Source organism: Gopherus flavomarginatus, chromosome 17, assembly GCF_025201925.1.
Source record: "Gopherus flavomarginatus isolate rGopFla2 chromosome 17, rGopFla2.mat.asm, whole genome shotgun sequence".
In the NCBI taxonomy this organism is placed as follows: domain Eukaryota; kingdom Metazoa; phylum Chordata; order Testudines; family Testudinidae; genus Gopherus; species Gopherus flavomarginatus.
This window is the reverse complement of record NC_066633.1, coordinates 12,462,141-12,532,461: the sequence shown is the minus strand read 5'-3', so window position 1 is coordinate 12,532,461 and position 70,321 is coordinate 12,462,141. Positions and strand designations below refer to the sequence as shown.

Sequence of the window (70,321 nt, the reverse complement as noted above, 5' to 3'; positions counted from 1 at the left end):
GCTCTTCCTGCAAGCAGTAGACAAAGCTGGCGGCTGCCAAACAGACGTTATAAAGGGAGCATTACACAACTTTAAACGAGCATGTTCCCTAACTGATCAGCAACGAAACAATGTTTACTGGGACAACTTTAAGTGCGGAGTTACTGTATTCTATTGGTTTAGGCTGAAAATGGGTTTAGGATGAGACTTCACTCTTCTCTTGAATACTGTACCTCACAAATGAGCAAGACATCTGATTGGTTGCTACATCCTTATGCGGTATAAGTGACTCTGATTTCACTGCTTATGTTATGTTGCATTGCCCAGGGATGGAGCTATTTGAGGAGGCACTGCAGAAGTGGGAGCAGGCATTGACCATAAGGCAGAGAAACAACACTAGCACTCCAGTTTCTTGGGACAACACAAAACATGAAGAAACTGTGTCTGAGGAGTTGCCTGAGGTACGTACCAATCTCTCCTCTGCATTATCCAGCTAGTGAACATTGGTGAGGGCCAGATTGGATGGGAGAAGGGGAGGTCATCAGTAGGAGACTAAACATTGAAAAGAAAGTTTGGAGGATGCTTCTCCAACATGTTTGGCTAAATCTTTTTCCTAGTGAGTTTTCCACCAAGTGTAAACTCAGTGACTTATGCCAGAAGATTCTTTGTCAAACTTCAGAGTTAGTTATTGCTAGGAAAAGAACACAGCAGGGCAACCTGTGTGGCCTAGTGGCTATGACACTGCATTGGGACTCAAGAGACTTGGATTCAAGTCCTGGCTCCACCACTGCTTTGCTCAGTATCTTTATGCAAATCACTTCCCTCTTTGTGCCTCAGTTTCCTGATCTGGAAAATAGGGATAATATTGCTCTTTGTAAAGCACTTTGAGATCCACAGATGAAAAGTGTTAAGAGCTCTGTATTACTAATTATTATTAAATACAGCAACAAACTAGGTTAAGAATAGTTTGTCTGGCCCAATGTTATTTCTCTTTTTAATGCCTTTAAAATGGAAGGTCTAGCTAGATTGGTTGCTGAGATTGTACTGAGCTTTTCCATTTCAGTACAGTTAACTAGTTGCATATTTGTCTTACTAGAGGAAAACAAATTTGTGAGGCTGGACAACTATCTCAGCCATTAGAGAAAGGGAAAATTAAGAGAAAATATGTGCCAAAATACTCACTTAGAAGAAGAGAGTTGCCGGCTTATCCAGTCACCTATAAAATGGACAGTCTAAGGCTGCAACTGGCTGTCTCCCCCAGATTTAAAGGATCAACTTCCATAGGAGGGAGCATGCTGGGAAAGGCTCTTACAAAAGGGTGCACCCAAAGTAGAAAAGTTTAGTGGTGACTAAATAGCTAAAGAGATAGCACCTGCAGGTAATGAGAGAAGCTAAATTATGAACTCTGTAGAAGTTAGGGATATTGATGTGATACCCTGAGATTCTTATAAAACAGAACCTGGTGTCTTCATTATGTGGGATGTTTATCTTTTGTGTTCTATTATGTTTATGCAAGTCAAATTTGGATTCTTTTTTATATTTGCTGTGTGTGCTTGAAGTGTCCCCTTGTGTTTCTGCAGCTAAATTGAGAGTTGCTTCATAATCAAAACAGATCTGATAGTTTTATTTAACTCTTCTAGCTGAGGGCTTGGATCTCTATGAAAGTGAAGATCTAAGCAAAGTATAATGAAGGTAGACATTGTATGAGCTTTTCTTTCACCCACTCACTGATGTTACACAACTGTGCTAACAGCAGACTTCACTCCTGTCTAATAACATACTGAAGCTGATCTGCATTATTTTGGAGTCTGGCCTGTGAACAGAGCAAACTAATGCAGGCTTTATGGAATGAACAAACCTTTACTTGAGACTAGACTGAGTTAACTGAATTCTTCTTTGTGACTAATAGCCCATTATATCTGTTTCTGCAGGTGGTAGGCTAATGTACTATTTCCTGTTAAATGGATAAAACAGCAGAAGGAAAAAGTTGTAATTTGGAGTAGATTGCATACAAACGGCCCTGGTTTTATTGCAAGTTTAACCTGAAGTGAATCTTTAATTAGTTTAGTTCATTAACTTAACTATAATTGGTAAATCATAACTGTTGATGCAAAATTTCACTTCAGTAGTTTGCTATAAGCATCTGTAACAGTGATCAATTGTGCTATGTCAGCAGCACAATTAGCTATTGAGGGATAGTGTCTGCTTATGTTTAAGCAGGAGTCCCAGAAAAAGGAGTTTGCAGAGAAGCTTGAATCTCTCTTGCACCGGGCATATCACCTTCAGGAAGAATTTGGGTCAACACTCCCTTTGGACAGCATGCTGCTAGACCTGGGTAAGGCGGGCCTGGAAATCAGCTATAGGTGCAGCCATGAGAATACGCGACAGCCACGCCAGGGAGTAGAACTGAGCTCTATAGGGACTTAATAGGAAACGAGTATCAAGCCTTTCCGTGAAATTCTAATGTTTTATTTGCCGAGGCCTCAACAAGTTCCTTCTAGCAGGATAGGGGTGGCTGGTAGAACAGAGTTTGAGTGTAATGGTGTTGTAGGATGGACAGATAAGGAGATAACACCTTAACTCATGTGCAGCCTGTGAACACCAACAGTGGAAACATGCCATGCATTGTAGTCTACCAGCTGCTAGTCCCAGGTTTCAAATTGTCTTTGCCTGCTAGACTGAGGAAACTAATGAATCTAGCTCTGACACCATTTTTCTTTTCCTAGTAGTAGATAAGAGTTGATGGGAGAAAGACTTAAAGAAGAATAGTTTTTCAGTGGAAAATAGTATTTGAACTAGGAAGCCACTGGCTTAGCTCCATATTATTTCTTAATAGACCTCGTGTACCATGTGTCTCTCTCCTGAAGGCCAGCCAAATCTCTTTAGTTGAGAATGTCAAGGAAGTGACAGGAATTTCAAGATGGCCACAAAGGGGCACGACTGCCACATAAAGACTTGCATATAGGGAGAAGCGTGCTGGGAGGGAGGAATGGAGTTTTAGAGATGCAGGGCTAAACAAACTTTTTTCTGCCCCCTCCAGAGAGAACTCTCATGCTTCCCCTGACAGATGAGTCACTGAGACTTCGGACAGATGATGAAGACAGTTTGACTTCTGAGGACTCCTTCTTTTCCGCTGCAGAGGTGACTCAAACTCTATCCTATGTAAAGTTTGAGTCCCAATGCAGCAAATTAAGTAATGTTCGATTACTTAAACCAATCGAACATTACTTAATTTGCTGCATTGGGAACTTGCCCATGTTGGTGGTTCTGCCGTGTTCCTAATGCTGGGGAGAGTATGAAGATGGTCATGTGTTTTTCATCTAGCAGCATGTAGTAATAGCTAGACAAGAACTGTAAAAGCAGCTGCAGCACCTGCTAATATGGCTTGTACTACAGATGTAGTAGAAGGAGGAATTGGGCCATGCTGGGGCTAAGGAAGTTGTGATCCAATCAGAATGGGAGTTCCAGTAATGTCTGAATGTCTTGGTGTGAAATGGCGCATACCAATGCCTTCTCAAACTGATGGACTCTAATCTCTTGTTTCTGAAGTCCAGGATTTGCACAGATATAACAAAAATTTTCTTCTGACCTCTTCTGCTTTCTCTGCAGCTCATCGACTCCCTCCAGATTGGGAAAATACCTTTTCAGCTTTCCAAGCCAGTAGCTGCATATGAAGAAGCTCTACAGTTAGTGAAAGAAGGGAGCGTTTCATGCAGAACACTAAGGTGAGGTGCTAAAAGGAGTCTTCAGTCCATAGGACAAGACTCCTTTGGCTAGAGGTATGAACTCCTCAGGTTACTTAGTAGGGGCTTGGCACTGGGGTTAGAATACCATCTTGAGAGAGAAGTTTTTTAGCACCTTCTCTGCTGGCTTGGAAATTCCAAGGGGGTTTTAACTAGCCCAAGACTTCAGATGCTGCTTGGGTTTCTTTAACTTGATTCAGGCTGGATACATCCTGATACTGTGAGAAGCACTCTTAAGATTACTAGTTTCCTGGGGCAGTGAGCTACAGCACCTTTCACCTCTAGGTTGTTGGCTCAAATCTAGCCATGGAATGTAATGATCAAAATGACTATCTGAAAGTGGCTCTGTGGTTTACATGAAAGGAGCTAGTGGTTTCAGTTAGTGCCCAGTGAGATTTTCAAAGGGGCCTAAGGGAATTAGGAGCCCAAATTAGGAACTTGGTCTGTTCTCTTCAGACTTGTTTTGTTACTGGAGTTTGTAAGATCCTGCTTTCCTCTCTTAGGACAGAGCTTCTAGGCTGCTACCATGATCAGGATTTCCTGGCAAAGCTCCATTGTGTCAGGCAGGCCTTCCAGGTAGGAATTTTCTAGCTATCAGAACTCTGTTGCATCTGTACTTGAGAGGCTTCCTGACTGTTAGAATACATGTCACTTCCGGTATCTGTCCTTGTGAATTAAAAGGGTCTGTCAAGCCTGTCCTAGACGCTGAAGTCCTCCACTTCTACAGTAAATCACAGAAAGCAACAGAGCAAACTTACCTTATCCTACACCTTCCCCAAAACATGTTTCAATCCTTACTCTAGGAGTGAGAAGATGGTTCAGGCTCTGTGCCCATTCAAGATGTGGCTTTGTAGCCAAGATAGACTCCAGATTTACATATAGCAGTTCTTATAATAAAGTTCTTGGCTATTTGGGAACTGTCTGGAGACTACCAAACTTATTTCACCCAGGCTGCTTGACAGCCTCCAATGGTAATTGGCCTGGAGTTGTACCTGTGACCTAGGAGTGAAAGGCTTTCTATCCTCAGCCATCCAGTCCCCAGAATAATATCTTTAGACTGAAGGTGACTATGTACCTCCCAGATCCTTGCATCATTATAGTTCAAGAGCTCACATACTTTTTTTTTTAATTCTTGCCACTCCCAGACTTTTCCAGCATTCTATGCCTATTTCCTACAGGAAGGAAGGGTTTTACTTCATCTTCACCCTGTGGCCTTTTGTTTTGCTTTTGTGCCCCTCCCCTTTTTAAGTCTGAGCACTGTGATGATCCTCTTTCCAGCCAGGGAGCACTAGATACTTTTTCTTTAGGCCATCTCTGAATAATCAGTCATTGACATGAGGAGTTGCTGAGTGACTCGAAGACATTAGATTCACTAGGAGCACAGGCTTCACAGAGCTCATTGTCTTGGGCTGAATAGATTCCACTATTTAAATTCATGTCTGCTTTCAGGCCATGGAAAAAGTGAGATCCACATTTGCTTGTTTCACTAGTGTAAGAACTCTCCTGTTGTCTCCTGTCTCTACCATTGTGGAATAAGGATTTTTGTTTACCTAATCAGTGAAAGATTCTTTGGTCTCTTTATAGGTCGTTCTGAAGGATGAGAGCAACCAGTTGTTTTTTGGAGAGGTTGGAAAGCAGATGGTGACAGGACTAATCACAAAGGCTGAGAAGGTAGGAGGGCATGTTAGTGGGAGATAACTCAGTTGCACCTTGTATGAGCAAAGGTGCACTTCATAGACACAATTATTCAATCCCAATTTCTAACCAATCCGTGTGATTTTCCCCTTCCCCTGTCTGTACTGTGATCACCCACTTGAAAGAGAAAAAACAGTTCCCATGTTTGCCCTCTCTTCACTGGTTCTTCCTGGGAGAAGCTCTGTATGCAACCTCCTCTCCAAAGCCACCATCACTGATGATGTGGTTCATTAGTGGGAATGGCTTCCAGGGGGCTCCCAGCTGACACCCATTGGGAGGGAGGGGGAAGGGGAATCAGGCACTCTGTTCAGTGCATCTGTTCTGCAGAGGTCAATGAATGGGAATCTTTTTAATGTGGCTTTTATTCATTAAACCAACCTCTAGAGCAATAAGACTATGCTGCCTTGCTAATGTATGAGTGGTAGCTTCTTACTGGAATCAATTAGTCACCTATAAGGATGTCTGCGCAGGTACTTGTATAGCTTTCATCAAAGTATCCAAGTGCATACAACATACAGGCTTCAAGTGGTGGTGGCCTTGTGGCCACCACACCTTCCAGAAATAAAATCCTTCTCTTTCCTCAAAGGATCGTTGGCCAGAAAATGGAGCCAGTACTTATGTGTAAATCATTTTGACATATTCAGATCAACAGGCTAGAGAAATGCCTAATAGTAACTTGAAACTGTGTACTGCTTCTAATTGTTCCCATTGTCTCATTTCTCGGTTCTCATGAAGAACCCCAAAGGTTTTCTGGAAAGCTATGAGGAGATGCTACATTACGCACTGAAGCAAGACACCTGGCCAACCACTCAGCGGGAGCTGGAAGGACGAGGGGTTTGTAGAGGAACTCTCTCTAGAAAGATAGAGCAGAAATGAAAGCCTGAAACAATGTACTGGAAGGATCCAACAGTGAACAGGAGTTCTAAGTAAATGTGTTGGTGCTCACCACTTGGTATCACTGGACCCCAGAGCTACTGCAGTTAACTTGCAATATTTTGCAGTAGTTTATGGGAGGGGAAACTCCAGCTCTTAACACCAGGACGTTAAACTGTGGCAAGTAAAAAATACCCAATATTCCAACTTTCTCTTGAAATGGCTTTGTAGGTAGGCCTGTAACACTGTGGTTAGGGAAAATACCCATCCAGAGCTGTAGCTGCCTTCAGTATAACTTAATACAACAATGAAAATATGACTCATGAATTCTTTCTGAACCTGTTTCTCCTGAGTGACAATACTACAGTTGTAAAGTTTGTAGCTGTATTTAATTTCATTTGGTTTTGAATCTGCTTATCCTTAACACAAGACTAGCAGGGCAAATGCTTGCTGGTATAAACTTCAAACCATTGAACTGAAATCAGTGGAGTTGTGCCCACTTACACCACTGGTCAATTTGGCCCTTTTTGTAAGTAAAGAATTCAGAATCCATTTCTCAATGGTCCCTCTTTGGTCTGCGTTCCTTTCTATAAGCTCTTGTCTGTGACTCATCTGTTCTCTGGCAGGTGGTGTGCATGAATTTCTTTGATATTGTGCTGGACTTCATTCTCATGGATGCTTTTGAGGACCTAGAGAACCCTCCCTCCTCTGTCCTAGCCGTCCTGCGCAACCGCTGGCTCTCAGACAGCTTCAAGGAGACGGTGTGTTTAAATGGTGGTCCTTGTTCCAAATGGCTCTTTCTTTCATTATTTTAAGGACAAAAAAAAGAATCTGGCTTTCTGATTACACACAAGTCTCTTAAAGGAACAATCCTATTTTTCTGTCCCTCTAGCCAATACATGAATTGGCCTGTCTCTTGATAGATCTGAGTAATTTATAGGGAATCTGGGTTGGCTCTAGCAGGTTCATTCCTGTAGCAGTTATTCTCTGTAATAGCATTATGTTAAAGAATAATGTGTGTAGACAACAGACACTCAGTCATCACCTTCCTAGTTGTTAAGGAAATAACACTTTCCTGTACTTTGCAGCTGGGAGGGTGGGGGCTCAGTGTCTACTGCTTTGCAGGTCTTTCTCCATTGGAGACCCTATCAAAGTGAACCCTGAGTATTAATGCATTTCTTAGAACTAGCTGTCCTGCATACCTTAGACTGTCTAATTGGCTGCGGGTGCCCAAAAAAGCGTATCTGTTTAGAAACCATGGCATTCTTACTGAAGTTCCTATGATTCTGGTTTCCAATCTTGCTTATTTAAAAGCAAATCTCAATATTCCATATTAACTGCCTACAATACTATACAGTAGCAATGACCACAGACATCATAAGTTAATAATGTTTTCCCTTTTACATGGGCTGTTTCATTGCTGGTGAAGTGATGGACTAAAATTCTGTTTATGATCTGCATTCTGGAGTAGCTGGGGGCCTCCTTCAGTGGATGGTATTAGGGGTATTCATAAGCACTGTGGCTGGTCTGGAATGGATTTGAAGTGACCAAACATGCTTTCAATTTACATAAGTTTAATTTAGGGTCCCTGCTAAATTCCAATCTGCCACCTGGTAAAGGGCTGCAGAATGGTGGGAACAAATAATGCTCTAGGCCATAGTGATGGCAATATATTGGTAAGTTGCATCCTGTTCTCTGGAAAGGCTCAAATCATTAAATGATGTTGAGTTTTTTTAATTTCAGGCCCTAGCAACTGCCTGCTGGTCAGTTCTGAAAGCAAAGAGGAGGCTTTTAATGGTAAGTAAGACATAAAAATAAGGTGTTGTGGGTGAAGGTGTGAGAGAGATGGCGGTGAGAGATACTGAGGAGGGAAGGAAGAAACACAAGGCACCTCGTTGTCACCAAGATGTGATCTGGGCCCTGGTGAAGCACGAATCTAGATGAAATGTTTGCAAGAATAGACTAAATTGCCCTATTACCCATATCTGAAACAGCAGGAGTCCACTGACACCTTTGCTGAAGGGACCTCCCAGATACCAAGGCACTCTTCCTGAAGTTCCTATGATTCTAGGTTCCAGTCTTGCTTATTTAAAAGCAAATCTCAATATTCCATATTCACTGCCTACAATACTATAGTAATGGCCACAGACTCCAAGTTAATAGTGGTTTCCCTTTTATGTGGGCTGTTTCTTTTTTGATGAAGTGATGGGCTAAGGCCACTTACCTGCAACCCTGCTGGCAGCATTGCTAGCTGGTTGGCTGATTAGATTTTGCCCACTGTATTTCCCCTTTTCACTAACTGTGTTGCTTTCCAAACATACCCTGTCATCACAGATGAGCCTAGGAGACTGAGAGTCAGGATCTCATGAGTTCTAATCTAATCCAGTTCTGTCACTCACTCCCTGGTCTCTGTGAAGTCATTTAAATACAGTATACACATAATCAGTCAGTAAATGAGGATAATGCCTACTTCACAGGGGTGATGCAAGGCTTAACTAACATTTGTAAAATGCCTTGAAGGTGTAACTATTAAGTACTTGTGCTGTCATGTGGAAGCACCTCCAGGTCCCTGCTGTAGTACGAAAAATCATTCAGACCACAGGGGACTTAAATTACTTCATCCAATTTCTTAAAGACCATGAAGGTTGCCTGATAGCTGAAGGACTCTTGCGGGCCTCAGTTGTCTTGTACTACTTTCTCCATCGAAGGGCAGTTTAAAAACAGCAAGATATAGAAGTCCCGTAAGATCTGAAAGTATCTGAATGATGGGTGTCTAACTTTGCAAGAGGGGTGGCTGAATAAGTCTCTTTTGTAGCTTCTCTTCCCAACTTCAAACTCTTAAATGCAGCCCTTTCTGAGGTGGACTGTGGCAGCTGTTTTAGCAGTATGTGGTAACATAGCAGTGCCTTGTCGTGCTCAGGACATATGCATTTCAATTATCAGATGAGGATGCCTAATGTAAAGTGGATTAGCTTGTAAATTCTCTGTAGGAGCAAAGGTGAGATCTGGATTTCTTTCCCATGACAGGTACCAGATGGCTTTATCTCTCATTTCTACTCCGTATCGGAGCACGTCAGTCCTGTTCTAGCCTTTGGTTTTCTGGGGCCCAAACAGCAGCTGTCTGAGGTCTGTGGTTTCTTCAAGGTAAGCTGGCCTTCTGTAGCAACCTTCTTTATATATTCACTCCATCTTCTGGCTCTAATCTATGACCATGTATTCATTGAAGGGCCTCTGTTGGAGTAATACTAAGGAACTTGACTTAGTACAATCTGGTTTAAGTCTTTGCTTTTTTTTAAATCAGCAGCCTGCATGATAAGATTTATAAGAATTCTTATTAGAACTTGCTATTAACTATGCTGCTCCTGTAAGAACATGCAAAATGAGACACTGGACAAAATCTGTAACTTCAGAATAAATTAAGGATACCCATGTATATATTCCATTTTAATGTATTTCTTATCAACTCAGAGGTCAGCCAGAAGCTTAACATCATGTGGGACCCATATTTTATCTTAAATTCTAAATGTCTCTGTTCTTTCTAGATTCTTATTTGACTCTGCCTAATGTGGAACTTTTTTCTTAAATTTTAAGATTACAACACATTTGCCATGAGAGAGTACCACAGAGCCCGATCACATTCCTGACTCCAGGGACCCTGCTCTGTGCTCCCTCTCACCCCCGTTTTCTTCAAGGGATGTCAGTCTTTGTCTCCTAAAACAAAATTTCCTACCTCACAGGAAACTGGCAGGGTTGCTTTAGCAAGAGAGTTGATACAGTCTGAAAGAGACCCTTTGTGTGTCCGATGGGGAAACTTGCAGAATCCTAGATGGAATATACTCTCCTAGGGCTAGGCAACTGACATGTCTCTGCTTGACTTTGGGTATGGTGGGGGCACATTTCCTTACTATAAACATTCCCCCTCTTTTTGCAGCACCAGATAGTGCACTATTTGAAGGACATGTTTGACCTGGACAATGTGAGATACACAACAGTGCAGTTGCTGGCAGAAGACATTCTGCAGCTGTCACGGCGGCGCAGTGAGATCCTCCTGGGATATTTGAGTAGTGAGACGACCCCAGAGATGAATGGGACACTGTCCAGTGAAAATGGACCCCTAGAGGAGCTCAACTAATATTCAATTAGGGGAGAAAATCCATTTTCTTAAAAGACCTTTTTCTAAGAGGTAGCTATACCACCTGTTGTGGTAATCAGTGGCAACAAAACTAATTCATCCCCTGACATCACTGGACCTGCCCAGAATTACTACTTTTTATAGCCAGTAATGTTGGCTGGAATAGCTCCAGGACTACTCAGAGGCTTATGATTTGAACTTCCTCTTGTCTATACCACCTATTCTATTTTTTTTAACAATCTTTTAGTTGTGACAAACTGCCTGGGCCCAAGATCCTACCCTCCTGCATTGCAAGGGACAGCAGACAAGCTGAACTATGTGTTCTTTGAGAGCAGATCCCTGATACTTGCAGGGTGTGGGTGGGTAGGTAAAATGGTGACAAGAGTCTCGCCTTGGCTCTTACCACCTCTTTGATTGAGAAGGTATTTTTAAAAGTGACTTCTCTGCCATGTCTCTCTGGACATGACTGCTGATTTTAACTTATACATTTTATGGTATACAATGCTACTTTCAGATATGATGGAGAGGAAGAGAAATAATTGTTTCCTGTGGGGAGGAAAAATGCTTCTGTAAAGCACTGAAGACTAAAGAATGGAAGTAAAACATAGATTTTGTAATGACAGACGCTGGAAGGGAGTTTGTCCTTCATCTCTATGTTGTGTTGCTTTTGTGAACTAGACCCTTTCACTGGGGTTCTCGTTGAGATACCATTGCAGCCTATAATATTCAGAATGAGAATGGTGATTGTAGAAAGGGGTTGGACTTGTATCCTGATTATGCATGCATAAATACTTCCTCTAATATACATCAGAGTGCCTTGCTGTATTTCAGAATTAGCCAATAATAATCAGTCTCTTTCACTGGATGAGTATCGCAGGGTCTAAAATACATAGGTGGAGGAAGGATGTGTAAGATGGCACCTCCTGCTGTTACTTGTAAATGAGCAGAGTGGGAGTTTAGCTATGAAATGCAGACGGTATTACATGGTGCAGTTATTTAAAGAGCTGCGATTGTGGGTGAAGCTGCTGGAGGGAAGCTCTTAAATTTCTAGTTTCACCACATTAAAACAATGTAGTGTTTTTTTACAGTTCTCTATGGAATGTATATATACACACACACGTTTTAAAGACAGACATTCAGAAGTGCTCTCCTGCTGGAATGAAATTGTTGACCATTAACTGTCAGAAGCCTTATGATTGAAGTTAAAATGTGGCTCCTGCTGGTGCTGCAGAGGGTTGGATGTTAGTATAGCAGCATTCAGGTAACTTGGATTTGAGACTCCCACGGTTCTTGCTGAGAAGGGTTGCAGATGATGCTGTCAATATGCTGCCACCTCCTAATATAAAGCCAAAAGTGAAGTCTCAGGAGGCTGCCCACATCTCTTGGTTTGCTTAGGTTTAGTTCAAGTCAAAGATAGTAGCCTCAAAGGGTGGAAAAGCAGCCACCATAACAAGAGTATTGATTCAAATAAGGTTCAGCTTTTACAATGATCTGCTTTTCCATTTCTGCTCCAGGGAAAGGTTGGCTCCTTTTAGTTTAGGAGCTTCATGAGCCTTGTCTGGCTGTGTTTTGCAAATTATGAGAATGCAAAGATCTTATAGAAGTTGGAGTGAGCGAACTGATAAAGTTGTGAATTAGTCCAGTCCTCTCTATTTCCTGGGCTATAGTCAGAGGTTCTTCTACAAAGACATCTGTGACACAGTTTCTAATAGAAAAAGCAGACAGAAAATAAACAGAAAAGGGTATGAGAGAGGATATGAAATGAGGAGATAGTGTTCCCAGACTCTTGCAAAAAGCCAAGTGTAATACTCACGTAGCATCATGATCATGATACTCCACAAGTGCAAGAAAGAAAAATAGTGTAGCCCAAAGACATGACAAACATAATATACAAAGACAATTGTTTAGGCATGAGAAAGTGAGAAGCAACAAACCTTAGTGCGGCCTGGTCTGCATCTAAAAATTAGACTGACCTTTAGCTACATCTCTCAGGCTGTGAAAAATGTTGTGCCCAGTGCAACGTAGTGTGGTCAAGCTACCCACACTATAGATGCAGTTAGAATTCTTCTGTTGACCCAGCTACCATCTCTGAGAGGTGCACTAACTGCATCAACACAAAAACCTCTTTTCAGTGTAGGAAGCCATCTACAATACAGCAGCACAGCTGTGAACATTAGTGAAGGCATGCCTTAGGCTTAATGAAACAAGGACTGTTGATTTGAGAGATGGCAATTGACCCCAGGAAAGCTCTTCCAAGCATGCTGGTAGGAGCCAAACAGCAGTTAGAAAAGAAACACAGGATGCTGGCAGCCTTTCATACCCATATTGATCAGAATTAAAATGCAGGTTGAATTCTGAAAGCAAGTTACTTTGACCAAAAAACATTTTTTACACCATTTTGTGCCCTTGCATGGCTATTTTGGATGAAAGATGAACTCCAGCAGCTTTGTAGGAGTTGAAAAGATGCTAATGAATGTGAAGACAAAATAGAATAAGGAAGAATAATTGAAATTCTAAAGAATTGACGCTATTCACTTTAGAGTTTTTGTTGTCTGTGTATTTGCTGCTTTGAGTGTCTTTACCTGAATGAAGATGAGTGGATCAGAAGCAACCCATCCGGCACATGGGTAAGAATATTAGCTCTGACTTTCAAATCCTTACTGGAGAGACTAAAACTGGTCGGGGGGAGTGTTGTGTTTTGTTTTTTTTAATAAAGTATCACCCTATACTTGTACAGTCTCTTAAGCTAGGAAAAGTTAATTCCTAGTCAGTCAAGAGAAGGTGGGGGGTAGGAAATGATCCCTTTACTCCCCTACTCATAACCTGATGCGCTGTCCTTTTGATGAAGGCAAAGAATTCCTCTTCAAGGGTGATTGTGGCTGGTAATGCAGTTTGATGTAATAGTATTTATTTTTGTTTCTCTTCTCTTTCCCCTTCCCTTCCCCCTCCCCCCCCCCAAAAAAAATACTGACCTGTTCCATGCACACAACAAAGTCTAGGCCTGCTGATATGATCTGCCTCTTTCTCTAATAGGGGAGGTAGATTTTTTAAAAAACAAAACAAGACCCCATTCCATCCCCCCACCAAAAAGCCCCCCAGAACAAACAACCTGATGCAACCTATGAGGGGATTGTAGCCTCAAGAATATTGTTCAAAATAATTAAATCCAAAGGAGGTATTCTTCCAGGAGTAACCAGCACTGATCTACAGTCTGTAGCTAAAAATGGTATGCTGCTTTGGATATAAACCTCTGAAGGGATTCAGGGCTGCTCTTATTGACCTCAGTGCAGTGCAGATTTGGGCCCAAAAGAAAGATAATGTGTTTTGTATCACTTCTCAAGTTGCAAGACTTTATCAGGGCCTGTCTGTTTTTATATTTAAAATATTTTTTGGAGTGTCACAGGGCTCTATTTGTAAATGCACAACTGAGCTCGTTGCCATAGAATCTACTTTGCATTAGTACATTCTTTTGTGATTGTGAAATTTCACCATATGCTGTGTGTGTGAAAGTCCAACAGATGAAGCACCCACCTTACTACATGCCTGTGTGGAGAGTTTCTAAGGGATTCAGTTTTGTGAAGGGGAGGTGGGCATGAGGATTATGAATAAACAACCGCCTACCCTCCAGCTTAGAGAGAGATCTCTCTAACAGAAAATATTTCCCAGCACTTTGTATTTAGAGCAAAAGATACTTTAGTATTAATAGCAAGTGAGATATATTTGTTTAGACTCTAGAGCAGGGGTGGGCAAACTGTGGCTTGGGGGCTGCATCCAACCCTTCAAATGTTTTTATCTCGTCCTCGAGCTCCTGCCAGGGAGCGGGGATGGGGGCTTGCTCTATGTGGCTCTGCTTCACATGCTGCCCCTGCCCCAAGAGCTACCCCCACAGTTCCTATTGGCCAGCAAACAAGGCCAATGGGAACTGCAGGGGCAGCGCCTGCAGACGGGGCAGTGTGCAGAGCTGCCTGGCCTGGCCTCCGCGTAGAAGCCAGAGGGGGGACATGCTGCTGCTTTCGGGAGCTGCTTGAGGTAAGCGCCCCCTGGAGCCTGCACCCCAATCCTGATCCCCCACCTGCTCTCCGAACCCCTCAGTCCCACCCTCCTGCGCCCCAGAGCCTGCACCTCCAGCGGGAGCCCTCACCCAATCCCACACCCCAACCCCTAATTTCAGGAGCATTCATGGCCCACCAAAGAATTTCCATACCCAGATGTGGCTCTCGGGCCAAAAGGTTTGCCCACCCTTGCTCTAGCGATAGGTGGTGTTAGCATTTTTTATAACAAACCCTTATTTTCAAGGGGTTATAATATCTCTTAAATACATCAATCTGGGCTAAAATGTACCAGGTTTTAGCCTTGAGGGAATTTATAAAAAAAACACGACTTGGGCATTATAAAAATAAAAACCTGATGCTTAAACTCAGCACTCCAAATGTGCATGATTATATTTCCTTCTTAAACTGAAATTTGACCTCAGTTAATCTGAAGTGGGAGTTGTTGTGATGAGCTTCACTAAGTGGCTAATGTGCCCATGCACTATTTTAATAAATTTTAGAGAATAGACTAGAGTAGTGGTTCTCAAACTCTGGATCACAACCCCAAAGTGGGTCACGACCCCATTTTAATGGGATCGCTAGGTCTGGTGTTAGATTTGCTGGGGCTTGGGGCCAAAGCCCAAGCCCCACTGCCCTGGGTGGCAGGGCTCGGGCTTCGGTCCCCCCTCCTGGGGTCATGTAGTAATTTATGTTGTCAGAAGGGGGTCATGATGCAATGAAGTTTAAGACCTCCTGGACTAGAGTATGTCTACATGGCAATTAAACACCCACAACTGGCCCATGTCAGCTGACTCGGACTCAGGCTATTGGGCTGGAAGAGTCCCAGAGCCTGGGCTGGAGGCTGAGCCCAAATGTCTACGACCCAATTAAATAGTCTCATAGCCGAGTGCTGCAAGCCTGAGTCAGCAGACAATGGCCAGCCATTGGTGTTTAAATGCAGTACAGACATGCTCTAAACAGGTCTCTTAGGCAAATACATTTGTGATTTTAAAAAAAAGTATGAAATTAAAGAAGAGAAAAACCTGCTTCAAAATATCAGAGTTCAGAATGGCTTTGAAGATGAGCATGACACACACATTCATGGCAAAGGACGTGAAATTCTGCTTTCCCTTAACCCTTTTCAATGGGACATTCCTCTGCCACACCTGAAACTAAAGAATGTAACCTTGTGCCTGTGGCTTTTTTTCCCTCCCATCCTTTATCTCCTGATGTGTAAAGATTCATCTGTTCTTGCTTTCCCTCCCCCTCATTGCCCCAGCTAAAATGTTTATACCTGTTTTGGATGTGGCATTAAATGCAAGTCAAATAAATCTTTCCTTCATTATATATGGGTTTGGTTTCTAATTCCACTAGTGGGCCCTGAATTATGATGAAGGCTCTTGTAACTTCTGATTTAGGTGCCAACCTGTATATTATTCTGAACAGTTCTTTTGGGAGAGAATCCACTTATAATATGCAGGCAAACAGTGGCTTATTTCTAGAATCAGTGTGTTAAGAACTGATAGCAAGTACATTCTTGGGGCTTGTCAACATGGGAAAATGTACCTGTATTCTTATATCACTCTAGTTATACTGGTATAGAAATGCCAAACTTCCATATACAGACAAGCACTTAAATTTGATTTCTTGACCATCCTATGATCCACTTTATGTACTTTCTGCAATGGCTGAGAATCCATATGTTTCATCTGCCAGGATTTTCCCATTCAAAGGTGACCTCATTTAAAGGAGAATTGTAATATTGTGCTAAAGAAAGAAACTGAACAATTAACCTCATGATCTGTGAGGATTTTTATACTGCACACATTAAAAGGTATCTGAGAATTAGGTCTGAAAGACAAAAGTAAAGCTTTGTAGAATGCTTTTGAAAGACTAAAAATGTCTATCTGCTGAGACCTGTAGAGAAGTGTAGGTTCCTTTCATTAAGCACCTACAGCACATTAAAACTTTCATTTTCAAGCCATGAAGCAACTATATTGAACCAGAACAGCTTTTGGTAGGATATCGCATTTGTAGAAAGAAAATAGTTTCTTTAAACAGATCACATTTGATGTGTGGAACTCACTGTCACACGCTAACAGTGAGATGAAAAGCTTAGATATATTCAAAGAATTAAACATTCATATGGATAGGAAAATTGATAGTTAAATAAGACAGGATAACCACTATGCTTCAGTACGTAAGCCAAACACTAGCAAAGGTTAAGAAGAAACTTTATCTATGGATAGGTTAATTGTCTGGGGGCAGGGAGGGCTGTACCTCCCTCTGAAATAGCTGGTTCTGCAAGACACCAGACGGAATAAGCCACTGAACTGCTTCAGTGTAGCAATTCTTATCTTCAAAAAAAAAAAAAAAAAAAAAAAAAAAAAAAGACTGCACGCTAAAGCTTTGGAAGAGGGACAGAATAGTGGATTTAAGAATATAAGGGGAGAGGCAGGGCTGCCCAGAGGATTGAGGGGGGCCTGGGGCAAAGCTATTTTGGGGGCCTCTTCCATTAAAAAAAAGTTGAAATTCTATGGAATACTATATTCTTGTGGGGGCCCCTGTGGGACCTGGGGCAAATTGCCCCACTTGTCTCCCCCCCCCCCCACCCGCAGGCAGCCCTGGGGAGAGGCCTGAAAACTGCAATGTTATTTTCACAAGAGATGGTGGGAAGCTCCTGTTCTGTTCTTTTGGTTTGAGCTGAGTAGGATGACCAGATGTCCTGTTTTTAAAGGGACAGTCCCATATTTAAGCCATCCTGCGGGTGTCCTGATTTTTTTCCCAAAACGGGCAAACTGTCCCATATTTTCTGTTCCCTCTCACCCCCATTAGTACTGACTGGTCCTGCTGCTGCCAGATCCCTGCTTGCCAGTCTCCCATCCACCAGCGGTGATTGGGGGAGTCCCGTGGCTGACGATGGGGGTAGGTGTGCAAGGCTGGTGGTGAGGCGAAGATGCAATGTGTGGGGTTGGCTGCTCCCCCTGCTGGTCCATCAGCACAGCCCCTGCTGTGTGCTGGCTCTCAGCCAGCAGGGCTCTGCCTCCCATCCCATTTCTAGCTGGCACTGATTGCTAGCTGCAGTGCCTGATGAGTGCGGGCAGGTGGTGGCTGGTTATGTGTCACTGCTGCTGCCCACCCTTCGGTCCTTTACATGCTCCCCCTCTGATGGTCCTTTCCCTGTTTTGCCCCTTCACCACTCCAGCTCCTCCATATCCCCCCTGGTGGGGCACATCCCACTCCCCGTGCTGTGTGGAGAACCAGCCCTTGGTCCTAGTGCTCCATTCACCAACAGCCTGGCTGGCAGGCTTCATTCCCCCACTGCCTCTGGCAGGGCTGGCACCCCAGAAAAGCCCAACACCCTCCGGGCCAGGGCGCAGGCCAGGAGGAGCCAAGCCCGGCATGTGCCAAAGCCCCACACAGCACTGGCACAGGGAAGCCTCTCTTCCCCACAGCTAAGCTAAGCTCTGGAGTGGGAGGGGGAAGTGATTTCCAGCCTGTTTGCCCCCCAATCCTGCAAGCTCCACAGTAGCCCCCCAGGCAGGAACAAACACCCACACCAGGAACACAGGGCTGCTCTGTCCCCTAAGCACCCTCCCCTGCTGAGCCACCTCTCCGGCCTAAAGCCCCTGCTGCCAGGTTCCCTGGGCTCTAGTGCACAATGCATCCTTAGGGCTTAACCTCTTCCTGCCCGTGCAGTAGCCAGCGGTGGGAGGGCAGACAAGAGGTGGCCGGTTGTCGGTGGCCAGCAGTAACCTGGAGGTGTTAGCTGCCTTTCGAGGCTGTGCAAGTAGGAAGAGACAAGCTGCTTCCAGATGGGGAGGGGGAGGGAAAGAAGGGTGGGGAGAGATGAGCTCTGCAAAGACATGGGCCAGGTCATCCCTCCTGGCTCCTCTCCAGCTGGAAGCAGCTCCCATCCCTTCCCTACAGCACAGGAGTAAAAGGCTGCTGCTGGCCACATTCTGATGTGAAGCCTCATAAAAAATGGGGGTGGGTGCCTGTGGCCCTGTGTGGCCTCCCATGTGTTGCCATGGGAAGATGTGGCACCAAGAAAGATGGGTCCATCCCAGGGGCCAAGCCAGGCGTGGAGAGTGCCAGGCAGGAAGGCTCGTGTCAGTCAGCCACACACCCCTGTCCGAGAGAGGTGTATGGGAGTGTGTCACCTCTCCCCGTGTGAACCCTAAAGCCTTAAAGATAAGAAGGTAAATAAAAAGAATCCAACTATACAATATTTATTTTTAACAGGCTCAGTCACCTTGATGTTCATTTGAACATTTGCACTTGAATGTGCTTGAATACAAGTAATTTTACCAAGTGTCCCATATTCAGCATAGGGAAATATGGTCACTCTAGCTATGGGTCAGTTCATACTTATGTGCTAGAACTTATTGCCAAGATACTTTTTCAACCTGCACTTTAGGTGAATCTCCCAAATGAAACACAGCTGAGCCTGAAAAAGTGATTTAAAAACCTTTCAGATAGCCTTGTGCACTCTCCCTTTTAATAGATAGTGCTCATGGAGGCAGCCTACACAGATCCCTTGAAACCAAACTTTAAACAGAGGTTGATTAATGTAATAATGGCCAGAGCTTTCAAATGGAAGGAGAATGCATGTTTTAGAGGTTAGAACATAGAACTATAGGTTATGACTCATCTTGTGTTCTAGTCCTAGCTTCTTATAGACACAAGTCCCTAAAGTGCTGTGCTAGTCTTCCCATCTGTACACTGAGGATAATGCGTAGCTGAATTATGATGAAGGCCCTCGTACAGGGATACTGAGGATTACTTGATACTTCTAAAACATTCATAATTTTCCTGTTGAATATTGGATTACTGTGAGAACTCCATTGTGTCCAGGCCTGCTCAGAGGTGTTTGATAAGGAATAAGAGCACTTACTGTATCATTTACTGATTTAATATTGCTACAGATTCCTTTCCACTAAACATTCTCATTGAAGTACCTCTAATAATTATGTCCAAGAGAGGTTTCACTGCTTGTCACATTATAAATATAAACTGACATCATTTTCAGTATTTCTGGAAGAACAGGATCTGTTCGGCTTTCAGTGATGAAAGGGAAATCCTTCACACTTCCTTAATTCAGTCTTTTGAAGAACATCTAACTTTTGCAGTAAACATCTACTCTCAATAGAGAGTGCCTGTTATCTATAATTGCTACCTTTTCTCTTGGAAAGCCAAGCATGGGATTCACTGTTTAAATTCATTCATAATCGCCACCTGAAACTAGTTACATTATAACTGTCAGGGGAGAGGAGTAGTTCTCCTGTCCCTAAAGTCAAATATTTAAAAGATTTAGTTGAACATGATCAAGGGATAGATCTTAACTAATCCGTACGTTATTTGGCTGCCATCAAACAACAACAAAAATAAACCAAAAAACACTCATCTCTTACCTTGGCTGGCTTAGCTAGGTTTGTGACTTCCTCCATATTCTAATAAGAAATGTTACATGCACAGGCCCATTTTCTTTGCAGCTTTTAACTTGAGTGACTTTACCATTCCTAAAAGCTGTTTTGCTCTTCACAAGTTTCCTTGTTCAAAAACAACGAGGAGTCCTTGTGGCACCTTAGAGACTAACAAATTTATTTGGGCATAAGCTTTTGTGGTCTATAACCCACATCATCAGATGCATGGAGGGAAAAATACAATAGGCAGGTATAAATATACAGCACATGAAAAGATGGGAGTTGCCTTACCAAGTGTGTGTAGGGGGTCAGGGTTAACGAGGCCAATTCAATCAGGGTGGATGTGGCCCATTCCTGTGATGGTGTCCTCGCTTACAGACAGCCCCCAACCTGAAGCAAATACTCACCAGCAATTACACACCACACAACGAAAACTCTAACCCAGGAACCAATCCCTGCAACAAACCCCATTGCCAACTTTGTCTGCATATCTATTCAAGGGACACCATCATAGGACCCAATCACATCAGCCACACCATCGGGGGCTCGTTCACCTGCACATCTACCAATGTGATATATGCCATCATGTGCCAGCAATGCCTCTCTCCCAAGTACATTGTCCAAACCAGACAGTCTCTATGCAAAAGAATAAATGGACACAAATCACTTATCAAGAATTGTAACATTAAAATACCAGTAGGAAAGCACTTCGGTCTTCCTGGACACTCAATAACAGACTTAAAAGTGGCCATTCTTCAACAAAAAATCTTCAAAACAGACTTCAATGAGAAACTGCACAGCTGGAATTAATTTGCAAACTTGAAACCATAAAATTAGGCCTGAATAAAGACTGGGAGTGTCTGGGTCACTACAAAAAATAATTTTCCCTCTGTTGATATTCACCCCATCTTGTCAACTGTTAGGAGTGGGCCACATCCACCCTGATTTAATTGGCCTTGTTAGCACTGACCCCCCACTTGGTAAAGCAACTCCCATCTTTTCATGTGCTGTATATTTATACCTGCCTTCTATATTTTTCACTCCATGCATCTGATGAAGTGGGTTATAGCCCACAAAAGCTTATGCCCAAATAAATTTGCTAGTCTCTAAGGTTCCGCAAGGACACCTTGTTATTTTGCTGATACAGACTAACACGGCTACCCCTCTGAAATACGGAAGAGAAAGAGATCCCCATGTTTATTTTCACTCATGGTATGGCTACACTACCTGCCGGATTGGCAGGTAGTGATTGATGTATCGCATCTCCTAGACATGATACATCAATCCCCAAATGCGCTTCCCATCAGCTCCGGAACTCCACCACAGTGAGAGGCGGAAACAGAGTCGACATGGGAGTGGCGGCTGTCGATTCCGTGCTGTGAGGACGCAAAGTAAGTCAATCTAAGTCGATCTAAGATATGTTGACTTCAGCTATGCTATTCTCATAGCTGAAGTTGCGTGTCTTAGATCGATCCCTTCCCCCCCAGTGTAGACCAGGCCTTAGTGACTAAATATACACTTTGAAGAACAAAGCCAAAAACATAGTGCCTTAACCCACAGTGCTACCTAGCCCCCATTCTATTTCCAACAAAAGTTTTATACCACTCAAACTGCAGAGAAGGCAGCAGCACCATGTTCTCTGGTAAAATGCAATACTAAATCCCTTACTGCTCACATTTCCTTTTTTAGTGCCACTCAGGAAACTATCATCGTTACCTGCAAAGCTATAAAGTAGATGTGGATGTAATTATAGTCCACTGTGTCTGATCATAAAGAGGAATTCCATATTCTCCATGTTGCCAAATACTGATAAAATGGGTAGTTTCAGTACATGCAAGAATTTGTCAATCAACCATCCTTCTGCAGAAAAATAAATAATAGATAAATTAAAATCACCCACAGTCTGAGTGGCATATTTCAACTCTAACTACTTGTTCCCACTGACACATACCTCCCACACTTCTAGTCTGCCCTACTTGCTGCTAGCAGACTCTTGTTTCAAAGGGTGGTTCCTTGGCATGGTATTAATTCATGAGTTTCCACAGCAGTTTTGTGTGTGTGACTGTACTCCCAGATCAGAATGATGCTGTGCAGCACAACACCATGGCTGCTCTCATATTCACCCCCCAGGTTTCCCAGATCTTCACCAGTCTTCCTCACAAGTAAGGGCTGGTTGTGACCCTGCACTTATGGGTAGCCTCCACCACTTGCAAGCCATGAGCTGTAGGAGCTACCACAGCTTCCCCTAAAGCAACTCATTGTCTTCTCTACTCATCTCCGACACCACTTTGGGCAGTGGAGGAAGGGGCAATGTATGTTCCAATTCTCCAACCTCTTTTCTGACAGTTAAAACAGATGCTCATTCCCCAATTAACCCAGCTTCCTTTTCTGGGTCTGAAGAGGGAAGGTAACTTTTGCCAGTTTCCCTAGCTCTCGATTTTGACAGTAGGGCAAGAGGCCTCCATTCCCCCTTCTCTTTTTTTAAAGGTTGAGGGAGAGAAAACTCACAGCTCCATTTCCTTCTGTTGTCTCCCCAGTTTTTGGCAACAGGACCACCCAGGGAAGCAAGCCAGAGCCCTTTGCTCCCACATCCATTATCTGTCAACAGGACCAGTGAAGGAGGCAATTCATGGGTTCATTCCCTCAGGTCCCATTTTCTATCAATGGGACTGCGGATGAGTTAACTCTGGTCCTGGACCCCCAACCTGTGTTTCTGTCAGTGAGCTTGGGAATGAGTCAACTCTGGTCCCCCATTCCCTATCAATGGGGTAGTGGCTGAGGTAAATGCCCCTATTCCCCCATTTTCTGTCGTCAGGACTACGAGGTGAGGTAATTCTGGGCCTCACAGCTCATAAGGCTGCTGTTTGAGAACCACCCCCATTTGCTTTTGCCCTGCTTGGGTTGAGGGAGGGGCGAGGAGGCCATTTTAACTCAAAATTGCCAGCTTGCCCCTCTCACCCCTTAGACCCCTTATCCACCACCTAGCCAAACATCTGATTGGCTAAGAATGAGACCAAGTGCAACTGCTGATTGGCTAATCTGCATAATTTTGTTCACCAATGATAAAACATTATGACCCCCGCCGTATCCTGATTGGGACTATAGCTACCTGTGTCTCGTTTGGATTGGACAGCAATGCTAGCCTCTCATTGGCTATCTGGCTCCCCGGATTGGATTTTTAATTAGATTTTTGTTGATTGGTTGGCGCCTCACCTGCCGCGCCTAGCCATTGGTTATCCATTTTATCTCCCCCGCCCATTGGCCGCTCCGCCCCTTGCGTGCGCTCCGATTGGCTGTGGCGGCCCGGCCCGGTATCCGGGTAAAATGGCCGCAGTCGGAGAGTGCTCGCTCCCTGCTCCCTGGCGGCCGGTCTCTCTCACCCATGTCGAGTATCTTGCAGGTAAAGCTCGCTTGAATACCTCTATAGTCTCTTCCGTGGTCCCGGTTCCATGAGAGTGTGGAGCTCTCAGCTCAGGGTGATTGGGGTCCCAGCGCCGGGGTGGCAGCTGCCAAATAGCGAGCCATTGAACAACAGCTCAGGGCCCTAGGGACGCGCATGCGTACTGGTGCTGCCGGACTTACTACCAGATAGTGATCCCTCTGTGCTCTATATTGCGCATGTGCTCATCCCAGGCTCTGGACTTCTAGCTTCAGGGGCTGCTGAGTGCATGGAGCTGGCGGGGTCTCAGGGGACCTGCCTCAGCCCCACTGCAGCAGGCTCCTGGGGATCATGACGTGTCACTGCCTTGAAGTGTGTCGCCATGTCACCCCTCCACGTTGCTGCTTTGCCATCTCATTACAGTGGCTTCTCATTATTCTTCATTACGCTGTCACTGCCATGTGCTAACGCCAAGGGTGCACCTCTCCTCTCACAACAAGAGGTTCCAGCATCACTTCACAGTATTACTGTGTCATGACATCACTGTGCCACTGTTCTCCCCTTACTGTCTTGTTGTGTTCTCAGCTGCCGTGGTGTAGAGTTGCCTTAGTGGCACAGAGATGCTGGGATGCAAGTTGTCCCCACGTTATGTTGCCATCTCACAACGTGGTACGCATGTCACTTTGCATTGCTGTGTTGCAGCATTGAACTGTCCTGTCCCCATGATGTTGTAGTGACTTGTTCTCGTGGCGTCCCGATGAAATGCTGTCATGACTGAAAGCATTGTTGTTTTGTGGTGCTGCAGTGATGTTGTCCTGGTCCTGAAATAGTTTTCAGGATTATTTTTAGTGGGTTCTGGGTAGGCAGGACTGTGTAAGCAGACCATATTTTTGGAGGTGTTGAGCTTTGGTCAGATGATAGCATTCCCTGCGGGGAGATGTGCAGATTACAACCTCTGGGCTCCTTGCATGGAAACTTTTTTACAGGGCTTGATTTGGGGCCTTGAGTAGTACTTAGAAAGGCAGCTGTCAAAGTCCCTTCAACAGCGGTTAACCTTGCAGGACAGATCCTTTCCCAGCTGTTGCATCATTGTGATTCAGTGCGATCCCATACTGTCTTTTATTAGGGAGTGTTAGTCTGTATCCACAAAAACAACAAGGAGTCTGGTGCCACTGGACTCCATATTGTCTTTTGACATTGCATGCTTGCTGTCCAACCTATTTTGTGTTATGATGATACTAGTCTCTCCAGCTAGCAAGGGCAGGTTGGGTTGGTACTTTGAAATTCTCTAAACAGCACTTCTGGTGGTGTTGGAGTTTGTTTGTTTGTTTATTCTTGGTGATGGAGTGTTAGCTTGCATGACTTGGTGAAATTCCAATGTTAGTAATTATATTTTCCCCTAAAATTCTTCCTGAAGACCCAGTGGTCTGATGCACTGTGGCAATGGTCCTTAAAATCTCTCCTCTTAGGATACTTTTTAATGTGGCGGGAGACCTGCTGCCATCCTGTTTTTCAGTTGCCAAAAAATGATGCTCCCTGGTTTTGAAATCGAGTCCAGAGTTTCCAGAGGAACTTTTTGACCAAACAGCCTTTCTCTACCCCTGGCGTAGCTGCTCCATGTCTTTGTTGAGTGTTCCTTTGGTGTAATTCAGGAGTGATCATTCTCTGCATCTAATTTGGAGAAGTAGCAAACACACTGTGACAGAAGAAAACTGCAAAGAGGCCTGGAGAGATAGGAGCAGTGATGGCTGCAAGCACCAGTCAAAGAATTATTACTAATAAATGTAAAATCCAGCATGCAGGAAGGAGAAATAAACATCACAGAAACATAATGGTGAGACATAACTCAGCAGCTATTCTCATTGTATTAAAGCAGATCTTTTTTTTTCAAGCTTGTCCTAATACTGTCCCAATATCACTTTCACTTATAGTCCTGGAACCTTGAAATTCTATCTGTCCTGTTAAGGGATTTCTTGTCTGCAGGGTGACTTCCACTGGAGAAACATTAAGTTTCTGGTATGTGTGCATGTAAGTGTAACTCACACACCTTCTGGGTGTGGTGTTCTGTCCCCTCTAGTGGCACCGACGAGAGTCAGAGTCAGTCTGCCTTTAGCTAACAGCCAATTGGCTTTTAGCTCATGCAGTAGAGGCTCATGGACTAAGTAAGCTCCAGAGGTCCCAGGTTCGATCCTGCCCACTGACGACCAGAGTCTGTTGGTATTATATGAGCATGTTTTTCTTCAGGACAACTGGGATCTTTAAGGATCTCTGACTTCTCGTTTCTTTAAGAAAAATGAAGGGAGGTGTCCGTAAGAGGCTCTGTTTTGAGAAATTGACCTTGATATAGAAAGATGTGGCATAGCAACTCTTGTTCTTAAAGAAATATGGAGAATTTTGCTAGTTTCTTTGCGTAGTACCCTTTTAAAAATTCTAGACTTTGAGAAGCTAAACATGTTTAGGTGGCGCTGGGCACTAACAAAGTTAGTATGTATAAGTAAACGAGGCATATAAGCAAAGGGTTCTGCATATGTGCAGAAATTTAAAATATAGTTTTTAAAAATTTAAAAATATAGTTGTTTAGCACTTAGTTGTTGCTACTTAACTAGCTGACTGTATGTTCTATAAGAATGTTTGTTTGTTCTTTCTTCCACTGTTCTTTATTGTGACTTCTGCTGGGACTGTAGCTCTTCAGAGCCAATGCTTCTTTCATATCTTAGTGCTTTAAGCTTGGTTTTCCAGCGGAAATGTGTCATGATGTGAACCTTGTCATGCCACATCATCCTCAAAGATAGCTTGAGACTGTTCTTAATGTCCTGCAAGTTGTACTGGTAGGATATGGACAGTCTCATGGAAAAATAAGACACATTATAACACTTCATCCACTTTTCCATCAGTGTAGAAAGTATTGATGGAGTAGAACATATTCATATCATGTAACCAACCATGGGTGGAGGGATAGCTCAGTGGTTTGAGCATTGGCCTGCTAAACCTAGCGTTGTGAGTTCAATCCTTGAGGAGGCCATTTAGGGATCTGGGGCAAAAATCTGTCAGGGGATTGGTCCTGCTTTGAGCAGGAGGTTGGACTAGATGAGCTTCTGAGGTCCCTTCCAACCCTCGTATTCTATGTCTGTGGTTGCTTCTTTTTCCGCAAGTTTGTGTGATAAACAGCGCTGCCACAAATAGACATTTCTATAGGAAACAGTGGTGACAGCGGTAAAACAAGACCCCGTGATAGGATGTGGTAACAGTGCCATTAATTCATATTTTCACATTACATTCAGGTTATGCTTAAGTGGTAAACCTCACATCTTTCCAGTCAGTGCCAAAGGGGATGCTGGGTAAAAATCATACTTTAAAATAAATATATAAACATAGCCAGAGGCTAATGTAGAAAATTTAATGTGCTTTTCACCATGACTGCTGCTTCATCCATTTGCATTTTGGATAACTTAAAATCAAGTAGTCAGTTTCATCTTCTGTTTCTTGAGCCCAAAATGCTCTAGGGAATGTTTGAGTTAAAATAAAACTTAATACTGAATTTTTTGTTTTTCATGGAATCATTCTTCTCAACCTTACGCCATCCCTTTTAAGCTTTTAGAGGTTTAGGGAGTGAGGAAACTAAAAAATAGTTGCACAATCTTGTTTTTAAACCAGGTCCATGGAAGCCCTTAATTTTTTAGCCGCTTATTAATTTTTCCCTGGGAATAAACTTCTGTAAGAATAGATAATATATTATCTACTTGTGCCACTTCTAAAACTTGAAAATATAGCTGGCCCTATTTTCTCAGATTCCCCTTCTGCTCCCAATGCATTATCCATCGAAGATTTAATGCCCTTTCCGCCGTTGGATCAGAGCTGCACTAGCTACAACCATCTACTAAACTAGTGAGTACGTTATTGCTAGCAGGTTTCTAGCATGGTTTGCTTGACCAGTGTTGACAGGCAGGGTCGTTTTCCTGAGAGCCAGGCAAGAAACAATCACTCACGGTCAACACATCACTACTTAGGTACCTATCCACCTACATAGTCTACTCCGTAGTATGGCTTTAGAATATGGCTCTGCTAGAACCCTACTGGTATTAATAGTGTTTAATATATGATAGCACTGCTCTGTTCCAAGTAGAGCTGTCGATTAATCTCAGTTAACTCACGCAATTAACTAAAAAAATTAATCATGATTAAAAAATTTAATCACAGTTTTACTCGCACTGTTAAACAATAGAATACCAATTGAAATTTATTAAATATTTTTGGATGTTTTTCTACATTTGCAAATATATTGATTTAAATTACAACACAGAAAACAAAGTGTACAGTGTTCAATTTATATTACTATTGGTTACGAATATTTGCACTGCAAAAATGACAAACGAAATAGTATTTTTCAGTTCACCTCATACTAATACTGTAGTCTTTATTGTGAAAGTGCAAATTACAAATATAGATTTTTTTTTTGTTACATAACTGCACTAAATAACAAAACAATGTAAAACTTTATAGCGCCTAAAAGTCCACTCAGTCCTACTTCTTGTTCAGCCAATCGCTAAGAGAAACAAGTTTGTTTATATTTACGGGAGATAATGCTGCCTGCTTCTTATTTACAGTGTCACCTAAAAATGAGAACAGGTGTTCACATGGCATTTTTGTAGCCAGCATTGCAAGGTATTTACGAGCCAGGTATGCTAAACATTCACATGCCTCTTCATGCTTGGACCACCATTCCAGAGGACATGCTTCCATGCTGATGATGCTTGTTTTAATTAAAAAAAAAACAGTTTGTGACTGAACTCCTTGAAGGAGAATTATATGTCTCCTCATCCACCATTTTACCTGCATTCTGCCAAATATTTTGTGTTATGATAGTCTCGGATGACGACCCAGCATATGTTGTTTGATTTAAGAACACTTTCACTGCAAATTTGACACAACACAAAGAATATTCCAAATATCAGATTTCTAAAGATAGCTGCAGCACTCGTCCCAAGGTTTAAGAATCTGACGTGCCTTCCAAAATGTGAGAGGAATGAGGAGTGGAGTCTTAAAAGAGCAACACTCCGATGCAGAAACTACAGAACCCGAACCACCAAAAAAGAAAATTAACCTTCTTCTGGTGGCATCTTACTCAGATAATGAAAAAATAAAGATGCGTTGGTCCACACTATTATCGATTGTTATCAAGCAGAATCCATCATGAGCATGGATGTATGTCCTTTGGAATAGTGGTTGAAGCATGAAGGGACATATGAATCTTTAGCGCAGGGATCCCCAATGCCATGGCGCCTGCGGGGGCATCTTAATGTGCCCACGTCCTGGCCCCTGGGAGAGCACCTGCTGAAATGCCGCAGTGGCATTTTGGCTGGGATGCCTCTCGATGACGATGCTTGTCGTCGACAAGTGATGTCATTGAGAGGCGTTGCTCCCGAATTTCGGCGGGGACGCCTCTCGATGACGTTGCTTGTCAATGGCAAGCGACGTCATCGAGAGGCATCGCCGCTGAAATTCGGCAGCATTTCAGCGGGTGCTCCACCGCCACAGTGGTCCTTCGGCTGGCACCTGCCAGCCAAAAAGATTGGGGACCACTGCTTTAGCACATCTGGCACGTAAATATGTTGCGACACCAGCTACAACAATGCCATGCGAATGCCTGTTCTCACTTTCAGGTGACATTGTAAACAAGAAGTGGGCAGCATTATCTCCTGAAAATGTAAACAAACTTGTTTGAGTGATTGGCTGAACAAGAAGTAGGACTGAGTGGACTTGTAGGCTCTAAAATTTTACATTGTTTTATTTTTTGAATGCGGTTTTTTGTGTACATAATTCTACACTTGTAAGTTCAACTTTCATGATAAAGAGATTGTACTACAGTATTTGTATTAGGTGAATTGAAAAATACAATTTTGTTTTACAGTACAAATATTTGTAACAAAAATAAATATAAAGCGAGCACTGTACACTTTGTATTCTGTGTTGTAATTGAAATCGATTTGTTTGAAAATGTAGAAAACATCCAAAAATATTTAAATAAATGGTATTCTAGTATTGTTTAACAGCACGATTAAGCGTGATTATTTTTTTAATCGCTTGACAGCCCTAGTTCCAAGTGCTGAACAAGTTTTTCAAACAGGATTCAGATTACCTGAGTAAATGATCCCTGTTATACATCTATACAGCATTCTGTGTTTGAGGCGCTGGTTCATGGATTTTGACCTCAGGTTCTTCCCCAGGTCACCAGCCATTGCTGACTAGTTGACTTACCGTATTGGTTCTACTGTATGATATTGGTGGAATCTTTGTTATGCTCTCTGTAGTTCTACTTTGTATCCAGTGTGACTTTATCTAAGACCAACTGCTTGTAAAGATATTCTTACACCATCTATGGGAGAAATATAGTCCCTCTTCAGAAAACAAAGTAAAAATTGTCCACAATTTTATTTATTTTTTAAATTAATTTTACAGTATTTTAGTCTAACCAAATTTTTAAAATTTATATATACTACAGATTAGCAAAGTGAATGCTTTTGATAAACAATGATCCCTGAACTAGAGACCATCTCTAATAGATAATCCTTGAATTGAGACTACTTGAAAGCATACCCAGGACTTCAGTACAATTTTGGTTGTCCAGTCTGAAGGCATATGACGTTAACAGTCACTTAAGGTGGAGTTCCTCTTGCATTTATGTAGTTCTTGATGTTTAGATGTAAGGAGCCTGATTCTCTGTTTTCTGGCATCTTGTGGAGTCACTCACACCTTGTGGTGTCACTTACACCAGTGCAAAGTGGGCATAAAAAATTATCCTTCTGATCTGGTAGCATTTGAAACCCACTTTGCATTGATGTTAATGACTGTTCAAGGTCAGTGAACCAAAGATCTATTAAGGGACCCCATGTTAAATCGAAACAAAACTTTTTTGTAGGATTCTTCTGCAATTAACTCCAAGTTCCCATTGGTTTTGCAGAAAGAAACTCTTCAGCCCATTCTCTTGGTTTTGATGCTCTTGGTGTTTCCCGGTTGTAAGTGACACAGAGCCGGCCATGGGAAGGGAGTATGCACTGTGTGTCTGAGGTGACTGAACAACCATCTGGCAATACACCCAGCAATGTGAATTTTGTAACAGTGAGAATACTTTCCTTCAGGGATTGAAGTTAAAGTTCATCATGGCAAATGCTGTTCAGCTCAATATGAGGCAATTAGAGTGTGTTGGGGAAAACGTTCTTTATTATACAGTGGAAGGAAGTGAAACTGATTTAGGAAGGAATCAGGTATTTAGTCATGCAGAAATATTCTCTTTTCTTAACAGGTGGGCAGGAGGGATCAGGTGCTTAGTGATGGGGATTGATCCTTCTGTGGCCATGTGATGAGATAGGAAGGATCTTGCTGTCCTTTGGAGATTAGCATAGAATGGCTTTGACCCTTTCTTAATTCAGCTGATACCAGTCCTCCTTTAAAAATATCTCCAGTGTAGCAAAGCCTTTTGGGATGTCTTTTCCTCTGTGAATTTCATATTGAATCTGCAATGATGACTGGCATCTTCAAATGATGCTGCTGATTTATGTCTTTAACAATATCTTCTATTAAAAATAAATGGAAAAACTCCTCTTGTGGTGAGAAGCTGATCTTGGAGTAAAATGACTTTGGCACTTTCCTGTTTGCTTTGAGCCTAGGCTTACCTTTTCCAAAAGAGTTCGTGGGGACCACGTGTTCTTTTAAGTGAACAAAGATGTGGTGCTTTGGCAGTAGGCAAGGGTGATTTGGACTGAGTCAGATAGTGTGTACCATGTATTGCCATTTTTCACCTCTGGCATTTGTCTACCCCGATTGGTTCTATCCGAAGCCATTACAGATGGCTCTTGAGAGGCTTTGTTTTCTTCTGTGAGATTCTGTAATGCAGCTTCCCAACTCTAGCTATGGGAGGCTGTCTAGGTGGGAAACTTCTCAGCCTCTTAATACATGCTGTAAGGTGGCGGACAGAAATTGCAGTTGAATTATGCTAAGCTCATTTCGTTTTCCCTCCGGTCCCAATCCTGAAGCTAATACCTACCACTCTTGCTCTTCAGCACCTTCAGTCCCTGCTAGCACTTGGGATGAAATGCAGAGTTCAAGGAAGGGAGCCTGGATCTGCCATGTAATGCTAGGCCATTCATCTGGTGAACTCACACCTTTGCTGACAGTGAGCTCTGAAGCACTAGCAAATGGCAGTGTCTGTGGCTGGCAAGCACACACAAAATGCAGGCTGATTTGTTTCTCTCGTTTGCTTCCTCAGGTGATTTCTCTGGTCAGCTCTTAGCCTACTTGAGTCTCTGTCCAATTTTCATCATAGTCGGCTTTGTTACACTCATCATATTCAAGAGAGAGCTTCATACGGTGAGTTTTCCTCTTTCCACCCCAGGTATTTCACATGGCAGGAGACGTGAGAAGGGAGGCGAAGGCAGGAGAGATTTGCCATTACAGAGCTACCATAACAAATGTGACCTCTTCGCCTAGAGGAAATCGCAATTAATTGTGATACCCTTGAATTACTGTCAGGCCTTAGTTCACTGCCCTGTCTTGCCCTATAGTGTCCCTTCCCTGAATTCCTGGACCAGACATGCCATACATTTCAGTGACTGTTGCAAATTTTCTGCCTCTCTTTGTGAGAAACTAAAGTGGGACTTTAATATTATTATTATTATTTCTGTCTTGTGCTGTGATCCCATGAGATCTTGGGCTAAGCAGGGTCATGCAGGATGAACGGGAGATACAGGAATAGGAAGAATACCTCATATCCTGCAGGAGATGGTATTTGTAATTTTGTGGGATGCACTTTCCCCTCTGGAAGTGTTGTGCTGATGGAGTTGCTGTCTGTTGGATGAGATGTAAACATGGATCCTGATCACTTGTGGTCACTGATACTTTTTGTAAAATGAGGAGATGTTAAGCCAGTATACTACTGGTAATTTCAGTCTGGATAATTATGTTCGGCCTCTCTAAATTGTCCCTCTGGTGGCAGGTGAATACAATATTCTTCACTTCGTCTCAGCTGTTTGTCGTGTTGCCTTGTTCTGTAAGACGTCTGTCTAAGATTGGCTGAATCTTGATGGAGGACGAAGTGATTCTTGTATTTGTTTTGTTTTTCTCCCCAAGAGGTTGTAAAGCTTTATTACCCAATGTTTAAGTGATTTTATTTTTCAGATTCTTTTCTAAATGGGTTTCCCCATGTCATTGTCTTGGTGCTGTATGTTTGTATTAATCTGTGAAGATCACTGACGTTGATGCCAGTTTCAATAAGAGGCAGCCTTGCTGGTCATCTTAGTCGTTAAGGGTCAGATTTTTGGGAGTGTGAGCGCCCACAAGTCTATCTGGTGTTGAGTATTCAGGACCTCTGTAAATCAGGCTGTGTGTGCCTGCAAAGCCCATTTCATCTCTGTATGTGAAACAGCAAGAGTAGGAGTGACTCCCACTTCTCTCCTGACCAGAAGCTAGTCCTTTTTCCGATACATCATGCCTCAAGGTCTCTGCTATTTGTCCTGTCAAGTAGCTAGGATGGGATGGCTGAATACATTCCATACAAGAGATTACAAGCCATTCATAATATTTGCCTTTTGTAAACAAACAGGTGAAATGGAGTCAGTAGTAGGATTTATGACATCAGGTTTCTGATATTGCTATGTTTGTATAAAGCAACGCTGTCATGGGAACTCAGGTGATTGGTAATAAACCTCTAGGTTACTAGTGTGATTGCTGCCCAAGGAAGTAGCTACTGAAAGTCATAACAATCCAAAGGCTTCTTGGAAGCCTATGTGACCTGAATTGTAATTCCAGTCCAATCTCTAATGGGCAGTTTTCTTTATCATAGGAAAAAAAATCAAATTGGGCACAAATTGACCTCCCCAATTTAGCAGTCAGCAGAAATACTGAAGATAGAATCCGTCATAAAGACTGAAACCTTTCAGTTCTAGAGGTGATACCTGCTGAAGATTGGGTCACTTTGGCAGGGGGCATGCATGGTGGGAGCTTGCATTGCCACTGCCTATGTTGTATCTGCTCTGTAAATAGAAGAATGTTTTAGGACTGTGAATCCAGCTTCCTTAAGCCCTAACTTCACTTATCTTTATATGGTGCCTTTCATCCCAGAAGATCCTTAAATAAATAAATATAGACACACACAAAGATACTTATTTTACAATCTCTCACTTGCTCTCTACATAGAGAGAGATTGTAAGGTAAGTGTTCTGAGACCTTCTGAGAGAGAGAGAGATTGTATAATGTGTATGTAAGAAGTATTATCTGGGTGGGGGGGGGGAGAGAGAGAGAGAAAAAAATAAGAATAAGAATACAATAAAGATCATAGAGATGGAAAAGGCTTGTTGCATCCATCCCCTTTGTAGGGGAGGTTATGGTACCTCAACAGATGAAGCACCAGGTATTAAACTGCCACTGCACTTGACCTGTACATATGTGTTACAGTTTAACATTCTTTTAAGATTTTTATTTTACAGCTGCAAGGTAAAGCATTCAAAAATAAGAGATTTCTCCAGGAAATCTTTGCATGCACAAGCGGATTGTATTTATTATGATAGGAAGTCCACTGTGAAGTCAGAAATAGACCGAGCTGTACTGGGCCTAGTGTAGGCCTTAAACACAGAATAACATCTTTTTTTCTCTTCTTGCAACTCTCTGCCTCATTCACCGTCTCTCCTGTGCAGTGAATGAGGCAGGCAGGGATCCTCTAAAACAAACAATGTGTGAAGACATAATTAAAGACTGTATCATAAAGTCTATGAACGAGGAGGCTGAATTAATGTTGCATAAACAACCTTAATTTTGGCATTTCCTAATGTTGATTTTGCAGCCTGTGAAGTGCAAAGAATTATAAGCACCAGGTAGTAGATCTGAGACTAAAACTAATACTGTCCTACTGGTGCCCAGAACACCTTCCTCCAATGGTAAAAGTAACTTGAATCGTAATGAAGAGCTCTTGCTGCACCTGCCCGTGAGGAATGGGTACTGTGAAGGAATGCGGCTTCTCTAAACTGGGGAAGGCATCTCCTCCTCTTGCTCAGTCCAGAGGGTCAGTAGACAGATGCCTCATTGTCCCCTGTTCAGAGCTCTAGCTCTGCCTGGGAGCGTTCTCAGTTCAGTTACCATGTTAAAAATGCTCTGTAGGGCTGTAGTACATGGGATGTTCATGAGACTGTAGCAGCAAATTGCTACTACTCTCTACTGATCTTGTGTAAATGGCAAGGCCTGGAGGCTTATAACTCATCCATGTACTGGTAGATTTTCCTAGAAAAAGCAAAAGGTACCTCTCTCTGAGTCCAGAACCGTTCTCTGGCAGTCTCGCTTTCCTGCTCTAAACGTGGAGGTGCAAGAACTCGTCAGAGAAACAGTTAATTGAGCCAAAGTTAACATGTTTTTTTTTCCTACCTTTCTCCCCCGGTGTCATTCTCTGAAATGGCTGATCTGTGTTCATTTAAATTTCTAAACAAAACCTGCAACCTGAGCAGAGAACAAACCTGACGGGCCAAAGTTCAGCAAAGTTCTAAGCAATTGAAAACGGGCTAGTAATAAAAGTGTAAGCAACTAAGCAAGCGTTGGTGTTAATGCTGATTACTAATTCTACCTATAGAAAGGAGCCACCATTGGGTTGGAGTGTGACAGCTCTTTAGCAGCACACAGTATACTGACCTACAGTTTAGCTCAGGAAGTGAAAAATCCCATAACTATTTGAAACTGGAGGAGGAATTTAGGGAGGCAGTATACGATTATGCAGATTGGAATTTGGCCAGGATGGTAGGGCTAAAAGAGGGAAGGAGTATTCTGGACTACAGAGGGAAATTGCTACTGTTTTTATAATCTGGCCAGGCCCAGAATGTACCTTGCCTTTAAAGATGTTAGAAATTTGTGGGGAACAGCTTCAGGATGATAAATTTCTCACTGAAGAGAAAAATAAAATAAAAAGCCGCCCTTTTAAGCAGAGCATTTCAACAGCATCGTATGTGCTCCCTCTGTTGGTCTGCAGCAAACAGTTGAAAACATATTGTCAATTTAAAATCTAGACAACTAAAAAAAAATAATTCTAGCTATGACACTACTCTTGGAGTCCCTCTGCCAATATTTTCTATTTTTTTTTTTTTATTATTATTCTCTCTTCTGTGGCTCTGTGAAAGACTCCTGCAAACAGTGGAAACTGAATATATATGAAGTGCTATCAAATGCACAAAGTAAATAGACTGAAAAATATTCTTTCTAATCTCTTTTGTTTAGCGTAATCTCAAGTGTTACTTGTAACTGTAGTAGTTTTAAAAAAAAAAAGTCAGAGAAAGTGGTGATTTTGTTTTGTTTTAAGTTGACTGTGTCCCTTTAAGGAAAATTCGTCACAAAGGTTTAATGAGATGCATCGCTGTTGAGATGACACAGTAGGAAGTTGAGAGATGGATACAGAGTCATAGGCTAACACAATTGTCTCTTTCACAGATATCTTTCTTAGGGGGCCTGGCATTCAACGAAGGAGTGAACTGGCTAATAAAGAATATTATCCGTGAGCCACGGCCCTGTGAAGGCAAGTATGGCGTGGTGGCTTGGGGGAAAGAACGGGTACGTGAGTTATCTTTGAACTGTGGTGATGATAATTGGGTTGAAGGGTGATTTTCTCTCAGGTCTGGTATGTTGTGTTTGCACGTTCATACGGGGGTTGGGAAGGGACTCTTTCAGTGCAGCTGATCAGAGAAATGTATTGTCAATTCACACACGCACCCCAATACTGTGCCCTGGATGGATCTTTGAAGTGTTCAGGCTACTGCTCTGTATTGAGCGTACTGTTTCTTCTTCTCTTCCCAGAAGCCCATTCAACGGTGACTACAAAATACGGGATGCCATCCAGTCACTCTCAGTTCATGTGGTTTTTTTCTGTTTACTCGTTCCTGTTCCTTTATTTAAGGTGAAGCTGCTTCATAAGGTTTTGGCTGTTTTACACTTTTGACCTCAGGGGGCATTGGTGGCTACCTTCTGGTGGCATGCCTTTCCTTCCTATAGGAATTCCAGGACCTGTGCAATCTATTGTGGTGGGGTGGGATTCCCTCTGGAATGAATTCATCCCAGATTGAATATAGGACTATGGGCTCTGCCACTGCCTGAGAATGTTGATTAGGGAGGGGAAGGCAGGAGTGAGGGGAAGGTGTCCCCTGATGCTGTTGCTCCCAGTAGCATGAGTCCTTTGGAATATGACTCTGGTGACGCAGTCTCTTTTGAATCATGCTGAATTCTGAGACTGCCAAAATCCATGCTGGAATGCAATTGGGGAAGTAGGGAGGAGGAGAGAAGAGCTATCTTCTCATGAGGCTATTCTCCCTTGTTCTAGCGAGTTTGTCCCTGCAACCTCTGCAGTGATTCCTGCTGCCCTCTCACATGACCCATTCATGGTTTGTCTCTGCTGCCTGGTGCTAGGCTTGCATTCTCTGGTGTAGGACTCCCCTTCTGAAGTCCTCATTGCTCAGCTATGGCTACCTCCTGCAGCTCTATATTATGGAGGAGCAGATGAGACCAGACAACCCTCCTATACTGTAACCAACACAAGTGAGCAGCTATGAGAAGCTCTCAGGCATGATGGTTGCTTATACACTCTGTGCGCCTCCCACACCAGACATAATGGTACTATGGGCACATTAGCTCCCTTTGTAGTGATCTGCATTAACACCTGGACACTGGGGTCGGGCTTTCTCCCTTGCATCCTCTTGGCAGCTGCAGTTGGATAAATTAGCACTGGAGTGTTAAGAGGTTATCCATGACATCAGTGAGGGCTATGGCTTCCTTAGGTCACTGTAATTTGGAGGTGTGGGTGTTCCGCTTTCTGTCACCATCTCTTTTCCACTGCACTAATGGCTTTCCTCCTGTCTCTTTCCTTTTACCCAGAATGCACCAAACAAACAATGCCAGGTTTCTGGATTTACTGTGGCGACACGTCCTATCCATCTGCCTTGTCACAGTGGCCTTTCTAGTCTCATATAGTAGGTATGGAGCAGCCATTTGTCTTATTCCTATGTACTAACCGTTGGCCTTGTGGTTTTTTTGGCAGCACTTTATCCTCCCCCATTTGTGGTTCAGTTCCGGATAACTGTGCCGGAAATACCAGGGGCTGAGGGAGTCCTGGGTTGCCAGGGACTCTTCAGAATGGGAGCTCTTTCTTTTTCTCTGGATTTTTTTTTCCTGGTCTACTTATGTCCCTCAATAGTCACTTCAAAAATTGCAGTCCAATGGGTGGTTTAAGCTTATGTGATTGCACTGGGGCCCCATGGCTGCAAACCCAACTGTGTGGAGGCTGGATCATTGCGAAGAGAGTTGGTCGTAGACAAGGAGGGACTTGCATCGAGTCCTGCATCTCTGTCTTCACACATGGATCTGCAAAACTGAAGACCAGTGCTTCCCTCCCCATTGTCTCTGGCCTCCATGTCCAGGATATGGACAGAGTAATTTTGTCTGCCTCATCCCTTTTCTGCACTAAGCCAGAAAAGCATTGAGCTAGGTCATGGGCCAGTATCTTCTGCAGCATGTGAAGCATTTAGTATTGACTGAAATGACATCTTGTAGAGTCAGTCTAAATGTAGTCACAATTGTTTGGCTTCCATCATCTTGCAGTATGAACAGACTTAGCCTGTGTGAGTAATGTCTATGTGCCAGGATAATCTAACAGATCATTACTGCTGTGACCACTACCAGCTAAAAAGCTGTATGCTGTCTGCAGCAATGGAGCCTTCATACTGATAAATTTGAGGTGAGCAAAAATCATGACAAAACAAGTTCCCTTCACAGTATATATTCTCAAAAACAATGGGGAGTCCGGTAGCACCTTAAAAGCGAACAGATTTATTTGGGCATAAGCTTTTGTAGGTAAAAAAAACAGTTCTTCAGATGCATGGAGTGAAAATTACTATATATTCTGAAAGCCTTTAAATCCAGGCTTCGGAGAGTTACTGAAGGATCTGCGGCTGGCTCTGGAAAATTCTCTCCTGGGACCAACAGCAACAGGCCCCCAGCCAGTCTGAACTCCTACTGTGGGAAACACGCAGACACCTTCTTAGGTATTGGGCTTCTCAGATTTAGGAATATTCCTAAACAGAAATTTATGTACACAGAAGGGTCTAAGTTGTTTCCTGATTATCCATTAGTGGATGTGGGGAAGCCTCAGCATGGGAGGATGGGCTGCATGATCTCTCAAGGTCCCTTCCAGGTCTACATTTTTATGATTCAATATCTTTTAAATAGGTGCCACTTGTCTGTTTCACATCTGGAAGATAACCTTCCTCTGGCCTTTACAGGGGCCTGTAAAACACAGTAACCAACTGTGTGATGCCTTTATTTTGTCTGAAATCCTGACTTTTTGGTAATTCTCCTTTCTTGTTTCATCTGAAGGGTCTATCTGCTCTACCACACCTGGAGCCAGGTCTTATACGGAGGTGTTGCAGGAAGCATCATGGCCATAGCCTGGTTCGCGTTCACGCAGGAGATCCTAACTCCTTTGTTCCCAAGGATAGCTGCGTGGTAAAAACCTTTTATACTATTCTGTGTTTGTTTTAAACTCCCAAGGCCTCACCCTCCTGCAGAACCAGATACTTGTCCAGCACTGTATGCCTCAGGTTTACTCAGTGTACAACAAAAGGGGCCACAACAGTGTTTACCTCTTGAAATGTGCTGAACTAACTGGTAGTTGGAGCAGCATGACACCCTTGCAAGGGAGTAAAGTCCTAGTCAACCTGCACAGGGATAGAGAATTCATACCATATGGTGTAAGAAAACCAATCATGGGATACTTCAGTCTGTGAAACCAAATGATTGTTATGATGTTCTATAGGAATGCAAACCCCCATGTAAAGTAGTTTAAACTGTGCACAGTTTTTCCCAATGGTCTAGAGGTTAGATCAGAGGACTGGGAATAGGGACGGCTAGATTCTGTTCTCTGCTCTTCTTACTGATTCTCTGTGTGACCATGAGCAAATCATTTTAACTTACTTGTGCCACCATTTCTCCATCTGTAAAATGGGGATACTTCTCTACTTCTTGGGGGAGGAGGAATTGTGAGGCGTAATTGTGCATAAAGTACTTTGAGATCCTTGAAAGAAGGGTGCTAGAGGAGAGCCCAGTGTTATGAGGTAGCACCTCCAGGAACTGCTGCTTCCTGATCTTTGCCGTCTGTTTCTCCAAATGCTCTGTAATGGAAAGGCTGAGTCCAATGGGTCAGATCTCCTTTTACCACACCGAACAAAAAAATGAGAATCAAATGAAATGGCAATCTAGTTAAATTTAACTAGACTAGAAAACTTCCTAATAAGGGAGGAAAAATGGCACTTTTCCTGGTAGAATTATGTAGTGCTGTTTTCTAAATACACAAAACCTGTCCAGATTTGCCTTGCAGGTAGCAGTGGTAAATTTCACACTATTTCCTCCATGGCTTATCGGAATTAGGAAAGAAAATGTTTTAATTCTCTCACCCTCTTTTTCTTCCCCAAACCTTGATAATTTTAGGCCAGCTTCAGAGTTCTTTTTAATCAGGGATACCAGCCTCATTCCCAACATCCTGTGGTTTGAATACACAGTCACCAGAGCAGAGGCAAGGTAAGCAGGATGGTAGGAGGTTCTGCACACAGGGAGGTGTATCTAAGCTGTTACATGCACCAATAGGGTAATGGTTTATTTACCTGTATCAGTTGTAATTTTATTTATATATATGAAAATTAAAGTAGCTGATGTGGGTAGCTTTTATGGACAGGGTAGTATAGAGTGTGAAAAGAGGCCAGATTGTGGGTTGACTTTAATAGACTGTATGGTTAAATATACCTATCTCAGAGAACTGGAAGGGACCCCAAAGGGTCATCAAGTCCAGCCCCCTGCCTTCACTAGCAGGACCAAGTACTGATTTTTGCCTCAGATCCCTAAGTGCCCCCCCCCCCCCCGCAAGGATTGAACTCTCAACCCTGGGTTTAGCAGGCCAATGCTCAAAACAGGAAAAAGTGATTCCAAACACAAAGCCATAGGGGACTGTAACAGTAGGGGAGAAACCAGATGTTGCAACCCGTGTTGTAAAAGGTCCCTCTGGATGCAGTAAAATGTATAATTTGAGCAGAATCATCTGGAGTGATAAGGCTCCATTTTGTGCTGAGTGAGGTGAATTTGGTATTCCATAAAAAGAGAGTCACAATAGGGTAACCACTGTGTAACCACGTCTGGTCTCTCACATATACCTCTTTGCTAATGCACGTTAGTTGTGACCTACAGATCCTCTGGTTATTCCAGACCCTGAGCCTGTAAAAAGCAGGAATGACCTCTCTTGACATTGGATGTGGTGGTCTGGTCTATCCAGCTCATTTTATTCCTCCCACCTCTTTATCCATTGAGTGTGCTATGATGCCTGGTGACAGGGATCTACCTCACTCTGCCACCTCTATGTTCTCATTGCAGAAACAGACAGCGCAAGCTAGGTACGAAGCTCCAGTGACTCAAGACATGGGAACAGAATGCAGGAATTAATGGAGAAGGAGAAGAGTAGAGACCTGTACAGACCTGGAAGCAGCAAGGAGTCTTCACAGATGGACCAAAGGAACAGGCAGGGACCATACTCAAAGCCTGGAGGCCTTTGCTCTGGCTTTTGCAGCTAGCTGGATGCTCCCTGATGCATGTGGGACCGTGAAGGAGCAGAACCTCATTTATAACACAAATGCACATTGCCAGTTGGAATGTACCATCATGTCTGAGTTGCGGGAAGGGGGAGAAAATACCCGATGGCTTGTTTGGGGGAGGGAGAACCAAAAAAAAAAAAAATCATTTCTGTGACATTTTTTTGCAGCATGAAATATACACACTATTTATTTATTTTTTTTAATTGAACTATTATTTTTGGGGTGGATGATGCATTGATTGTGTATTTGGAAGAAGACAAAACCAAAATTAGGTCTTGCCTATTTTAGGGTTTTGAATTTGTGGGGGACGTAGAGTGACTTAGGCAGGAGGGGAAGTGTTATTTCTTTCCTTTCTGCAACAGTTGGGAGAGCAAAATCAATTCCTGCTGCTCTTTGTAAGGATATAAAGAAACTACTAAAGATTTGCTTTTAAACACTAGTGACATTCCTGTGCGCAAGCCTGCACGGATACCACTGAGGGGGAGGAGGGGGTTAAAACACAGAGGAAAACCTAAAATCTACTTTTTTTTTTTCCCCCACTGCTGCTCCTGTTGTGTATTTAGCCAGGTGGTTTTACCCGGGCCCTCTTCTTTTTTGGTGTCAGTAACTTGATATACACATTACAACTATCCCTCCACTCCCTCTTCCTTTTGTACTTTTATGATCCCAGAGCTGCTGGGACCTCTACAGTTTCTGTTGCTGAACTTAAGCCAGACTCTGTTATTGATTAAGGACACCACTATTAAGTTGAAATAACTGCTGGTTAAGGCACAACCTCATGCTTTTAAGGATTACCCCAAAGTCATTTAAAAAAAAGCTTTTACTGGTATTAAAAGTTCATATGATCCGTCTCTGCCCTAAACCCTCTTTCTGATAATGAATCTTCCCATTGAGCTTTTCAGCCATCAGTAAACTTTTTATTTTTATAAAAAAGTTGATGAGTGCTGATGCCTGGCTTTAGCACTGCATGAATTACTTTTGGACAGCCCAGTTAGATTTAAACACAGGTTACTGCTGAAACGAGGCAGTACGTTTTAACCCTGGCAAATATTTCCATGGGTCATGCTGATTTGTTTTGGATTCTGCAGTAGTCAAGACTATTGCTAAAGTCTGCAGCTGCTCCCTGGAATGCATAACTCCTAAGGGATCTTGCCCTTATACTGTAAGGACTTTCATTTCTCCTTCCTTTTTCATTTTGACTGTTTTTTCAAGTGATGAACTTCCTTAGTGTGGAGTTCTGGACAGTAAGTTCTGCTGCTAGATGCTTGGGTACCATTTCCCTGTGATAGGATATCTGACAGCCTCTTCGACCCTGCCAGTACTTGGATCCTCTGCAATAGGCTGATAAATATTTTAAGAAGACTATACTAACAGTGAGTCAGCAGTGCATCCTGAATGTACTTCATGGCTGTGCAAAGACTGTTCCATTGCACTTTTTAGCCTGTAATCAAGACATTACAATGAAGTTCAGCAACAAGGTGGAGAGACTCACGGTACAATTGGCTTGAAGTTTTATAACAGGGGAAGGCCAGGGCAAGTACAGCTACCAAGCTGTGTCAAAGAGAAGGACATTAGCATCTGTCTGATACCGTCACCTGTACAGAGGGATAGTGACTATGCATACCCATCTATGTCTTATTGCATGTTTTACTAGCTTCCATTAAAAAGCTACTGAGGCTTCATAGAAAACTCATTGGTATGTACTGATGCAAGATGTGATTTTGCTCATATCTGATCATCTCTGTATTTTTCTGCCACCTTAATTTGAAAACAGCATTTTAAAGATTTCATCTACTCCTCTTACCATGATATATGCGTGTGTGAGTGTGAATGTTATGAATTGGTTGCTATAGAACCTGGTCTATCCCAATCCCAGAATTTGGCCCAGGAAGAGTGTCCTTTTAATGTGATTAAGAATGAAAACCTTTTAACACATACTTGTTCTAAACTGAATATCTTTCTCTGTAGCAGCAGGTTTTTTTTTTTTTAAACTAAGGATTAGGGGAATTTTAGTCTATTACAATAAATTTCTCTAACTGAGCACTCATTGGAGTGATCTAATATGAACTCTCCACACTGAGATTTCTAGTGCATTTGCACATAAAACAATAGCACTCTCTTATTTCTCATAAAAGCACTTTGGTTGGGCTAATCTCCCTCTCTTTTTGAGCTGTGGGCTGTGACTTTAATAGGCATTAGCTCAGGTCCATAACCATTTCATTAAAATAGGCCACAGGGAGGTTAGAGAGAGGGGAAAGGAAGTGCAAGTATCTAAGTTAGCTAGATAATAGGGTAGTGTAGTAATGAGTTAGGCACCAGCGTGGAATGCAGTACTAATTGGTTCTTTATCTTCTAACCACCAAGTAAATAAGATTTACCACCATTCTTCTCCCTCACTTTAAAAAAAAAAAAAAGTGGTGTGTGGGGGGGTGGGTAGTTGAGTCATTTTCCCAAAGATGAGGCAAAAAATGTAAATTGCTTCAAATTTAATTAACACATCCCTCAGCTCTTCCAGAGAGCCTGTCATCCTAGAGAAGTGGAAAAGTCACCTTAAAAACTACGTTTACTTTTTTTTCTAATGATTAACATACTGTGTGGCTATGGCAGTGTTTGTCTACAGTGCATTAAACCCTACAACTTCATAGAACCATCAAGCCAGTGCTCTGCAACCTGCGATTAGGGAGAGAGCCGTATACTTCTCCAGCACAGTTCCTGCCATCTGCTTTCTCTGGCTATTTATACTATGGCTGCTATGGCACCATAGCTATGGTGCTGCAACTCTAGCATAGATTCAGACTACAGCAAGGGAAGGTTTTTTTCTGATTGCTATAGGAACTCCACCTAAATGACTGATTGATAGGCACATTCTTCCATTTTTCTAGCTGTGTCTATAGAAGGCGTTAAGTCACCACAGCTACGGTTCTCACTGGTGTGGATTTTTCATATGCCTGTGTGCTGTAGCTATATTGATGTAAGATTTAAGTGTAGACTGGGTTTCGGTCTGCTTTCTTTTTCCATCCCTGAGAGAGCTGCACATTGTTTGACATAGCAATAAATGCCTATAAAGGCCCCTTGTACATTCTTGGCCAAGTTGAGCAGCCTAGGAGATAAGAGAAACTTCAGCTAGAAGCTGACAACTTGTCGGTACATAGCCTCTTGCCTTTAGCTAGGTGGATTGAAAAGGAGCAAGGAAGATAGATGACTGCCCTCAGAGAACTAATCCTTGCTTTCTAAGTACCTGATCTCTTGCTCTTCTCCCTTACCATGGAAGATGATAAATTCCTATGTGACCTATTTGGTCTGTGACTCTCAATGAACATCCTTAGGTAAAGATCATCATCAAACTTACACCTAGAGCATTTTCTGCATAGAATCAACCCTGCTGGCAACATTTATACTTTCATTATTTATGTTGGAAGAACATCACCAATCCTTGCAGGACACCGATTACATTATCAAAAAAACATTTAATGCATTTAACTGGCAGAGCATGCAAAATCACTGGCTGTGCCATCAACCCCACCTCAGCTCCAAGAGTTTAGTTGTACATTATAAATCTACATATTTCCCTAATTATTCAGTAAATCAGTAGTTTCTTCATAACTTTTACACAGCCTTTAAGATCATGGACACTTCTTGGGCAAGTGACCAGCTAATAAAAAGTAAACAAACAAATCTGGCACTCACAATAACCGGTCACAGCAAGAGAAAAAACACTTTTAAAAGAGAAAACCCTGTAAACAGTTGTAATGTAATATAGCAGCTCCCCTGTTAATTCTGAAGAGAGAATGCACAAGCTGGATCTTTTGTTTCCCTGTGTATGGCACATAAAGACCTCAGCTCCACAGCTGGAGAAATGCCACTGAAGCCAATGCAATCTCCTGCTTTAGATCTGACTTAAGAATAAAATCAGACCCATCCCCTGTGTTTTCCATTATTAGCAGAGTGCACTTCCATCTCATCCTTTTCAGTGGGCACTCGCCTTTGAATGATTGTCTCTCTTATTGAAGGGGGGAAAGAGAGAATTCTTAGTTTCTCAAATTAGCCTTGTAATAAGAAGACATGCCAATATGTAGCGATACCGTGGTTGAAGGCACTTGGTCTTTGGCCCCCTGGCCACAGACCACAGTAGGGTAACCTCAGTTATCAGCAGGCATTATATTGACTTATTACATACAGGGAGGGAAAAAAAAGTTTACTTTGTCTCTGAGTAAAGGAATCTCTTCCAGAATAAAAGCCTCCATAAAAAGTAGTGGTTTTTTAAATCCCAGCATGACCTTATCCATTCCAATTCATTCCAGAAGGTTGCAGTCTCTTAAATGGTTATGTAAGTACTCATTACATATAATAAATATTAATAGTGATTAAGATTTTGGGTGGCCTCTTGTAACTTTCAGTCTCATTCATTGTGGAAGAATCAGATAGCTAGAGCAGGTGTGTTTGTGCTCAGAGCTTTGCGTTTCATGCTCCCATTGCTTTCTAACCATCTCATTCCATTTATAATATTTTTTAAACTTAATTTTTTTAATGGAGGTTTGGACAATCATTAGCTGTACAGGTGAGTTTCAGTAAAACTTTCCCCTTATTATTTAGTTGGGGGGTGGAATTTGAATTTAAAACAGAGCAGGTTTGCATCAATAAAAAAAAAATTAGATGGGGTGACTAAGTGCTCATAAAGAGAGGTTTTCAATAATAGTAGGATGAACGTACTTCAAATTGGTCACACCCCTCTACCAAGACACCTTGATTGTGAATGCTCTCGAGGCCCAACACCAGAAGAGCAGCAATGACCCTACTGGTTGGGTGGCTTTGTGATATGGACAAGCGTTCATGTGATAAAACAGACTACAAATGCAAGCTATTCCTTGGTTCAGTACCCATACGTCTGGGCTTGCAGAACTACCATTATTCCACTGCAGGAATAGCATCGGTGGGAGCAAACAACGCACCCACTTTTCTAATGGCAGTAGATCTATGGTTTCACATGCAGCCCTAGGAAAGATATTGGCGGTTTTATATTCCTTTCTTCTTGTGTCACAATATTTTTTAAATTGCACATTTATAAATATATAATTCCTTCCTTTCTCAAGGTTCAATCAAACCAGCACAGACATAACTATATTCCACGAAAGAGCAAAATTATAAATCACCAGGGGTATAAACAATACTAAGGCAAGAAGAAACCAGGTTCTGCTGAAGAAGTGCTGTCAGATTCCTATGGAAAAGGATGTTGTTGGGGGCAATGAACAGACATAGTCTATACATCCTAGAGTAGACTCCTGTGCTTTCTTTACTACCACAATCTTGGCAGGGGAGAAGCGTCATTCTGCAGCCTTTTTTTTCCTTCAGTTCCAACATACATCACCGATGCAGTCCGGAGGCATTTTTGGAAACTTGATTAGAAGGGCTCATTAAGTTACTTAAGCACCTTCTCCTTAGACTAAAATAAATGCAGCATAGAAAGCAGTGCATGATATTTCAGTTTGCAAGTAATAAAGGTCAACATGGTTGCCATCCTTTTTTCCCCATTTGAAAGAGAAGGGGCAGAATGAAGAGAACAGGTTCTGCAAACAACATCAAGGTCTATATCATCCCTCCCCACTACAGAATATTTAAGTGCATAAAGTCAAGGCCAGCAGAGCCTGCACATTTTTAAAAAAATCAATTAAAATGCATCAATTTAGTAGAAGCAACACAAGAAAGCCAAAGAGGCTCCACTTGAAGAGCCTGAAGCTCTGAGATGGAGACCTCCCAGCAATCCATCACTTTATGCTTAAAACACACAAAAAAAGGCCAGAGTAGGGGAAGTGAGTCCAACTGTAGCAATGGTGTTTCACAGTTAGCGGAGAAAGTGCAGAAAAAGGAAAGACCCAGGTGTTAGAAGGATGGGAAAGGGAACATTCCTAACTGTAGAAAGTGCACAAAGACCAGTCCCCTAGCAAGGTTATGTTAGGAAGACACTTCTAGAAAAGCAGCACAATGCATCCTAACAAGACTGGATTTCCTCCGATTTACGGCATTTATCCCCCCACCCCAAAGTTCAATGGCACTGATGACACCACTTCAGGAAGCATAGCATAGCCCAAAAGAGATATTTCCAACCCTAAAAAGCCTGAGACAGCAGAAAGATCCAAGTGGCCTCAGACCTACGCAGCCAGGAGAATACTCCACCTAGTGGATGAAGAGTGAAGGATGGGGTGAATGTGCTTTCTGTGTTCTTTCCACTGTAAATTCAATCAAAAAGATGTTGCTCCAGTATCTCTTCAAGGGAAGAAAGGTGCACTTTGCACATTGTGGGAAAGATCTCTGTCAGTTCTAGCTTGGAATAAGGCAATGCTTCCTTTCACTTTGTGGTCTGATAGCTGGAGATTACCACTCCTCAACTTCTCTGCAGAGAGATGTGTGCCATGTACTCTTCTAGATTCCTAATGGAGCCCATCTCCTGTTGCCCAGTTTTTGGAGAGCTGGGAGCTTCTTGTGCACATGGGACAGCTCCTAAAGCTTAGGAGCTGTGAAGCAAGTTCATTTTTTACAATTTTGATTTGGGAGTGGATTGGAGGAGGAGACGCATGTCCAGTAGCGCCTTCTCCAGGTAATGTGCCAGGCGGGCTGCATTGGTTTCGGCACAGCTGTTGTACGCCGACATTGCAAAGTTGATGTGGTCATCCATGGGGTTATAGCAGACTCCATAGCCATCTGGAACCACTGGACCAAAGCACATCACACAATCTGTCTTTGCTGGGACCTACGGTGGGAAACAAACAAAAAGAGGAAGAAGATTACAAAAGCTGTTGACTACTCCCAACTAACACCCCAGGTAAGTTCTTCAGGGCAGAGGCATGATATTCAGACCCATCTGTTCAGCTTCTAGTACGCACTGGATGCTTTATAAACAAACACATAAACCAATTGTTTCTGCTATTCCCCAGCACTGTGCTAGTGCTTCCTATCACCCTCTGAAGAGACTTGCGGAGGAGCAGTTATCCACTGAAGTAGACTCATAAGGACAATAAGCCTCATGCAATACTGCTGCTGTTACATTGTGCTGGCAGGGCCTCCTCATTACCACAAGCACTTGGTATCTACCTGGCAATGCAGTGTCCAGCCTGGGGTGAAGAAGATAATCTGTTAGAATGGCTCTAGCAATTGTAAAGTCATAGTCTTCAGATTCACCTCACGACCTCTTTAAAGGTCCAGCTCAGTTTGTTGTGGGGCTAGATTCCTATGGCACCTATGCAGAGCAGTTCCTAAAGGAAGGGGGTGGTGGAGGAATGTGGAGAAGAAAGGGAGAAAGAATGATCGCAGCACTCTCATATTGGTCAGACACTTCTTACCTGGCTGGTTGAGAGGTTGAAGTGCATGGCAACGGCATAGGCTGTATCCATGAACAGTTCCGGCATGCTCACTAGATCCTCAATGGCCTGAAGCTTCATGCCTAGAAGATGACGGTCTATTGCATTCCCCCTTATTGCCTGAAAGGAAGAGATAAGAGACTGGAGAGGCAGGGGAACAAAAATCCGCACTATCTTCAGTCTGAAACCAGATTTTAAAAATCCTCTTAAATTTAAAGTAGAAAGAAAAAAACCCTAACTGTCCGTTAAGAGCAACATTTGACAAACAGATGGAACTAAGCAAACCCTGTAACATCTCAGGATGGGATCCCTGTGATTTTAACCCCCTCCTGTGCAACCTTAGCATCTACAGATCCTGGTGATGGGGAGAATAGGAATTCTTCAGAGCACAGAAAATCAAGTCTGCAACTTTCTCCTTTGCCCCCAGACACCAGGGATACTGAAGGAACTGTGCAAAGAGGAAATGAAGTCAGTACTCCAAAGCATTAACTGGTCAGAATCAATCCTAGGGGCAGTATTAACAGGCTGGCTTATATGCCTAGCACCATAAATTGGGATTTTTCTTCCAGCAGCACCTGGTTTACCTCTGCACAGTCCCAAGCCTTGGAGCTGTATGGGACACTCACCATATCTGTGTAAGCTCTGTGTGCCTGTGCAGCTCTCCTCAGCAGTTCCACCTTCTCCTGGTTCTAAGGAGAATACATGGAATGGACGTTAAAAATGTGCTGCCCGGTGATTTCAGTAGCTCACCTGCAGGATGGCATTTCTGCCCCAGCAGGTGTCTGCTTCAAGCTATTGTGCACTTAGATCGTATTGTTTGGCTGAATTATTTCTCTTCCCTTTCAGCTCATGAGACGCTATCCTTAAGTGATTCCATAGGGACTACCCTTTATCCTAGAACTGTTGGAAGCGGAGATGTCAGTGGGACGATTGAGATGACAAAAAGACAATTCTGCAACCAAAGGAGGCAAGTCTTTGCAAGGGGATCAATACAGAGGTTCTACAGCAAACAGCTGAACTCTGACTCAAAACTCCATCCCCAGGGAACTGACTTTCATCACTTGCTAGGTTCTAGTCTCGCTTCTTTGTCTTCTAAGAGAGAACCAGAGTCCCTGTCTTTTTCACAGAAGGACTGAAATGTGTTTCACAGAAGGACTGAATCTGGACATGCTTGGAAACAACAGTGTCTCTGTATCTCCAACTTTGGGACACCCCAAACACTATACTATGTGGTCGGGAGCTTGTTTCCTTATTTGTACAACTCCCCATCTAGAAAAATTGCTATAGTTAATTTAAAATGTTAGAAGTTAATGCATTCTACTAACTGTGTTCATCCCTATTAATTTAAACATGTTCTAGCAAATCTACTCCCCAAAATAGTATATTTGTTTGCCTGTATATTATCCAAAGTTCATAGGTCAAAACGAGGAAATGACCTTCTGAATGATACATGGAGAACCTTCAAGTCCAGTAATCTAGTACTTAGGGCCTGACTGGTTAGAAATTCAGACTGATCACATGATATAGGGTTAGAAACACTCACCTTGGATTTACAGAGCTGTAAAAGGAAAGCTGAATAGACCCAAGATTTGTAATCGTACTCCAGATTGTACCTTAAAACAACCTCAGATCAGATGCAGTTTTTGGCTGAGACCAGAGGATACAGATGCCACCCTTCTAGGGTGAATTGAAAAGCAGTTCTCCCTTTTCTTTGGGGTGATATTAATTCACTCGGTCTGTTGGAACTCTCACCTGCTTGCTAGGGTTGTCCATTGCCTCCACAAACTTCAGAGAGTCCACGGAGGCAGAGCGGATAGTGTCTGTCCGACCCAGGCGGAACATCCTCAGTGAGGCACTCTCATATGTAGCACAGACCTGGCCATACATCCTGAAAGATAGGGAGGAGAAGCAGCCACAGAGGAAGAATTGTCCTTGACAAGAAGGGGCTATGCAAATCTTATCCTTCGCAGGGAAATCGTCCAGGTGAATTTCTGGTCCGAAGTATGCAGTTACATCTGCTGTATTTCTCCCTTGCATCCTCCCCACCTCCCAGGGAAGAGTAAATTCCATGGAGGAAGGATGAGAAAGATCAGAAGAAATGGTAATTATGTGGACCAAGCTGCATCCCTAGCTGACTGACCCTCCTCTACTGGTATTTCATGCATTGCTCTTGGAGGGGCTAATCTTGCCCACTCCTTTTGTGACCATGAAGGGCCCTACACAGAGCAGAACCAATGCTGTTCCAGTGCATGGGGAAAGGGCAGGATTTGAGATGTCTGCACATGGCTGTAGATCCATCAGCCATTGACGTCTAACCCTCCCACATGGAGGCATAGCGAAAGAGTGGGCTATTGCAATAGCTCACCACCCTGTAGCCCAGTGGTGTTTGCGGTTCTTTCTCCAAGCCCAGCTAGTTGGGTTTGGTGTTTGAGCTCTAGTCAGCAGTTTTGTGGAGCAGGGTAAGAATTCCCTTAGGCTCTTTAGACGGGAGATATGGGGGCTGGAAAGCTAACTGCCTGCAGTCTGCTCCTTACCTATAATAAGCCAGCTGCAGGGCCATCTGAATAAACGCATCTGGACTTATCTTCTCCAATTTGGGGAAGTTTTTTCCAAAGTGGTGAAAGACCATCACCTTGATGTCCAGATCTTGCACCATTCTGCAGAGAGAGAAGGCGAAGAGAAATTCTTCAGGATGCTCCTTGCTATTACATGGCAAAGGCCCAAGCCCCAGAGCTTCTGTGAGCCCTAGAGACATCAATCTGCTCAGACCGAATCTGCACGAGGACAAAGGGATCTGCCCCACCCGATCTTTTCACAATGACCTCAACCTCAGTAACTTGATGCACGTGAAGCACTGTGCAACTGGTTAGATGCAAGAGATTTTCCCACTGCTGGAGACAGGATCCCACATTACTTGGCCCAGTGGCTTGATCCAGTACAGCAGGTCAGGTTCCTGATCAGAGACATCCCTCTCCATAAATAGATTGGGATGAATAAGCAGTTAAGTCCCCTTTCAGTACAGCAGTTACCTGTCAGGAGGAGGCTCACCAATGCGCTTTTCAGTCACATACAGTATAGTTTATGCCCAAGACACTGGGCAAGTTTTCCGAATAATGCACTGACATTTTCTTTGCCACCCAGCTCTCCAAGTGGGCACATAGATTATTCTCTTGCTCACTCACTGAGCTCTCCCACCCACTTTACTCACATGTTGAGGTTCTGCTTCGCCTTCTCTATGTCATTCTTGATTTCTGGGGTGATGTTAAACCGTAGCTTCTTGGGCATTGGCAGAGGAATCATGGGTGATCTCACCAGCTCTGGTTTCTTCCTGCACAGAGAAACAGCATTGAAACCATTTAGCCAGACCTCTGTCTCCAGCCCTTTGGCCTATAGGATTCTGGTGCCCAGTAGACAGACTCAGATCCCGCTGTAGTGAACATGGTGTAAATCCCTGACTATGACATTTTGGGTCTATGTCACACACTGCAAAGCCCTCTGTCCCAAATTTCAGCCTTACTGACTTGACAGCTGCTCTCTCCATGTATGCTTCTGGTGAACAACTAGGAGAACAAATGCAGAAGTTTGGATCATAGTGATTCCTTCTCCAAGAGGTTACAGGTCTAATGCTCTTCGAACCCTTTAAAAAAAATGTTCTATGGATTCCATCAGGAGCAAACATTCAGCCATATAAAATGTAAGCCCTCGCTTCTTGGGAGAGTTCAAGCAGAAGCAAAGTTTACCATTCTCAGCAGGTGGCTAATCCCTGGTCATTGCTACAAGAGCTGCAGTACCTAACTTGAGACCCTGTTAAAGTGCCTCCAAAACAGATGCCTGGAGCGGGAGTAGGGAAATGAGCTGGTGAAGGGGAGCTGTACTATGGATGGACAGTTTCAGATCTGTGTCCGGCTCAGAGACAAGTGAGCAAGCCTCACGTGTACTCCACGATGTGATCCAGAAGGGCAACGATGGGCGGGCCCTCCGAGGGAGCGTGCTCATACACCAGGCCACAGGAGCCGTCCTCAGCAACGATAAACTGCCAGGAAAACCAAAAAGGCAGTGAAGAGAGGCCTCCTCTACAGGGCCAGCACTAGCCCAAGAGGGGTCTCAACATCTCATTACAATGTGCTGGAGAAGACCTCAGCCCCATCAGCGCATGGTAACCCACAAAGTCATCACCCAGCTCCCAGAAGGAAGAAACTCCACAACCAAGGCTAGGAGGATTTGGTATCATCATTATATTCAATAAGGCAGGGGGAAGATGGTCCCACTGACGGAAGATGCATCAGAGAGGCCAGTGTACCCTGCAGTATGTTACAGCTTCAAAGGGTTTGATTTCCTTGGAGTCCCATGTAACACAGCAATAACACCAGTTCCATGCAGACTTTGGTTAATTGCAAAGGTAGAAGAACTTGGCATTGCCCTGTAAACAAGTAATGCTAAGCAGAAGCTGAATAACCCAAAATGTCAGGATTATAAGAAGAGTCCTGTCAGAGCATGGCTACATCCCCCTGAAAGGCCCGGAGGTAGCCTCCTAATGGAGGATGCGGGCCTTGAATGGTACCATTATAGAGCTGAAGGGAGATGGGGATTGAAGAGATGTTGTGGGATGGCGGCAGATGGCTGAAAGAAAAAGGTTAGCTTTTGGCAAACAAACAGGGAGAGCAACAATCCCATGGGAAATACAAGAAACAGACCTTGTTAGGCTTGGTCAGCCTCCAAACAGACAAGTCACTGTACACCGCAAGCAGGCAGTTAATTCAGGAGTAATACAAAGAATAGCTTGGCTGCATTGAGTGAGTGCTGCCAGGAACCTAGGAAACAATGAGAGCTCGGTGGACCTAGTAGGAGAGTGAGAACTTGTTTGACTGCAGGAGAGAATCCCCAACATTCTCCACCAAGCCCACAGGCCCTTATGCTGTTCGCATCACTCCCTTGCTCGTCTCACTTCCCGTGCCCCTTTTGATCTGGGAAAGTCTCCTACTGAATGATTCAGGGGACATTCCAGTTTCAGGAAGTTTGTCTCCCCCAGACCCCTGCCTCTAGTTTCTCGAAAACACCAGCACCCACCTGAAGGGTTTTGTCAAACCATCGGTTCCCACTGTTCCAGCGACTGCCTCCACCGTGCAGCATCTGAGCTGCCATCCGGCTCTTGTAGATGTCGTCAGACACCCGGGGAATGGGTGAATCCAGGCAGACGGTGAAAATGCTCTTCTCGATTGAACGCACTGACTCCTTGTTGGTTTTGTCTGAGAAGGGGGGAGGGTGGAAGATGATGGAAGTGGGTTGAAAAAACTTCATTTAATTGGAGGGAGGGTAAAATTCAGGAGAGCAGGTTGATGGCACTTTGTGCTCTGACTCCCTTTGTAAGGAAGCATCTCTTGACCATGCTGCAGTGGTATTCGAGTGTTGAAGCTATGGGCTGCATGGCTGTTACAGATTGGAAACTGTGAGCCTCATAGGGATGCTCCTTCTAACTTGTAACAGCCCACTGATTTTTTTAGCTGGGTTATTGGATTTCATCCATTTTGGGGGTGAAATACTCCAAAATTTCAGCTCAGTCCTGGAGCAAACCTTGAACATTTAGAGGTCAGGGTGTTTAAAACAGAAATAACAATGCTTTGCAATGGCTTTAATCTGGACACAACACAGCTGGATAAATACTTCCCCCACTCAGACTGTTAGAAAGCCCAGTTATCTGGTCAGTGTCTGCTTGCAGAGGGCTCATAAAGGAGGGAGAAGCCCAGGGCGCACAGCACTGCATAGAGGGCAGCAGTTTCCAGCATGGTGATCCACATGGGCGGAGCAGCACAGACCTTTGATGAGGTGGTTGTAGGCCTTGGCCCAGCTGTTTCGGTGGTTGGTAGTGAGGATCCCAATTGGCTCCTTGTTTGTTTGGAGGGAGGTGTTCCAGATCTTCTCCAGCTGAATGAAGATCTGATCAGTGGTGAGGGGGCTCCCATCGCTGCTGTAAACATCCAGCTCAAAGAACTGGGAAGGAGGGAGAGAGGCAGGATTTATAGCAGCCAGTCACACAGACTGACAACAGCCTCCTCCAGGAGGCAAGAGCAATGCTGAGGGCTCAGCTAAGAGGCTGATGATTGGTAGGTGGAGAGGAAGGATGGCCCAGTAATTAGGGCATAGCCTGGGAACTGGGAGACCCAGGTTCAATTCCCTGTTATGCCACCAGCCTCCTGTGAGACCTGGGGCAAATGACTTAACCTCTTGGTGTCTCAGGTTCCCATCCATAAAACGGGGTACTAGCACTTCTCTAGCTCCCAGAGATGTTGTGAGGACAAATATGTTAAAGATTATCAGGTGCTTGGATACGGCAGTAACAAGGGCCAGATAATTAAGACAGTCAGAGAAAAACACTCTTCTCGTAACACCTTCCAGGTTCTGCAGTTTCTGAGACCTGACCATGACTAGGGCCCTACCAAATTCACGGCCATGAAAAATGTATCACAGATCATGAAATCTGGTCTCCCCCCCTGAAATCTGGTGTGTTGTGTGCTTTTGCCCTGTACTATACAGATTTCATGGGGGAGACCAGCATTCTCAAATTGGGGGTGCTGGCCCAAAAGGGAGTTGCAGGGGGTCACAAGGTTATTTTGGGGCGGGGGGTGGTATTGCCACCCTTATTTCTGTGCTGCCTTCACAGCTGGGCAGCTGGAGAGCGGCGGCTGCTGACTCGGCCCAGCTCTGCAGGCAGCAGCGCAGAAGTAAGGGCAGCAAAACCGCAACCCCGCCCCTACACACACAATAACCTTGCGACCCCCCGCCCCACACAACTCCTTTTTGGGCCAGGACCCCTACAATTACACCACCGTGAAATCTCAGATTTAAATACCTGAAATCATTAAATTTACAATTTTTAAACTCCCATGACCATGAAATTGACCAAAATGGACCATGAATTTGCTAGGGCCCTAGTCATGATTGTTGGGTCCATTATCCCCCCCTCCCTGCCCTCCAAACCAGCAATTTCTAGCTCCAAACCAAGAGCAGGAGACTGAACTTGCAGAGACTGGAGCTAGGAGGGAGAGAGATGTGGGAATGGAGCACTCACATACTGCTCACACACACTGCAGTCCCAGCCATGAGGCTCAATCCTGCTCCCAGTTGATGGCAAACCTGTAACTGACTTCAGGGGGAGCGGGACTGGTTCCCTGGGGAGGTGAACTTTGTATTCAGAGCCTTTTTGCTTATTTCTCTTCCTTGGCAAAGACAGCCAAAGGAGGCACTTAAATCCAAAAGAATAACCCAGGCTTCCTAAGACTTCCACTAACCGAGAGACTGCTGTACCTGGAAGTTGTGAACCACAGTGATGTGCGAGGGCGGCTTTTTTCCTTTGGCGTAGTTCACAACGGAGTCGTGCTTCGAGCCCGGGATGCGACAGGATGAGAAGATCTGGTAGTACTGGTTCATGCAAAGAGGTTTCCCACCCAGGTATTCTACTGGCAAGGTCTCACTGGAAACGTACACAGAAAATAGGGAAGAAAACAGCAATCAGAATGCCTGCCTTCCAGTGATCCGCACCTGGCATGCTCTCCCCAAGCCCAGCACCCTATCACAGCTGCTCCCGTGAGGCACTAAGGGCTAGTCTACACTAAACTCACTACAGGGGTGCAGCAGTACTGATGTTGCTGCACCACTAGTGGTGCTAGTGCAGACTCTCCAAGCCGATGGGAAAGAGCTCTCCCGTTGGCATAATTACTCCACCTCCTGAGTGGCGGTAGCTCTGCCAGCAGGAGAGCTTGTCCCATGGACATAGCACAGTCCACACTGGCGCTTGGTTGGTGTAACTTACATCACTCGAGGGGGTGGCTTTTAAGTTATACTGAAATAAATGCTAGTGTGTACAAGCCCTAAAAGATTTGGATATTAGAAGTCTCCTCCACTGGGGGCTGATCATCCCCACCAACTCTCCGAGCAGAGGCTACCCAGCATGTACATTAGCTGCCTTTTGTTTTACGTAGGAGCAAGGTCCTTTTCTCCACATCTGCTAGCATGGGAAGAGACAGACCCATGGGCCTACACTGCAGCCTATTGCACTTTGCAACATCAGGCCAACAGGAGTTGAGGCCTGTTCTACTGAAAGATGCATGGAATTTAGACCTGTTCTTTCAAGATTAGCAGTGGGTTACAGGACACAGGTTCAAATCCAGGCCTATGTCTGGAGTGACCATTAGTTGTCGCCATCTGATTCTTGGTGTGGTGGGTGTCAGTTCATAGACTCCCAAGGCCAGAAGGGACCATTGTGATCATCTAGTCTGTCCTGCGTGTATAACACAAACCAGAGAACGTTCCTGAAATAATTCTAGAGCAGATCTTTTAGAAAAATATTGAATATTCATTTAAAAATTGTCAGAGATGGAGAATCCATCACAACTCTTGGTAAATTGTTCCAATGGTCTGTTATTCTCACCATTAAAAATTGACCTTATTTCCAGACTGAATTTGTCTAGCTTCCAGCCCTTGGATCATGTTATGCCTTTCTCTGTTAGACTGAAAAGCCCATTATTAAATATTTGTTCTCCAGTCAGGTACTTATCCAAGTAATCAAGTCATCCCTTAACCTTCTCTTTGTTAAGCTAAATTGATTGAGCTCCTGGAGTCTCTCACTATAAGGTAGATTTTCTGACTCTTTAATCATTCTTGTGACTCTTCTCTGAACCCTTTCCGACTGGACGCAGGATTCTAGCAGCGGTTGAACCAGTGCCAAAAACAGAGAGAAAACAATCTCTCTGCTCCTGCCCAAGATGCCCGTTTATGCATCCAAGGACCACTTTAGCCCCTTTGGCCACAGTGTTACACTGGGAGCTCGTGTTTAGCTGATTATCCACCACAACCCCAAAATCTTTTTCAGAATCAGTGTTTCCCAGGACAGAGCCCCATCTCCTGTAAGTACAGCCTACATTCTTTGTTCCTGTACACATTCACGTTTAGCTGTATTAGCACACGTACTGTTTGCTCCCACCCTGTTTACCAAATGATCCAGATTGCTCTGAATCAGTGATCTGTCCTCTTTATTATTCACCTTTCCCTAAATTTTGTAGTCGTCATCTACAAATGTTATCAGTGATGATTTTATATTTGTTCTTTCAGGTCAATGATGAAAATACCTAAATAGCACAGGGCCAAGAACAAATCCCTGTGGGACCCCACTAGAAACACATCCACTCAATGATTCCCCATTCACAATTACATTTTGGTTATGTCTATCCAGGGATAAAAGACCCACAGGACAACCACAGCGGTTCCATGTCAGCTGACTCAGGCTTGCAGGCAGACGGCTTTTAACGCATGCTAACTTGGTTGGGTTAAAGTTAGGGCTTTAAAGTGACTGGTTTAGCATGGGTTAAAAGCGGTGTGCTTGGTCTGCACTGGGCTTCTCAGATGCGTTAGCTAACCTGCTAATATCACACCTGCAGTCCTAGTTCGGACAAGGCCTTTGTTGGCAGCCTCATCTCAGAGGCCAAGGACTGGGGCATGGGGGATTGGACTCCACTCTCACCCAGTGGTCCTCAACCTGTGGACTGCTTGCGGCCCAATCAGCACACAGTTGCAGCCCACGTGACATCCGCAGGGCCATGCAGTGTTAGACTATATATTGTGTGGCTGCACCCTACATAACACATAGATAGACAGCAGCATATATAGCCCACACTGGTAAATAGGTTGAGAACCACAGAGAATGCCCCGGCAGGTGGGGAGTCAAAACACATTGGAAGCTTGTGTGTTCTTGCTGCCTGAGCTGGACCAGTTCTGTGGATAAATTAAGGATGTGAGTCTGCAGGGCTTCAGTCAGGCTAAATTCCCTGCAAGTACATACATAAGAGGCCTCCCAGAACACAGTGTGAAGGGAAAAGTTTCTGTGGCACTGCAGATTTGAACTCTAAACATCATTACAGGAGACCCAAGAAGCAGAACAGACCAGGCTTATTTCCCTAGCCAGGTGGAGTAAGAGGCAGAAGTAAATAAAGAGCATAAAAAGGAGAAAGTCAGTTTGCTTTTCTACAGTCCAGTCAGTGCCAGTGACCCTGGCTGCTGTCAGCTACACTTATTAGGGGCGCTATTCTTTAGATACATGGATTTTTATCTTGACAGTTTCCCTTTGAGAGAGAGAGAGAGAGAGAGAGAAACTTTTGACCTGGGCATCCCTAAGTAAAGGCAGCACGGACATTTCAGTTTGCCAGAAATGCCTCTAACAGAAGAAGAGCTCTGTGTAAGCTCCAAAGCTGCTCTCTCTCACCAACAGAAGTTGTTACAATAAAAGATATGACCTCACCTACCTTGTCTTTCTAATATACGGCGACCAACACAACTACAACAACACTGCATCTAACTCACTTGTCAATCATGGTCTTGAAATCCAGGATGCCCTCGATCAGCTTGGCAGCAAACCTGGAAAAGCCAAACACAATGACCAGAGAGACACAAATCAGAACATCTGGGACTTCTGAAATCCTGACCCCCTAGAAAGAACAGTGGTTTGGATTTCACCCCCTCTGCTGAGAGAATGCCGGGCTTTCGGGACAGCAGAGCACAATGAGTTCCTAATATCCTGAGCCCAGGCCAGCTGTGGCTGTGTTTTGGGTTAGCTGGGTAGTGCCAATGAAACACGTTTTTTGTTCGCTGACCCAGTTCAGGTTTTTTTTAGTATTTGTGTGGCTGTAGCACCGAGAGGCTCCAACGAAGATTGGGGCTCCCTTCCGCTGGACACTGGGCGCATAAAAGAGAAGGACCCTGCCCTGAAGAGAGACAAGACAGACAAGGGTGTGTGAGGGGAACAGAGGCACAGAGCAGGACATCACACGAAGGTCTCCTGCTGTTGCACAACTTGCGCTAGTACCCAAGCTCCAAGGATAGTAACAAAGGCTTGGCTAGCCTAGAAGGGATTCAGGCAGGTTTAATCACCCTGTCATCTTGGAACTGCTCTGCAGCTGAATTTTGAAAACATGGAAACTGAAAGAAACATTTCCACTAAAGATCCAATGGAGAAGTTTGGTTTTTTTAAAAACAACCCTCCTTCCACCCTGCCCCCCAAAATACCCCACTGTGTATTCCCTTGTAGTGTCTGAGAACAAACTTTGCTGTATTTTGCATTGCTTCTGCCTGAGAGAGTGAAACTGACTAGAACCAAAAATAAAGCCAGCTATCCTTTCATTTTCAAAGCGGAGAAGAACACAGAGAGTAAAGGGCATGACAGCAAGGTATTTGTTCTGGTTCTTTTTAAAGTGCAGCACTGCAATGCCCAAGCATTCAAAAATTGTAAGTCAGGCCCCATCACAAGTCATGAGATAAAAGGAAGTTGGATTCCATCTTCTGGTTTCTGAGCTGTTTTAAAGTAAAATACAGTACCAAGTATCAGGAGAGTTGGAAACACTAATTTTAATAACTGTCAGGGTCAATAATATAAGGAAAGATTTTTAAAATAGGATTTTTAGCCCTTACACTGTCTCTTTAAGACATCCTTCCACCTCACTGGGCTGAGACAGATCTGGCCAAGTGAGTATACAAGACCTGGCATCAGACAGGGAGGGAGGATTCTTTTGCTCTTATTTCTCGCTCTCTCACACACTTCTCTGGTTGGCTGATATTTTTAACCCAGCCAGAAGACAGCCTGATGACAGGAGCAGGTGATGACGGGTAAATGTGGAAAAGGTAACCCTGTATAAAGGTCAATGCTTTGCATCCACAGAGCCTGGACTTCCCAGAGCCTAAACCAGATCTAAGACAAAGCTTCACATGCATGAAAACAAACAAATAAAAACAGGGACTAAAATCAGCAGCAGGCTCCAAAGAGGGTGAGAGAATCAATTCCATGCGTATGGGAATGACTTCAAAACACAGCATCTGCAACATGAATTAGCAGAAGGGAAACACACAAACTGCCAGTGTTCAGTTGCATACAGGGCTTGAGTAAGGGGAAGAAACACACTGGAGACAGCAGCTGTGGATTTGACTTGTGCAACTAATGACAGAATAGTGGAAAGCCCTCTGCAACTGCACACAGTCTTGAATGAATCTACAGACACACACAGCATTAGCTGAGTAACCTAATTCATGCAGTCGGATGACTCTTCCCCCAAGTCTCCAGAATCTAAAGTCAAATTTAGGTTCTCCTAAAGTATCTTAGGTACTTTGTATGGCTCCTGTCACCGTAGTATCTGAGCGCCTCACAATCTCTATTTATCCTCACAACGCCCCCCCGCCGCCCCGTGATGTGCAATTATCCCCATTTGATAGATGGGGAACTGAGGAACAGAGGTTTTAAGTAATTTACCCAAGGTCACAACGGAAGTTAGTGGCAGAGCATGGAATTTAATCTAGGTCTTCTAAGTCCCAACCTCCTCCTCTAACCGCTGGACCATCTTTCCCCTTCTATCTTTCCCTTTTGAGGGAATACTGCTGGGAGATGCCCTCAGCCTCCCTGTAGCCAGCACTCTTATCTCCTTCCCTACAATGCTTCCTGCTGGGAGAGGCTGCACTTGAAGTAGCTGTGAGCCTCCCCATGGCTAGCAGTCATCTAGGCTGGGTGAGACTTGCTGGGTGAGACTCACCTCCTCCCACCAATCCAAACCAACTCCCCAGCAGTCCAGCTAACAACATTTGAAACTTTGGGGAAGAAAAGCCAGAACAGTCTTTACCTGAGCTGGCCTTGCTGATCCACAAAATCCTGTTTAGGTAAAACCACGCCAGGGCTGGAGTGAACCACAACCGGTAGGCGGTATTCGAGGTAAGCCGTCTTCAGCCACCAGTCAGAGAGCTGAGAGAGAAACAGGAAGCAGGTGAGAATGGGGGCTCCAGACTGCAGAGAGCGGGATGCCCACTTTGCAAGTGTGAGTGGTCCGTACCCCACAAAACAGCTGGAAGATCATCCTGCAACACACCATATCCCACAATACTTTGCAAGAGAAGAAGATTGTGAGGTTTGGGTCATGGGATGATTTTTCAGCCATTTTACAGACTAGGTAGAGCAGGGGGCCTGTGGGATTGGGTAGGGTGGGGCTGGTGCTCCAGAGGTTGGAGCAGTGGGCTTTTCCAACCTTCTGGGGGCAACTATCATTTTAAAGGACTAAGACTTTAGCTGTAGCAGCCAGTGCCCATGACTTCCCATTCAGCTGCATGTGCCTCAGCTCAACATGGGGCTTGGGCAGCTCTGTGCACACAGTGGAGAGAGAGAGACGGTCAGCAATGTGTGGTGCACTAGGTCTCAGCACAGATGTGTGGGGGAGACTAGATTACCAGTCATAAAAGCACAGGTGCCAGTGGCTGGGAACCACTGGCTTGGAAACAAGGACAGTGATGACCCCTATAGGACCTGACTCAGATCCTGCCTCCAACCTCTCCTCCACTGACCAGGACTCATGGAAGTAGCACACACATACCCAGTTCTCAGTTTTCCTGGCTCTCCTCTCCAGGCCCTTCTGAAGCCTTTCCCCAACGCCACCTGGTTTCCGGAACTCATCCACTAGCCCCTTGGTGTGGGTCCATTCCTCCTCGCTGATGATGGGCTGCAGAGCCAGCAGGTAGCGATCCAGGGTCTGCTGAAGAGGCGGCACCGGCAGATGTGGCAGTCCCTCTTGGTGGGCTAAGTATCTGCCTGTGAGCTTCCTCAAGGCCACTGGCTTTAGCCAGCCAGATGGCTTTGCCTGCAAACCACAAAGCACACATCCAGACAATCTTCCCCACAGCGCAAGGGAATCAGCAGCTCAGATACATTGAGTTCCCTGTCCCTGACAACGCAGGGAAGCCTCAACATCAGGAGCAGAGACCTCAAAGCACAAACACCAGACATTTATCGACTGGTTACCAAAGTGAGAGGATGATGAAACATCCAGAACAGCAGCAGAGGCACGGCCTCCCACAGGGATGTCGATTCTCAGCCAGCTAAAGGAAATGCCACTGAGATAACACATTTGCCCTTCTCTAGTATCTTCCCTCCGAGGATCTCCTAGCACTTTACAAACATTAATGGGAATAAGTCTCAGAGTATCCCCTACAACTATACAGTAAGTAAGGACTGTCCGTCAGCCCCTCAAATAAAGTGCTTGGCTCCTTGCAGGATCTGGCATCCCGAAGGGATCAAGATCTCTGAGAAGGTTAAAAAAAACACAACAATTAATCATTGAAGCATGAAGAAAGAGTGCAGGGTTGAAGAGGAAAGAAGAGGTTAAGCTACAGAGTCGAATGATTATGTACCATACTGTACCTTCTCTGACTGCTGCTTCCTCTCCATGGGTGGAATGAGGAAAACTCCGTAAAACTCTCACTCTCTCTGCCTCAGATTTCCTCTCTAATCTTACCCTGTTCTATGGTATACACAGGGAATCACACACTTAGCAACCTTTGCCATCTGACTGCGCTATTCTGTTGAGAAAACACAAGACCAGACATTGCAATGCGAGCAGTTGTGTGGGAGGGGCAGCAAACCACCTCCCATGTGCTGGCAAGACACTTTTCCAATTTTTCCCTTGACCTCAGGCTCAGTGACAGCAAGAGCTTGAAATCGCTTCCGTACTCCACCCCCTGCAACTGGGTCGTTTTCCTGTTTATTTCAGGGCTGGGGAAGGGGGCCCAGCTGACAATTCTGGAGAGAGACAAGCCTGGTCTATGCACAGGTCGTGTGGCTAGCAGGCAGCTGCGAGAGCTTCCTCCAACAAGCTGATCAGGCGGGAGCGTCTGTACTGATGAAAGGGGAATCCAATCTCCATGGTCTATTCAGGCTTTTCCCTCTCCACACAGACTGCCAACTGGGGTGGCCACTGCAATGACAGCGTTCCTGATGTGAACGGTTGTCTGCTCGGAGCTAGACCAGGGGTGGGCAAACTTTTTGGCCTAAGGGCTACATCGGGGTATGGAAATTGTATGGCGGGCCATGAAAGCTCACAAAATAAGGAGTAGGGGTGCAGGAGGGGGTGAGGGCTCTGGCTGGGGGTGCAGGCCCTGGGGTGGGGCCAGAAATGAGTAGTTCAGGGTGTGGGAGGGGGCTCTGAGTTGGGATGTGGGCTCAGGGGTGGGGCTGGGGATGAGGGTTTTGGGGTCGTGGAAGGGGCTCCCGGCTGGGACCGAGGGGTTTGGAGGGTGGGAAGGGGATCAGGGCTGGGGCAGGGGGTTGGGGTATGGGGGAAGGGTGTGAGGGCTCCGGCTGGGGATGCAGGCTCTGGGGTGAGGCCGGTGATGAGGGGTTTGGGGTGAAGGAGGATGCTCTGGGCTGGGATCAATGGGTTCGGAGGGCTGTGGCAAGGGATTGGGATGCGAGGGGTGTGTGTGGAGGGGAGACTCAGGGATGAAGGCTATGGGCGGCACTTACTGCAAGCAGCTCCCGGAAGCATGTCCCCCCCTCCGGCTGCGAGGTGCAGCCAGGTGGCTCTGCCTGCTGCCCCATCAGTAATCACCACCCCTGCAGCTCCCATTGGCTGGGAACTGCAGCCAGTGGGAGCTGCGGGGGCGGCACCTGCAGACAGAGCAGTGTGCAGAGCCACCTGGCCATGTCTGCACATACTAGGAGACAGAGAGGGGTCGTGCTGGCTGCTTCCTGGGAGCCATGTGGAGTGGGGCAAGTCCCGACCCCACTCCCTGGCTGGAGCATGGGAGCAGGGCAAGCCCCAGACCTCACTCCCTGGGCTGGGGTTGAACCAACAGCCTACTGACAAAAGGCTTTATCCTGTAACCAGTCTCTAGAGTCACATGCACACTAATTTAGCATTATAGCACTGCACATCATGAGTTCTGGGCTGTTGGCAACTTCGTCGTGAGATGTTTTCTAATGACAAACAATAACGTTACATGGGCATTCCAGACATAAGGAAAAACAAGAAGATGAATATCAGCCTCTTCCAGTCTTAACAGCATGTGTTTAACTAAATGTAATTACGCCTCTACCCTGATATAACGTGAACCAATATAACACAAATTCGGATATAGCGCGGTAAAGCAGCGCTCCGGGGGGGCAGGGCTGTGCACTCCGGCAGATCAAAGCAAGTTCGATATAACGCGGTTTCACCTATAACACAGTAAAATTTTTTGGCTCCCAAGGACAGCGTTATATCAGGGCAGAGGTGTAATAAAGGACAGTCGTACAAGCTATCAAACTTTTATGCAACATTATTCCAGTAAGACACACCATGAGAGAACTATTTTGTTTTGTTTGTTTATTATCAAGAAAAAAAAAGTCATGGATGGATCACAGTGAAAAGGCGAAAAAGAAAAATAAATAATGAAAATATCACACCAACACAAACTCAAAATCTGAGCATCACATCTGGATATTACCCCAACCAGCCCTTACTTGTTAATTTTAGTGCCAATATCTACCAGGCACGTACTGAGATCTCAGTGAACAAATCAGGAACATAGGAGCAGTCAGTAGACCGCTGACTCTCCTTTCCATATGAGGAAGGGTGGCAATCCACACTTACCAAGTGACCCTCCATCAATGCATATATCCACAGGGAATTTATGGACTGCCGTATGGCTCCATCTCATGTGTGTTCTGTGCCAAACCTTGTTCTAACTTTGCTATAGAAGTTACTTCTCTACCAAAGGCAGACTCATGACATGGCCCTATTACATGTTAAGTGGTTTTAATTTAAGGTAGGGATTGTATTAGTTTGGTTCCACCTCCACAAACCAAACCAACCTGTGTTAATCAGAGTCCTCGTGTACTCTTTGCCATGTAGATCGGCCTTTCATGTCCTATTCAGGATTTCACTTAGCAACACTTGTGGGTTTGAAGTCACAAGGAAGGTCTAAGTAATGTCTGATTCACTTGTTACCATCACATCCACCCAGCCACATGCAAAGTGTCAGACGATATGGATATTTTTAAAGAAAAATTAAAAATCACAGAGCCCGTGAGTCCCCAGGACAGGCAGCACGGCTGTGATGTGGAGAAAAGGGGATTCTTTCAGCAGGTAACAAACAAAAATCTGCAATTCTCCTAAGCTCTGTCAACTATGGCTCAAACCATGCTAGTTTCAACCCTGGTTCAACTATGATCCTGACAGCAAGGTTCTAATATAATTTCCCCCTTACTGGTGTGGAAAGAGATTTATTAAAGGCACCTCACTGCTAAAGGTACCCACTTCCTTAGAGCCTTGACTACACTAGGAAATCGAACTGATGCTGAGAATGATTTTCAACCACAGTCCCCCTTCATCTGATATAGAAAATGGCCTAAGTGTTGGCATAAAACTGACAAAAGCCATTTAATTGCCACTTCAGGGAGCATGACTAAGATCTGATAAAAGCACGTGTCTTTTGCATGGTTTAGTAAACACTGGTATGATACAGTTGTAACTGAGGGAAAATATTCATCCATAGATCATGGAAAGCCTATGAGAATCCTGCTGGCAGCAGCTATAACCCAAACAGAACCATGTAGTCCTTTGCACTGGAATGTTCAGCAGTCTCATGAGTAGTAAAGTCAGTTTGCAGGACTTCTCCCCTACGTCGCACGTGGAGAACTTTAAGCAAACTTTGGCTGAATGATGCAGCTACTATACCCATGAGTTCAAGATTACAAAATGAAAGGAAAGAATCCAGTTAAAGTACATAGTGGGACAAATGCAGAAGATTCCACTGACATACTCCTCCTGGAATATGTGAATATTTTCTTAATCAGTTAAAAAAACAAACAAAAAAAACCCACTGGCAGGCACATATCAGCCCTGCTATCAGTTCCTAAGAAAACCAAGAGGGCGGCACCCAGGTGAAAGGATGAATCAATCACTAACCTAGCCCTTGGCAAAAGCTTGAGTTGATTAAGGCACATAATCAAGTTCTGCAAACTGACAAAGGTTGTTCCCAGTCCAGGGTAAGACCTAGGAGATGTCTTGCTAGCAACAGACACCGGGGGAAAAACATTACAAAATCAAAACCCTCCAGTGGAACAATACTCGCAGCCTTTCACGGACTGTGTCAAATCCGAAGAGTGATCCTGGCAACTGGCCAAGACCATCCCATCCCCATTAGTGAAGTTACTATGCATTGAAAGGAAATCCCTGTCCTTTAGGGGAGAGTTCTGCCTAACAATAATCCTCCTGCCACACCCTCTAATTTTAATCATCTTTCTTGCAAAACATTTTTACATCCTACAAGAAAATCACACTGCAGCTGCTTTGGTACAAGCCAGATCTTCTCCCCCCTCACCCATCCCATAAAGTCAATGCTGGACATTTATCTCACTGCCCCCCTCAAATGTCCCTGAGCAAAAAAACTTTCAGGTTTCTCCCAACTCTGCCAGTTTCTCAGAGACTCTAGAAGCTCTGGCCTCATCCTCACAAGACTATATCAGACACCTCTGGATAAGGCCATGGGTCACTGTCCCAAGGTTGTTCAAAGCAGGGAAAGCTCCCCCCGCCCTTCTCCCTCCTTGCTATGAACATTAAACCAGCCTGCAAAGTAGAGATCAGGCTTTTACTTACCATGCTCCTTGCTATGAAGGCCAGCATAGCCCCGTGCATGCACCACCCTGGCTACCAGCCACTGTCCTGAGTGAGCAAAGTCCTGTAAACACAGCAGCCCCGGCCTTGATCTCTGCAAGACACAGGGACAGTCAGCTACAGTGTAACTTCAGGAGCAACAGCCCAGATACAGTGTAACAAACCCACACTGCCTTCCCTGGCTCAGCAGCCGTTAGGGGAGGGCACAGCAGAGCAGCCATCTTTGTGAGGGGCACATCCCTCCTCTGCAAGGACCAATAAACAGAGGCGCTACCATCTTTGTGAGGGGCAGGGCCCTCCTCTGCATAGCTCTCTGATGACAGCCCATCCTTTCTCTGAACTAGGGCAAGCATCTCCTCCCTCTTTTTCTCTTTGTCTCTCAGGGATTGCATTAGAGAGAAGAGATCAGCAGAGGGAATGGCTCTGACAGCTGGGACTCGTGCTTGCAGAGAGGAGTGTTCATTCCAAGGAATGTGTACATGTCCCCCTCTGGGATGACTCACAGAGGTTATGACAGCCCCTGCTGATGAGCCTTGGGTTTTTCATTCAGTCTACAGCAGCTCATGCTTTTAGTTCCTCAGTGTCTTGGCCAAGGTGGTGGCAGCCGTGACACATAGTCACTTTACTCCAGTCCATCCAAACTGCTGTAGGTGAAATTACCTGGTGGTCTTGCCACTCTGACCGCATAGCTAGGCTTGGCAGGATTCCATTTCTATGTTTTATAATTGTGATGGATATCTCTGTTTATTTGTAAGCACGTCTTTAGACTTCTGTCAAACTTCTTACAGTTGTGGGAAATTAAAGAGGGATTTAGACAACAATTTAATTAGACTAGACACAGAAATTTAAAAAAGGTCAAGCTTTATAAACATTCAAACCCAAAGTGTGACCATCACGTCAAAATGCACAAAGTAAATATTCCTAAATCAACAAGTCGCACCTGATTTTACTATTCATTTGCTAGTCCATTTGTAACAAGCCTAATTCAAAAGTCAATGGATTTTAATCTAAGTTCTCAAACTATGTTTTTCTTACTTTGCATATCTGTAAATTTCAGTTATTGTTGGGAATATTTTTTCCTTGGTTTTTGTGTGCAGTGAAATAAATGTTTGCTGACATCTACAAATAAACATTGAATCCTTCAAAGCCTATGCATAACCTTTCCCCTCCCAAGCTATTCAAAACCCTTCCCTGACTTTCTCCTGCAGTAAACTCATGTTCTTCTTCTTTGTCTTTGCAACTCCACACAATGCTACCACTTAACTGTTATTTCTGCTCTTTGTTCCTTCCTATTCCCCCTCCACCAGGCAGCACTAACTCACTGGGGGCCCTAAACAGGCATATTTTGGGGCTCCCACACAAAACACATATTAATAATGAATAGGGGGCCCCCTTGAGTTGCTTAAGCCCTTTGGCAATTGCTTAGTCTGCTTATGCTTAGTGCCATATTTTCCCCTAGTCTTGCTGACTATGCTCCATCCTGCATTATCCCACTCGTATCTATGCATGTTTTTCTCTGTGCCATCCCTAATGCTTGGGCCAGTCTCTTTCTCACTTCAGAGGGGTAGCGGTGTTAGTCTGTATCAGCAAAAAGAACAAGGAGTACTTGTGCATCTTAGAGATGAACATCCGATGAAATCAGGTTTTAATCACGAAAGCTTATGCCCAAATAAATTTGGTAGTGGTGCCACAAGTACACCTCGTTCTCTTTCTCGTGTGTCAAGCATTCTTCCATCCCTAGAAATCCCTCCTTAAAGCAGATATAATTCTAGGAACCTTTCAAGAATAGTGAACAAATAGAAAAATATAAGAGAAAATATTTGTACTGCAGGGAGATGACACCCACAGACCATGTGTTATAGCTCAGTGATTCTGATTGCCAGCTACTTGGAGCAGGGATAATGTCTGCCTCTTGATCCTATATACAACACTGAGGGTATGTCTACATCTACAATTTTGCAGCGCTGGTTGTTACAGCTGTATTAGTACAGCTGTATAGGGCCAGCGCTGCAGAGTGGCCACACTTACAGCAACCAGCGCTGCAAGTGGTGTTAGATGTGGCCACACTGCAGCGCTGTTGGGCGGCTTCAAGGGGGGTTCGGGGAATGCGAGAGCAAACCGGGAAAGGAGACCAGCTTCGCCGCGGTTTGCTCTCGCGTTCCCCGAACCACCCTGAAAACCGTAGGGAAGGAGACCTGCTTGTTCAGGGAACGCGAGAGCAAACCGGGGAAGGAGACCAGCTTCGCCGCGGTTTGCTCTCGCGTTCCCCGAACCACCCAGCAAACCTCAGGGAAGGAGACCTGCTTGCTCGGGGTTCGGGGAACGCGAGAGCAAGCCGGGGAAGGAGACCAGCTTGATTACCAGAGGCTTCCTCAGGTATGCTGGGATACCTGCTTATTCCACGGAGGTCAATAAAAGCGCTGGTAAGTGTCTATACTTGATTACCAGCGCTGGATCACCAGCGCTGGATCCTCTACACCCGAGACAAAACGGGAGTACGGCCAGCATTGCAAACAGGGAGTTGCAGCGCTGGTGGTGCCCTGCAGATGTGTACACCTCCTAAGTTGCAGCGCTGTAACCCCCTCACCAGCGCTGCAACTTTGTGATGTAGACAAGCCCTGAGCATTCTGATTAAGCTGCAGTAGTTGGACCTGTGGCTGAATTTCCAGCCCTCCTACAGTTTAGACATGTTTGGTTCTCTTCCCTCGTCCCCTCCCTTAATAAAGAGAGGAACCATCTGCAAAATTATGGGTCAGAGCTGGAGTTGGGTTTTGGGGGTATTTAGAACTGGGGATTTGGTTTATTATAGGCAGAACTGGTAGTGGCATCTATAGTTCAGATTACTTACACTTTCCATTTTACAATAGTTTTTGCTTGCTTATAGCCATCACAAACTTCAACTATTTAAGCTGAAACGTTCAGCGTGGGGTGTCTGCCACAGGGTGGATATTTTGGGAAAGTTTCAGCAAAAATGACCACGCCATTTCTGAGAATGAGGTTAAGGAAAAAATACCTTGTTTTGCCAGTAAAAAATTATTTGGCAAGGATCCTAAGTAAACAATATAACATGTTCCTGTAATGAAAGGCTGTAGCGTAATGCAGATGTGCAAGCAGGCAGAACCTTAATTCTGGTATTTATGACTTTTGGGTGCTTGACTTTGAAATAGGGTGACCGTATTTCTGAAAATTAAAATGGGACATCCTGGGGCTTGCCCGAGCCACCCTCTCCCTTCCACGAGCCTCAGCAGAACCACCCTCCCCATGCCACTTGCAGCTGGAGCTGAATGCCCGAGCCCCATGCCACCTGCAGCTGGGTTTGACCTCCTGAGCTCTGCACCACCTTGGGGGTCAGCTCTGAAGGCAGTGCTGCCTGCCAGCAGCAAATGTATCTGCTGCTGCTGGTGGGCAGCGTTGCTTTCAGCTGACCCCAGGGCAGCAGCTGCTGCTCTCTGCTCTGCCTTGTAGCTGGGACGAACGCCCAGTTTTGGTGAAAAAGTAGGGTCGGCTGGGACAGAGCTGAAAAAGGGGACTGTCCTGGCCAAAACGCACCCTGCTTTGAAACCTTGTTAGTCTTTGAATGTAGCTTTTTTCGGCATAACAGAGAAGAGGCTGCC

At 44.3% G+C, this 70,321-nt stretch overlaps 3 protein-coding genes across 9 annotated transcripts in view; 2 read left to right on the top strand and 1 right to left on the bottom strand.

The window, feature by feature from the left end:
* The window catches only part of MIGA2 (mitoguardin 2), a 34,500-nt gene extending 23,273 nt beyond the window's left edge, over nucleotides 1-11,227 (top strand). For all 5 annotated transcript variants that reach the window (XM_050926195.1, XM_050926197.1, XM_050926194.1 and 2 more), the window contains 11 exons: nucleotides 307-440; nucleotides 2,200-2,314; nucleotides 3,020-3,120; nucleotides 3,589-3,704; nucleotides 4,226-4,298; nucleotides 5,307-5,393; nucleotides 6,153-6,251; nucleotides 6,917-7,051; nucleotides 8,034-8,087; nucleotides 9,318-9,434; nucleotides 10,222-11,227. In XM_050926195.1, the coding sequence (XP_050782152.1) occupies nucleotides 307-440; nucleotides 2,200-2,314; nucleotides 3,020-3,120; nucleotides 3,589-3,704; nucleotides 4,226-4,298; nucleotides 5,307-5,393; nucleotides 6,153-6,251; nucleotides 6,917-7,051; nucleotides 8,034-8,087; nucleotides 9,318-9,434; nucleotides 10,222-10,422 (1,232 nt within the window). In that variant the 3' untranslated portion in view covers nucleotides 10,423-11,227. The remainder of the gene's footprint in view (nucleotides 1-306; nucleotides 441-2,199; nucleotides 2,315-3,019; nucleotides 3,121-3,588; nucleotides 3,705-4,225; nucleotides 4,299-5,306; nucleotides 5,394-6,152; nucleotides 6,252-6,916; nucleotides 7,052-8,033; nucleotides 8,088-9,317; nucleotides 9,435-10,221) is intronic.
* Nucleotides 11,228-23,186: 11,959 nt separating this feature from the next.
* Nucleotides 23,187-42,949, top strand: DOLPP1 (dolichyldiphosphatase 1). 2 transcript variants are annotated; one of them, XM_050926209.1, is made up of 8 exons: nucleotides 23,187-23,279; nucleotides 31,522-31,622; nucleotides 35,715-35,799; nucleotides 36,078-36,177; nucleotides 37,149-37,247; nucleotides 38,646-38,774; nucleotides 39,756-39,845; nucleotides 40,689-42,949. In XM_050926209.1, exons 1-8 carry the CDS (start codon nucleotides 23,204-23,206, stop codon nucleotides 40,723-40,725), a joined length of 717 nt encoding a protein of 238 aa, XP_050782166.1. In that variant the 5' UTR covers nucleotides 23,187-23,203; the 3' UTR covers nucleotides 40,726-42,949. The 2 variants fall into 2 exon arrangements, with proteins under 2 accessions (XP_050782166.1, XP_050782167.1); XM_050926210.1 differs by lacking the exon at nucleotides 31,522-31,622 and having other exon boundaries at nucleotides 23,194-23,279.
* Nucleotides 42,950-43,351: 402 nt separating this feature from the next.
* CRAT (carnitine O-acetyltransferase) lies at nucleotides 43,352-66,933 on the bottom strand. Of its 2 annotated transcripts, none has more exons than XM_050926192.1 (14): nucleotides 66,690-66,933; nucleotides 61,650-61,913; nucleotides 60,909-61,027; nucleotides 58,609-58,662; nucleotides 55,561-55,726; nucleotides 54,072-54,246; nucleotides 53,326-53,504; nucleotides 52,191-52,291; nucleotides 51,467-51,586; nucleotides 50,793-50,915; nucleotides 50,011-50,146; nucleotides 48,885-48,947; nucleotides 48,241-48,378; nucleotides 43,352-47,651 (listed from the first exon to the last, which is right to left on the bottom strand). In XM_050926192.1, exons 1-14 carry the CDS (start codon nucleotides 66,726-66,728, stop codon nucleotides 47,436-47,438), a joined length of 1,893 nt encoding a protein of 630 aa, XP_050782149.1. In that variant the 5' UTR covers nucleotides 66,729-66,933; the 3' UTR covers nucleotides 43,352-47,435. The 2 variants fall into 2 exon arrangements, with proteins under 2 accessions (XP_050782149.1, XP_050782150.1); XM_050926193.1 differs by lacking the exon at nucleotides 66,690-66,933 and adding an exon at nucleotides 62,474-63,318.
* Between the last annotated feature and the right edge of the window lie 3,388 nt (nucleotides 66,934-70,321).

Coding starts and splice junctions, on each gene's coding strand:
- CRAT (XM_050926192.1), bottom strand. CDS start 66,728: ATGCACGGGGCTATGCTGGCCTTCATAGCAAGGAGCATG. Junction 54,247..55,560: donor CTGTGGTTCACAACTTCCAG/GTACAGCAGTCT, acceptor CCTCCTTCCCAG/TTCTTTGAGCTGGATGTTTA. Junction 51,587..52,190: donor GATCACATCGTGGAGTACAC/GTGAGGCTTGCT, acceptor TTCTCTGTGCAG/GAAGAAACCAGAGCTGGTGA.
- DOLPP1 (XM_050926209.1), top strand. CDS start 23,204: ATGGCCGCAGTCGGAGAGTGCTCGCTCCCTGCTCCCTGGCGGCCGGTC. Junction 23,280..31,521: donor CCATGTCGAGTATCTTGCAG/GTAAAGCTCGCT, acceptor TTGCTTCCTCAG/GTGATTTCTCTGGTCAGCTC. Junction 36,178..37,148: donor TTCCTGTTCCTTTATTTAAG/GTGAAGCTGCTT, acceptor CCTTTTACCCAG/AATGCACCAAACAAACAATG.